This window comes from Ambystoma mexicanum, chromosome 5p, assembly GCF_040938575.1.
Source record: "Ambystoma mexicanum isolate Mex_15411 chromosome 5p, UKY_AmexF1_1, whole genome shotgun sequence".
NCBI lineage: Eukaryota > Metazoa > Chordata > Amphibia > Caudata > Ambystomatidae > Ambystoma > Ambystoma mexicanum.
In genome coordinates, this window is record NC_090930.1 from 287,708,079 (window position 1) to 287,780,167 (window position 72,089).

Genomic DNA, 72,089 nt, shown 5'->3' on the forward strand with positions numbered 1-72,089 from the left:
AACGAAGGCGGAAATGAAATACCGCCATCGAATACCGCTCGTTGCGATCATGACCCGTCACCGTAAAGTACGATGCCATTAGCGACAATGTAGTGAACGCCAACGCTAACTGCACCAAGCACGCGCACGCGCGCCTTGCAAAACCGTAATTTCCGCCATGGCGCAACGGTACGCGAATTCTGACCCTAGCGGACATGTACTCAACGCCACCAAGCATGGCGGAAAGTACCTTTCCGCCATGGTGAGAATTACGGCATCGCGAACCAACCGTACATGGCCCTACTGAGTGTCTGTACTCCACTCCCTGCCCACATTGCACAACTCCTCGTAGGCAAACGTGGCCAGTACAGTACCACACAACTCCACTCAGAAGCCGGAACCCAATGCAGATCATCTCACAATACATCGCGCCACAAATCGGAATATGCAACATCACTAGTAAAGAATAAGGCCACACGGTCAATATCTGAACATAATTTTAATGCACATCCAAATCACCAAGCCCATACAGCTATTCGCAAACTAACTCCCAAATGATTTCCATCACTGTGGGCTGCATCCGCAATGAATGACCAGCTTCTACTTGTGTGACGCCCTGTTCCTTCATGGTACACAGGGCCTACATTTACGACCAAAAAGGCAACACGGAAGTGCCTAGAACCGCAGGGCAGTCCCATGAAGTAGGCACTAGTCCAGCTGAAAGGTACAGATGTTGCTCCTAGCCACTAGTACTGCGTAAGGGCATGTGGCCCATTGGCGATCGTCCCATAAGATCGTAATGGTGCTCCACTGATTAACTCGAAGCTGCAGGTGTCGAGTGAAAAAGCCATCTGCAGGAGTGGCGTACAGATGGCAGCGGCAAAAGGGGAGGAGATACCTGTCACCCAAAAGAAAAAAATAATAGCATGGGCATCCGAACTTCATATGAATTACTCAGTTCATTCAACACACTAAATATACAACCATATGCATGCTAGCACACTCAAAAGGATTAATGTCACCAAAAAATCACTTGCGAATCATAACGACATGAATCGAGCTCAATACACTATTACTAACGAGTGTATGTGTGCATGCGTCTGTCAAAACAGAATCCATTAGATGTGATTAGTAACGTGCACAGACACAAGTGTTTGAAGGCGCGTCGAGACAGGGAGGGTTCAACAAGGGCAGACAGATGATGGACCCACTATGGCAGCTTTGCATCACATAGCGCAGTGGAAGGGGATAGACATCAAAAAGCCATGCACATGACAAACTCTCAATTAAATCATCTGTCCATGCATCCATTCATCATTCCCTCATCCCGGAATAGAAACGCCTGAATATTTACTCACATTACATTTGAAATTTCCATTGAGTCTGTGCGTAATGCAGTCTGCAAAATCCACTGTGCTCCTGCCCGGTTCACTAGTGTAGTGAAGTAACATGTATTTGGGGACGTCCTGCCTCATCGTCCACTACGCTATTGCGCATCCCATTCAATTCACATCAATCATTGCATTCTCGTCATGGGCCCTGTCCCAAGGACATTCAACAATAGAACGTTACATTTCCAGTCAGACCTGTGGGCGTCTCCTCGCCGCTAGTTGAAAAGCAAAAGCGCTGTCCTTCGAATTCCTCATTTGCAACATCACATCGAAAAGGCATCTGTGAACGCTTGGATTCACAAATACATCTATGTAGTGCGGCTGTGTGTGAAAATGGCAACTGGCTTCAATCACTAATGGGACTCCCCGCCCGTCGGTGAACGTCGGTACAGTGCTGCATGAGGGTCCACCGTTGATCGAGTACTACATTCCACTGACCCTTCACAAGTTTGTCCGCGACTGCAAAAATAGTATGTGAAACAATGGGACCATAGCAGAATCAACATATTAACCAATATTTCACTGCCATCAGGATCACATACATGATTGTAATTGCAAGATGCCATGCGTCAAATAGCAGCGTTGTGTGCGGGACGTGCTCGCCCAAAAGTAATTGCAGCTGGCACAGGTGAAATGAATCACCACAGGTGGAGGCTATACAGCCTGAAAACACATAAATTGCATACCCAAAACCCCTCCCACAACCACACCCACTCCCAAATGCTACCGACAGGACTAGCGATGTTGGGCCTGGGGGACCTGATAGCACTGCAAGTACTCCAACTTCAAGAAGAAGACGAACACCAACGACTGCAACAACCGGCCGCACAGAGGAGACGCAGGAGGAGGAGGAGGGCAAGGCAGGGGCAGCAAGGCCCACCAGCACAGCCACTACCACCACGCAGGCAGCCCGCAATCCCACGCCTCCGTGCCAATCCGTTCAACCTCACTGCTGAGCAGATCCACACCCTCTACCGTTTGGACCGGGACACCATAACCGCCATTGTCGACATGACACACGCTGACCTTGTCAGCATGATAGATAGCCCAACCGCCATCCCACCCCTACTGAAGGTGGTGTCTGTACTCCACTTCCTGGCCACAGGCACCTACCAGCACACAGTCGGACAGTTGCATGGCATTTCACAGCCACTATTGTCACGGACACTATTCCAAGTGCTTGATGCCCTCCTGAAGCACGCAGACGACTACATCTGTTTACCACGCTCGGAGCAGGAGCTCACAAACGCAAAAGTGGGATTCCATGCACTTGGCGGCATACCGGGTTGCATTGGTGCCATCGACTGCACCCATGTGGAATTGGTTGTCCCACATGCCATGGAGGTCCAGTACCGCAACCGGAAACAATATCATTCTATCAATGTACAAATGGTGTGTGACTCCAACAGGATCTTTACACATTGTTGTGCCCGATTTCCAGGATCAACCCATGACTCTATGGTCTTGAGGAACTCTACAGTACCACGCTACATGGAGCGACACGCAGGGCACCGATCCTGGCTACTCGGTGAGTCTCATTTAATGCATGTGAATGTGGGGTAGGTGATGCGTCAATGACGTGGCAGGAAGGGGGGGATGCGTACGTAGCAATGTTATTCCACAAACATCCTTCTTTGTCCACATACAGGTGATGCCGGGTATCCACTGAAGAGATGGCTCCTTACACCAATCCGGAACCCACAGAACCAGCATGAGGAGGACTACAACCATGCCCACTCACGTACCCGTGTAGTCATAGAACAGGCATTCGGCCTACTGAAGGCTCGTTTCCGCTGCCTCAGCAGGTCTGGCGGGGCACTCCTGTACCGCCATGAGAAGGTTGCAAAGATGTTCATGGCATGTGTAATGCTACACAACATGTGCGTACGTATAAATGTGGCCATGCCCCCTGACGCAGAACTGCAAGCACCGGAAGATGGTCATGATGAGGGTGGGGATGTGGCAGCACCTCAAGGAGTCCGCGAGGCACAGGAGGCCCGTGAGATTCGTCAGAATATCATAGATGCATGCTTCTAGTACTCACGCCTGGTGGCTGTTACATGGACACGGGACTTGTGGCACTGTGTGTGTCGGGAACATGCACAATGTGGCCTGTACGCCAAGAAAGGCCTCGTACACAAAGATCAATGTCCACACATCTCATTGGATTAATGTGTATATATGTATTGCAAATGTGAAATGGTATTACACACCCAATCGACCCGCCACCCGGAAGAACCTTACACACCCCCTCCACCCTCCTACCTCCCCCAGAACACCAGTGTCCAGAGATGCTCATTGTCATTGGTCAGACGCTATTGCAAGCCCCCTCTCTGGGTATCAGGGGCACCCCTGCCTGTGGAGCGCAGGTTCCTCCCAGATCTGCGTTGGGGGCTGCCCTGGACGGAACTTGCAACGGATGATGTCTCTGCCTGCTCACGTCCATGCATGTCCCTAAGGGTTTGTGAGAGCTCAGTGAGCACACGGCGCACAGCGGCAAGTTCACCACATACATCTTTGGACGTCGCATGCAGTTCCCCCCTCAGGCTCTCGGTGCTTCTCTCCATTTGTCCCCTCAGGCTCTCGGTGCTTCCCTCAATTTGTGCCCTTAGTGTCTCTGTACTTCGCTCCATTTCTGCCCTAAGTGTCTCAGTAGATGTTTCAATGGCTGCCTTAGAACCCCCACATTCATCAGCATGCTCCTTGAGGAGCGTGGCCAGTTGCTGCTGTTGCACTGTCATCTGCTCGAGGGACTGTTGCCTCTGCTGGGCCATGCCCATTTGCGGTGGTGTCACAGAGGGGCTGATCACCTCATGTTGCCTTGCTACAGGCCTTGTGGGGGTTGGCCAGTCGTCGTCTTGTGGGTGCCCCTGCGTGGTGTCCTCATGGTGTACGGGATGAAACATACAGGGGGATTGGGACAGGTCATGGATGGATCCTACATCTACAGCACCGTTTTCTGTGTCGGAGCATGCTGGCATGAAAGCAGTGTCACCTATGGTGCTGCTGCCACCAGAAGCAGTGCCTTCTGTGGCATCCATTGGGGGGACCTGTGGTGCTGCTGTTGTGGACATGCTGGCTGCTGGGGTGCCTGTTGATGTCCCCTCCAGTGTGCTGCCACTCGATTCGTGCTGCTGACGTGTCTTGATCCGTGCAGCTGAGGTGGAGGGTCTTTGGCCGTTGGTCTTGGCCCTCTTTGCAGGTGTGCTGGTAGGGGTGTCCTGAAGCTCGTCGTTTGATTCGGACCCTGTGGTGGAGTAAAGGAGGGCAAGCGTTATTTATGGGTCTGTTGTAATTGGGATGGCAATGTATCACATGCATTGGGGTGGTACCTGAGGGTGATTTGGGTCAGGGCCTTGGGGGAGGTCTCATTTTCGTGTGGATTGAGGGTGTAGTTATTTTGCAGCCTGCAGTTAGGGTGTGCATGCTGCACATGCAGAGGGCGTTTTTAGGATTTTTACTTATTTATGTATTTAATCTGACTTTTACAGGGCGCTATCATGGCAATGTATGTGGACGTTCTCCTGGACATGTGTTTCTATTGCACTATGGGGACACATGGTGCTTCACATGATTGGACTTTGTGGATTTAGCGTTGTTTAATTTGGCCCAGCTACCTGATTCTTCGGATGTCTGCACTCCTTTCTCCATCCCTCCGACTCCCTCTATGCTCTCCATTTCAATGGTGGAGGCACAGATTTCTTCCCAGGGGGTCAACTTGATGGGTGAATCAGATCCTCCCCCGGTAGCTGTGGCAATGTTGCGGTTGGCTGAAAGTATGCTCCGGACGCGTATCCGCAAGTCGTCCCATCGCTTCCTGCATTGCTGTGGGTTGCGGGGTGCGGTCCCCACCGCACTTACCCGCTGTGCCACCAGGGCCCATATGTCCCTCTTGTTCGCAAGTGCCGTCCTGGTCATTTGCGTCGAGAAGAAGACGGCAGCGTTCTCCTGGAGGGCCTCTGTGAGCACGGTGAGTTCCTCATGGGAGAAGTGGACCTGCCGCTTGCGATCGCACGCTTTTTTAGCAACTTTTCCCATTTTTCTTTTTTATTATGGGGTGGCTAACGGGTTGGGATTTGTCTCAGGGTCGGTTTTTTATGGTTGTGTTGGGATTCTGATTTTATAGGTGTACGACGTCCTGTTTCCCGTTCCGGCCCCATGTTTTTACTTCCGTTTCCGTATATTTACGGTGACCGTAATTAGCGCTGACCGCTCATTACGGTGACCGCTAAGATGGGTGGCGGAATTGCACCTAGGGCGCCGTACGACGGCGGAATGGGCCGTTTTGGGGTCATTTCCGCCATCGCGGACTTTGCACTTCCGCCATGGCGTGGTGCTCATGCCCGATGGGTCGGAATTGGCCGCACTTTGCTCCATCGTGCAATGGCGGAAACGCTATTTACGCTATGGCGGTCATGTCAGTTACTTTCCGCCAGGGTCGTAATGAGGGCCTATGTCAATCCATTCTTTATGAAGTCTTAACTTATAATTAGTTGGCACCTGGCATTCAAAGACTGGTTGCTCTCTGATTAATCTTATAGAAAAATGCCTTGCCCTTGGGAATTATTATCTCATGTTCCTTGCTGAAATGTTGTGTACTCCTTAATGTCTCCATATCCGTGGCGAGGTTCAGGCAGCTATCGTCTGTGCTCTGCGCAGAACTGTATGTCAGTGAATTCAGTAGTTGACTTTTCATGAAATCTCAAGGCCTTTATTCATTCTACTGCGTGCAACTTGCATTTTAGTAAAGATGGCTACCTTTTACCATTGCATTTCTATGTTAGCAAGCTATATATGTATATCGTTCATTTTGCCTTTCAGCTTATACATTGCTTAAGTTATGCTCTTCATGTCTTTATGGTTGCAGGCAATATTCTTCATGTACAAATGCCTGTTTTTAGTGTCTGCATTTCTTCATGGTGAGTGCATATTTGATTTGTGTCTATTGCAATCACATGTGTCAGTTAACAGTACATTTGCTTACTCCCGCCATCTTCAGTTACATCAAATCCATTTCTTTCTGTATCTGTCTGGGATAAGGTCGGTATGGTCACCTTAGTGCATAGTGTTTCTCACCTACATGATATTGGGGTGGAAGAGGAGCCATAGCTATGAATGACACCTTCATCTGACTGACAACGCTGTCCTGCCCCAGACCTATGGCATCGCCTCCTCCACAGGCAAAGCGATTTGGAGACCCACACACCTGCGTGCTGCTGGTGACTCTACACGGCACTCCTCCTGTGTGGGAGAGATGTGTTCCCACAATCCTCCTCCTGGGCCTAATCGGCGGTTACGCTCCAGACAGCCAGGTGTTGTCCTCGCTCCTCACTGCTGTCAGAGTGTCCTGCAGGGGCCCCTTCGTCCATTGTCATGGCTGCGAAGTGGAGGGAAAGGGAGACATGTCAGACTGTGGCTCAGATATGATGTGTGCTGATAGGTGGCACTACTGATGCAACATGTGTCTGTGGTTTGTCATGCAGGTAGCCCTCACACATCGTTCCATTGCAAGATCGACACACTGTTCTAGTCCATGTCTGAATGACCCCTGTAAATGAATTCCTGTGGTCATTGGCGATGAGTGGTGCATGTATGTGCATGGCGGCGATGTGTGAGGTATACATTTTTGTTGATATAGTGGGAGCACCATAGAACCCCATGATCCATTGCATGTCTATGCATGCAGAAGATGGAACATTGCATGTGGTTGCATGTGGTAGTTGTGCCCCCTGTGTGCATGTGGCTTTGCGTCTAACAGTTGTTGGAGGTGTTGGAATATGTCGCTTGGTGCCAGTAGAGCATTACACCATACCACAGTGCACAGCTGGCACATGTGGCATGGTGGAATGCTCCATTTGGTTTTGGTTTGGTTATAGTGTTGTGTACCATATGGTATGCCGACTTGTGTGTTTCATGTGTATGTGTATCCTGTGGGTTTGTGCACCCAGGTCCATTTGTGTCATTTGCACTATGGCATCTCTTTTGTGCCGTAGAACAATGTGGTTTACTGACAATGGTCATGACCTGTGTGCATACATGTTGTGTTGCCTTGGAGCCGGTTATATAGATTGTTTAAGTGCTGCGTAGGTGTCTGAGCCACGGATGTGGATGCACAACTCAGATGTGATTACCATGGACGTCTGTGCCTGTCACTGTGCCTTGTAGGCCAGTGCACATCTCCTTTGGGATTAGGCTCATGGTGTTTTCCTCCTTGGGCATCAGTCACAACCTGCAGCCTGGAGGTCCCCCTGCAGACGTGTGGCCCACATGGAACGGAGTGTACTTCAGTTTGACCCTCTGCCTCATGAACTATGCAGCGATTGGGGTCACGTGTGTGGTATTTATTGTTTGTCAAGAGGAAAGATATAGGTGTTTGACTCTGATTGAGATATGTATGTGGTTTTGAACATGTGTACTGCATCGCTTGGGTGTGTGCTGTGAAAAGCCAGTAATGACACGCAGACACAGATGACTCAAGGTTTTTACCATAAACTTTTATTAAATAATAAAGGGGTTGGAAAATACCTACCCTCTGATGTATTTCCCTACCCCAGCCCAAACAAAGGGCCTCTAATGTGTCAAGATGTCCAAAGGAAAAATGTCCTGTGCCCGAAACCCTATCCTAGCCCTCACACTCCAAAGTAACTCTGAGGTGCCACAGGGAATGTCTCTGACTTGCAAAAATTCACAAATGTTCAAATTCAACAAAAAAGGCGCAAATGGAACAAAAGTTCCAAATGAATAATGTTCACAATTCCAGGGAATGACTCCCTTGCACAGGTTTCTCTCCTCCAAAACAAAGGTTCAAAAGAATCACTAAGTTCAAGAGGATATTCAATGTAATCCAAACATCCTAAGGTTATGAATCTTCCTTGGGATTCTCGGACTCACACAACAGCAACACCTGGTATACTCACCTGCCCGATTATTTCATATAGTCCATTTATATAATGTGGGTGGAGGTCGCAGACTCGCAGAATACCTTGTATACTCTCCTGCCAGGCTCCTTTTCACATTCACTGTAATTCACTTCACCCACTTGGCTTTTCCTTAAACACTCGCCTGTCAGGACTTTCTTTATGCAGTTTACTTTACACACTTGGCTTCGTCTGGTACACTCTCCTACCAGGTCTTTCACCATTCATTTAATTTCAGTCCTTTGTGCCGTACTGTTTCCCCCACGTGAATTTTTTAATGTGCTATGGGTCCCAGACTCTTTTTCATAGACTTCTTATCTTGTAATAAAATGTCCCAGGGGCTGTACTATCCTGTGCAGGCTTCCCCCAACTTTCACACTGTGTTTCCTTCGCTACACGGTGCACCTTCCAAAGTGCTCCAGCATCTGCAACCCTCTGCATGGGCTCACCATTTCTCAGTAGCGGCTTCGGTGTCCCTCATGTCTCCTGTGTCAGTCTGTGGCTTGTTGTCAGGAATGCAGAGCACTTCGTTCACTCATCAGCTTCTACCACGTGGCTGGCTCCCCTTGGTAGCTTCCTCTCTTCTCTGCATCTCAGTGGCAGGGCTTCAACCCATGAGCTTCTCTGCATAAGGTTACGAGGCTTCCCACGACTTGGCTAGACTGTCTGCTTCTTCTGGCTGTTCCGACCTGCTTCGGAAGCAGAGAATCTCCTGCGCCTCCAGCCACCGTTCTCCCGGTCTCTCTCCTCGGCTGTTCTAACCACAGCTGAGTAAGAAAACAAACTCCATGCTTCTTTTCGTGATATGGTTTTAAACCGTGTCGGGCCAAACAAATTCATCCAGCTACTATGCTGCTTGCATTGGTTTGCATTAGGAGTAATCATCATAGCTCATTACCTCTTCCTCATCTCAGTTTTTGTTCTCTGATATTGAGAGATACTGTCAGGAACGTCAATTTGTTGAAGGGGATGATGGCAGTATGCCATTAGGGTATGAGGAATGGAGGGAATATCCCTACATAGAAAAGGGGGATACCATGTCTCACCTGATACATGATGATGTCATGTCATCCCCCTGAGGTTCACCTCCCCCATGTGGTCCTCCTTCAAATAGCAGCCCCCATGGTCAGGATCAGGTAGCAGCTGCTGTCCCCTGGCCAGGAGCGGCTACCTCAGGGAGAGGTATAATGACATCATCAGATTCATCACAGTTTGCAGGTGTTGTGACTTTCACGTGATCAGAGGTATGATATGATAGTTTATTTATATAGCGCCTATACACAATGTGTTTCAAAGCGTTTCAAAGCAAGGGAGGGAACAAGGGAAAATACAATGACATTCTTATAGGCCATGAACAAAAGAATGTGAAATTAACTATCATTCTCGGCCTGGTGACATTTCAGATAGGTTGCCATATTTGAAAGTCTTCCGGGGAGGAGAACAGGCTAGAGGTACACCATGTGGAAGTGGTATCGGAGCCCTAGAATGGGCAGAGGTGATGGCAGGTGGGGGCAAGGTAGCCATAGAGGAGGAGGATGGAAGAGATGGTAGAGGTGCCAGAGAGGTGCTAGTAGGAGTAGCGGGAGAAGTTGATAAGACGTGGGAGACGCCTATAAAAAAGGAGGAGATTGGGCTGATATGATATGGCATTTATAGCGTGCCTATACACACATTTTTCAAGGCGCAACGAGGCAAGGGAAGGGGAACAGAGGGAAAACAGAGACAATGATCCTACTAGGCGAGGTGACATTGAGATGGCGCAAGTGCAGGGGAAGAGTGAAGGGGTAAAGTGCGGGGGAAGGGTAAAGGGCAGTGCAGTACATGGGATAGACAGTAAAAAATATAAATAGAATAAATAAAAGCAATAAGTAAAATGTGCGGCCAGCTGGTGGCAAGTGCAAGGGTAAGTGCAGACATCAGGTGTCAAGTGCTGGTAGTGAACTGAAGGGATACAGAAACAGTTCCCACGTGTGGGTGTTGGCAGGGAGAAGTGTGCAACTGGTGAGGGAGAGGACCTGGGCCCGAGATCAGAGGGTGACTAGGTGACCAGTGCAGATTCGGATTCAGCCAGGAGATCAGCAGGGGAGAGAAGGAGAGAAAGCAGAAGCAAAGAGGAATGTTTTGAGGTGCTTCCGGTACCTGAGATGGTTCTCCTCAAGTTTGAAGGAGGCAGGGAGGCTGTTCCAGAGGGAGGTCCCAGCCAAAGACAAAGATCTACCACCAAGCAGGGGAGAGAAGGAGGGCCCTGGACCAAGACAGTTTCATTCAGGTAGACATTAATGATGGTCTTGGAGGAGTGGAAGAAGGCCAAGAGGACCTCCCACCGAGTGCCACCGTTAATGGGGGAGGAGAAAATAGGAGAGAGAACCGAGACCTTATGAGGGGTCCATAGGTCCAATACGGGAATGACAAAGGGGATGTTGTTGAGAGCCTGCTTGGAGGGAGAACTGATATAGGTATCAGTGATAGGGAGGCCAGGGTTGGCAACCAGGATATCCCTTGTTCCTTTCAGATTTAGTGAGAGGGCTAGGGTAGGAGATAGAGTAGCAGTTAGAGAAGATGAAGAAAACTGGAGCACTGTAGAGGGTGTGAGGTGGAAAGCGGGAGAAAGGGAGGAAAGAGAAGGGGAGCATATCCCCAAAGCTGTACAGTGCAGGAATCACAGAAAGAGGGGGGAGCACACAGAAGGGGAAACCACAAGATGCAGGCAATTGACACACCACAGGGATACAATGACAAAGCGGCGACAACACAGATCAGGCTAGAGGGGGGAACCCGGTGATCACAACAGTGACCACCAAAGCAACAGTGGAGTGGGAACCTAGAGCATGGGAGAGGGCCTAGTGAACAACAGCAGACAGAGTAACCAGGTACAGCACAAAATGGAGATGCACAGATGTTAAAACACACCTATATTCGATGTTATACCGGAGAGCACAATACAGCGCAAAATATCGATCACAGTGTATTTGTTGTGCTTCTGTTAGCTGCTTCGCAGCCTGTTTCCTTCTTCCCCTTCCCCTCCCAATGTCCCTCCTCCTCCTCCCTCCCCCGGTGTGATTCGGCACCTGTGCCTTTTTGTGTCTTTTGGCCATATGGCAGCCCACTCCTCATTGCAGCCCTTCGGCGAAGGACCACTAGGCTAAGGACTGCTCCAGAGGGTGTCTGCCGGTGTCTGCCATGGTAGCAAATAGCTTGCAGCCGTCAACCTGGTGTGCCTTATAAGGTAAGTTGAATCTGGGTGTGTAATATTGTGCTGTGCTAAAAAAAAACATAGCCTTTTCCCCCTTAAGGTGTTTCGCATTCCGGTAACTGTGGCATTGTTTCTGGGTCTCTCTAGGCCCCCACTTAAATGGCACCCTCTGCATGGCATGCCGTTCATTGTCGTGAGTGTTCTTACTTTGTTGTCACTCGCCCCCATCCTTCTCCCCATGCATATACTGATTTGTGTGGCACAGGGCTGTGCATCTCTCTCTTCTTCTCTCATGCCCTTCTCCTCCACCTACCTCATTAACACCCCCTATGATGCTCTCTGTCTCTCACATCTTCTCTAACTGCTATTCTATCTCCTATCCTATCCCTCTCACTAAGTCTGGTAGGAAGAAGCTCAAAAGGGACATTCTGGTCTCCAACCCAGGCCTCCTTATCAGTGATACCTACACCAGTGCTTCCTCCAGACAGGCCCTCACCGACATCCACTTTGTCGTTCCCTCTCGAGGCCTATCGATCCCATACATGGTTTCTGTTATCTCTCCTGTTTCCTCCTCTCTCATTAATGGTGTCACTCAGTGGGAGGTCCACCTGGCCCCCTTCCACTCTTCCAAGACCATTATAAATGTCTATCTGAAGGCACTGTCATGGTCAAGGTCCCTCAGCCCAATCTCCTCCTTTTCGATAGATACGTCCTGCATCTTATCAACTTCATTCCTTTTCCTGCTACTCCTACCTACACCTCTCCAGCTCCTTCACCACTTTCTTCTTCCATCACCTCTCTGGCACCCTCTTCTTCCTCTCTGACTACTCTGCCATCTCCTTCTTCCTCCTCTTCCCACTCCCTTGCACCACTAACACCTCCGCAGACCATACCTTATGCCTGTGCCCCTCCACGGAAGTCTTTAAAATGTGGCAATCTGCTCCACATCACTACTCTTAACTCTTGCTCTGCTGTCAAATACTCCTCTGACATCTGCCGACTCTTCGAAGAGCATGATCTGGATGTCCTCGGTCTCACTAAAACATGGTTCACGCCAAGCTCTGTCACAAGATTTGACACTCTCCTCCTTGATGGTTACAAGATCCTCTCTGAACCCTGAACCAACTGTCCAGGAGGTGGAGTAGCCATGAACTTCCCAGAGTTGATCACTGCTTCTGTCATTCCTACACAGGCCTACTCTTCCCGAATTCCTGGCTTGCAGGTGCAGGCTATCTATCTCTCCTGGCCTCTCTCTTATTGTGGCCACCATCTACAGGCCACCTGGCCAGGTCGCCCTCTTCCTCTCCAAGTGGGCTGACTTCTCCTCCCTCCTTTCATCTACCTCTCAACTTCACGTCCTCGCAGACCTCAACATCCATTTGGATGCTTCTAGCCCCATCTCTGGGTTCTTTTCGCAATCTCTGCGACTCTCTCTCTCTTTCTATACTTCCCTCTGGCCCGACCCACTCCGCCAGGTACACCCGGGATGTTCTTATCTTGTCAGGCATCCCTATCTCCAACCCTTTCGCCACTCCTCTCTCTTGAACTGACCATTTTCTTCACTCCTCTCGTCAGCCACTTTCTGTCCCCCATGGAGAGCCAACCCCAGCACAGCCACCTATCTACTCAGTAATCTGGCCCATGAAGTGTGTGTCAGTGGAGGCTTTTGTTGCTACTTCTCTCCTCCTCCTACTGCTAATGTTGACTCACACTCTGACGCAGCCCTCTCTAACCTGCATCTCTCAATTTCTAACACTCTTGATCTCACCCTCTCCTTCTCTGCGCACATCTCTGGCGTCTCTAAGAAGTCACACTATAATCTGCACCTCCTCAGAAGTATTCTTCTTTTTCTCACATTCCCTCCAGAAGCTCACTGTCTCCAGAGCCCTGGTCTTCTCTAGGCTGGACTACTGCAACAGCCTCTTTCTAAATCTACCTGCCTCTACTCTTCAGCCTTTACAACTTATCCAGAACAGGGCTGCAAGAGGTGTCCTTGGATTGAAGCCCAGGGACCATATCTCTCCAACCCTGAAATCCCTCCACTGCATCCCTGTGGCTGCAAGGATCAAGTTCAAGACCCTATGCATCATCCACAAGGCTTTCTGGGGCCGGGGACCACACTACATCCAACTTTCTCTTCCTACGCATCTTTCTTCTCGAGCCCTCTGCTTATCTGAGGGTCAGACGCTTCTGCAGGCAGAGTGTGGAGGGTAGATCTCTGTCCTCTGCTGAGGTTTCCCTCTGGAACAACCTCCCCGAATCTCTCAAACTTGAGCAGGATGGCCTAAGGGTCGGGAAGCAACTCAAGGCCTTCCTCTTTGCTTCTGCTTTCTCTTTCTCTCTCTCCCCTGCTGATGCTCCTGTCTGCAGTGTTAACTGGTTACCTGGCCACTCACTGACCCTCATGGGCACCAGGCTCTTGCACGACCAGTAGTCCCTTGCACTGCCCCCGGGCCTCCCAACCACTTATGGTACTGTATCTGCAACCCTACAGTCCCCTGCCTCCCTGCATTTACTTGAGCCACCACCCTGGCAGCACTTACTGTTTTTTGCCACTGCATTCTCACCCCTCCACTCATTGGCACTTCTTCTCTCCCCTCCCCCTCGCATTTGCACGATCTGAATGACACAAGGCTTAGTAAGATCGCTTGTTTGGTCCTCCCTCTGTCTCCCCTTCCTTGTCTTGTCACACCTAGAAACACTTGTGTACAGGTGCGTTATAAATGACTTATCATATATCACAGATGTAAAAACACACCTAAATTCGATTTAATACCTAAGAGCACAATACAGCACAAAATGGAGAAGCACAGATGTAACGCCCCAGAGCAGAGGGCTAAGTCATTACAGGAGGGCAGAGGGGGATGAAGAAAGAGAGAGCTGCACACAAGGAGGTGCTAGTAATTAGGAATAGGCTTAGGAGGTCATGTGGAACAAGAAGGCAGTAACAATGATCAGAGTGGCAGGAGAACGGGACGACAAGAGTAAGCTGCAGTAGGAAGAGAAGGAGAAATGCGCAGACAGTAATGAAGGATGGGAGGCTTACCTGTGATTCGGCAACTGCTGCTGCATGAGTGAGGATGGCTAGGTTGCAGCGGACAAGACCTTGTGATCCTCCAGGTCCGTACAGGGCCAGGCGGGGGAGGAAAATACCCTTTCACGGAGCCCTTTGGAGAGGCCGGCACTCGCCTGCTGGCTCTAATGCAGGCCGGAAAGAACAGCTGGAGGGCAGCCAATCACAGTAAGCCTCCTCCTGCAGCCCGGGAAATCGACAGTTTTCAAATGCTGCTCGTGGCGCCAATCATCAGATAGGTACCTCACCGGTAATTCACTAGGTGGCTGGACTGCGTGTGTCAGATGAGGAAGAAAGGGCAGCCTCTGAAGGTAATGAAAGAGATTAAAGAAATTCCAAAGCAAGTTCCCAAATTGATGTTTGAGCAGTAAGTGTTCAACCATATCACTTCCTACCTGGAGAGGAACAACCTTTTTTCACCTCCCTCAAATCTGTATTCTGCAGAATGTACCCAGCATTTTTACCTTTTTTCCTTCCAACACTTAAAACTCTCCTCGGTTCTCATCCTTCATGATCTCTCTGCTCCTTTTAACACTGCACATCATCTTTCTCGTATCTTCACTCTCTATAACATTGCTATCTGGGATCCTTCCCTAGACTGGATTGTCTCCCATCCACCTGACTGTTCCTTTTCCAGCTCATAGAACACAGCATGCACACTCCCACCACACTGCAAGTAGACCTTCCCACAAGGCCCTTTCTTGCTTTTCTAAGCTTCTAATTTTGGCAAATTAATATTTTCCTTTGGCTTCTACTACCACCTGTTCGCTGGTGACACTCAACAATTGGCCCTCCTTTCCTGTTCACCCACAACCTTTCCTGCCGCATATCAAACTGTCTGCCTTTAGCCACTGGATGAGTATTTGGTGCTTTAGTGTCAACTCTTTCAATACAGAAGTGAGCTCCCCAGGCTTTCCACTCTCCCTGATGTCCTTGCCTCCTGATCTCCCACCCCACCTCCCAAATGTGGGGTCCTAATTGGCAGAAAACAAAAGCTCCAAAGATTGATTATCTCAAGTGGGACAGTTTTCAGGTTACATTCTCTTAATATCCACAAGATATTCTCTCCCCTGATCTATCACTCTACTAAATCCTTGATCTCTACTTTGGTCCTCATACATCTCGAGTATGGTCCTGGCCTCCTCCTGAGCCTTCCTGTGCACTCTTTTCCTCTCACTTAACAAAATCATTACACTCATAACTCACACTCTTCAGCCTGCTCTCCTGCATCAGCAAACTATGTTTACATGAGCTGGTTCTCCATAGAGCACAGGTTCCTCGTTAAATGCATTCCCCTTGTATTCCGGTGCATTCATTCAGTCTTCTATTTTACCTGGCCAACTCTATCTGATGCTACTCCCCATGCCAAACGCTGTGACCAAAGATCACAAACCGATAGTCCCCACCACTGCTCCACTGTCTACTACTTCTGCTACTTACGCCTGTTTGAACCCCACAACAGGGACTTCCTACTCCGGTTATTCAAAAACATAGCCTTAATACTGCCTTTAAAACTGCCCTCAAACATTCCTGCTGCCCCTATAAGGATTATCAGAATCCTAGCTCCCACATTGCTCCCTTATTGCACTCATAGACATTTAATGTACTCAATGCAAATAACACATGTTATCGTGTACAACATCTTCATTACTTTTTGGTGGTGTCCTAATTCCACACCCCCACTGGTTTCTTCCCCATTCACATGTTTCTTGACCTTGTTTGTTTGTTTGTTTGTTTGTTTGTTTATTCATTTGTTAAGCGCACCAGACTCGTGAGTAAAAGGGCGCAACGACAAGGAAATGCAAGGCTTCTTGCACATTTCTCTGAATGTCTGTCACGTTACACATCATGCTGCCCTTTTATTTCTGGAATGCCAGGGCATCCTTACGCCCAACATCAACTGAAGGGGATTAAAATGACTCCTCATGTGAGTTTGCCTCTCATTGACGCTTTTCTGGCTGTTGGTTCCTTGACTTTTTTGTATCATTAGTCATTTGGAAACGTACTTTTCATTAAAAAAACACAATGGCCACTTGGGAGTTAATTATGACAGGACCATCTTAAGGAATTTTGGGGGCCAGGGCGTAGGAGCCCTTTTGGACCTCCCAAAAAAATGAAGTGAATCAGGTTATATGTTCGTGCTACACCCGCTCGCCCCAATGCGATCACCACCCATTGCTTTATATGCTGCCCCACAGCAATCAAAATATGAGTGGGTAGGAGATGGATGCAGGATTTGAGTCAATATACAATGTCTGCACTTGACACATTGTTTCCCAATTCTTATCATAGAGCAAGGTATAACTATTTGTGAATGTTTGACTATTTACCTGTTTTGTACAACTGATGTATAGAGTGCTCAAATCACATAAAAACCTGACTTAACTATATTAAAAAACAAAACTTTGTAGACACATGTCATGCAAAAGTTGACTCTAGCTTCCTGTTCAAGTTAAATATACAAGTAACAAATGATCAACTGGTGCACACTTAATGTACTTAATCTGGGGAGTTCTATTGTTTTTCAAAGCTTTAAATACACCCAAAACTCAGACTTGTTGACTGTCATTTATGGTGTGCAGATGTACCTTTGAAACTGTATAAGAAAGCAACCCATTTCTTGAGCTAAATACGCATATCTGACAATATTCTCGCCAGAGGCCTGTGATATTTGGTCAGCTCTCTTCAGTATATGACACCTTCACTGAAATGTCATACATAAAAAGAAAGATCAGGTAATGGCGTAAACAATGGTACCAATATGCAGCAGACTACTATGCAGTGACATAAGGTGATTTGTCAAAGATCACTGCAACATCTGCTGGCAAATCCAGGATATGAACCTCAACACTTTGGTTCCACACCCTGGAATTTGACTACCTAATATCCTCTCCAAAAACGTTATGCTCTTTATTGGGGTGGCTGCTAGCTTTTGCCACCCTCGTTTGATGGAATCAAGCTTTCAACCTGCATCAAACTGATGCTATGTTCCTTCCTAGTGCTTTCCAATGAGGTACATTGTACGCAGCAGCATGTATTATTATCTCAAAAGGATGTGGATATGCGCGTTTATCAACCTTAGACATTGGAAAGGCTGAGTTTACCTTAATGAAATCTGGTACTGTGGTGCCTGGCATATGAATGCACATCTCTGTAATGAGTGTTATTTGCATGTGATCAATATATTCCCCACAAAAGTGTGAGAATGCTATTGTGAACGGACAAACTGGGGTAGATTCCCAAAATTGAGCACAATTGATAAAAGTGCAGAGGAGGCACTTTTTTCATGTACGCTCATTTTAGAAATGTGCAGGTCACCTTATTCTCAAAGTTGACTTTCAAGGATGACTGAACAGTAGCACAAAGAGGCACTGCGCAACCCCTTTAAATACATTAGTGTTGGGAGCATGCTCACAACATTAATGTATTATAGTCTGCCAGCACCAGCGTGAGTGATTGGAACGTATTTCATAATGACAGGCCCTCCTGTCAATGTGACAGGAGGTCAAAAATAAAATCACATTGTCTACTTGTTTTAAGGATAGTAATGATGGAAGTGGGAGAGGAGCTGCTAACTCCACTGCTCTCCCAATTCAAAGAAAATGCATGAAAGTTTCAGAAATGAACCTATCATGCATTGGGGCTTCTCCAGCAGACACTTCAAACAGGCGCAACTGAAGAACTTCCAATTTTGCGCATTTGAAAGAGCATCCTATTTGTGAATTCGGGATGCGCATTTCAATGCACAAAAATGCCCCCTTATTTACGCAAATCAGCAGCGGGAATAAAAAATGCCATCTGAATGTGAGCATCTGAGATGCAAACATTCAACGTCCCTTTGTGGATTTGGGTGCTCTTTTTTGTGGTGCAAGTGATGGGATGCATTTAAGCATTTTATCACTTGCACCCGATAAAAGTTCAGGAATCTGGCCCACAGTGTTTTCTACAGTGAATGCAGAACGCCATACAGGGTTAATTGATAAGAATGGAATGTACTTGTGAACACCATTCAGGCAGCAGGTTTATAGCAGAGCACCATAAAGCATCCTGGCATGCAGGGGAGTTGCTAGGTCTGGAAAGGACCCGGGGATAAGCTGATAATGGAACTGTTGGGGCTGGGGGCTAGCTAGTCTTTTGGCTGCAGCTCCTGAGATTCTATCAGGGGCTACAACCAAAGGATCAGGGGCTATAGCCCCCTTACCCTCCCCCTAGCAACGCCCCTGCTGGCATGTTTTGTAAATAATGGACACTGACTTGTTTGAATCAGGTGCTCATGTAGTGGCCCCCCACAAGGTTGGGGCCCGGGGCAAGTGGCGCTTTTGCCCTCCCATGATGACATCTCTGAATTATGATACTATCATTTCTATTCCTTTACTGCTGACACAAAGTAAGTCATATGATAAGAATAGCTCTCTTTCCGCTGCTTTGTTAAATTTTAGGTTTGCCTTTGCTAATTCTAATGAAATTTGAATATTTGATTTCCCAACATTAGTTTGATTTATTATTGTTGACAGAAATATGGTTTCATGGTGCCTCATCCCCTTGCTTCTATGAGATTTTTTCCAAATAATGACTCCATTTTGCATATTGGGAGAATTGGTAAGAGAAGGTACACCTGCTATTTTTAAGACATTTCTGAATTGTAAATACATTCATGCTTCAAATCCAACCTCATTTGTCTATCCCTCAGTGTCATGTTCCTAGATAAACAAAATATCTTATGTTTTTATTAGGTTATCATAACTGAGCATTGTAACTTCATCAAAGTGAAGCGCACACGTAGATGCAACTGAACAAAACAAATAGGCTCAAGAAGAAGATATTTCAGATGAGAAGTCAAGATATTATTGCTAATCTTTGAGAGATTTGATTTTGAAAAATGAATCAATTGACATCCATAATTTATGTGATAAATATTGTCCATCATTGTATGGGCCTCATCACGAGTTGGGCGGTAGCGCTTAAATCCGACGGTAACGGTATTAGCGCCACCAATACCACTCTGCCGGATCCCGACTGTAATCAAGTCAGTGCTATTACAGCCGGCTGCTATTAGAGCTGGCTGTAATATCGCCAACAACACACCGCGCTAACACAAACCTGTCATAAGTAAAGTACCACCGCTAATAGCACCAGAAAACTGGTGCAAATAACGCTGGAAATACCCCTTGCTCCCTGCTGGAGGTAAAAGAACACAATGAGAGTTATAAAGCCACAGGTGCACACAAGAGGCTTACAAAAGACCCACCCAGGCCCCAAACACACATCCCAACAGCATGTTGCCATTTGGAGCAGGAAGCTTTGACATGGACTTCTACATGCTGCACCTGGAGCTACAGAGACCTGACAACCAGCCCAGGGCACAGGGAGCAAAGGGGGAGAGCGGGGGATGAGGAGGAGGAGGAGGAGACCAGTCCCAGCAAGGAGGGCGGCCACCCCAGAGTCAGGCCATCACCCTGGGCCCTGACTGACGGCCTGTTGGTAGCAGAATACAGGTTGGACAGGGCTACCATCACACAGTTGCTGGGCACAATTCAAGGGGACATTGCGAGCAGGATTGCCATCAGCACTGCTGTGCCCCCACTCGTGAAGCTGGTGTCAGTCCTGCAATACCTTGGGATGGGCAGCGGTCAGCACACAATTGCTATGATGTATGGCATGGCCCAGTCCACATTTAGTGCAGTCCTGGGTCAGGTGCTGGATGCACTGCTGTGCCACGTGAACCAACATATGGCATTTCCCAAAACCCAGGCACAGGTGAAAGAACTGAAGGCACAGTTCTATGCGATTGCACAAGTGCCCAACGTGATCCCAGCCCTAGACTGCACACGTTGCCCTGGTTGCACCCCGGGACCATGAGGGTGCGGACCGGAATAGGAAACATTTCCATTCATTGAACGTCCAGATGACCTGAAGCCCAGACCTCACCATCTGCCACTGCTGTGCTTGCTACCCTGGATCCACCCACGACTGCATGGTGCTGCGCAACAGCACACTGCCGGCCTACATGGAAATGCACAGAAGACAACATACATGGATAGTGGGTGAGTACAAACCCTGTCAGAAATGCATTCCAAAGCACACGAAATTAAGAGGGGACAGAGCCACAGGAAGAATTCCATGCCACCAGTAGCCACAGCCAACACCATCACAGCACCAGAACCATGTACGTGGGGTGCACAATGTCACCTGCACATGACCACCACACCTGGACCCACACAAGGTGATGGCCACACACTACTCAAAACACTATGGGACCACAATGCACTATGTCTGTGCTGCAGTGCTGCTTTACACCCTGACACCCAAGAGCAACCCCACCCAGGGCACCAAACAGGAATGCAAAGGGAGAGGAACCCACTACACATCTCCTAAACCACTGTAGATGATCGGGAGCAAACCCGGACATGAACATCCCTGAGAGAGTGACCCATGAATGCACATTTACATGCAAGATAACCGAAACGGAAACTGCTGCCATGTAGCTAAATCTTCACCATCCACTGAGACAGCCACATCAAAACTCCATTGACCACTGGCCCTGAACAGCCAGTTATGACAGGAGTCTCATCCTGAGGGTCTGGATGCACCACTGTGCCAATCAAACCCAGTGAGCGGTGCAGGTAGAAAGTGGGCTACAAGGGTCATGGTCCCATTGCAGAGCAAACCCATGGAACATGACTACACCATATTCCAAGTACAAGTGGTTACTTGATGGTACTTGGTGAGCAGGAGTGTCACACACAAACCCATTCACATAGTGCAGCATCCACCGACACAACTTCAGTCATCCCCGGTGCAGCCAATTATCATCCGCCACAGGACAGCCCACTCCATCACACAGGGTGCATGTATGGACAGATGATGCATGCCATGAAAGATGATGTTAATGTTAATATTAAAGGACATTTGTACCGCGCACTATCACCACCAGAGTGATCCCCTGGTGCTCTGGTGACTCTGAAAGAGGACGGGAGGGGGGTTAGTGGGAGGAAGCTGGAAAAGTGCAAGAGAGCAGTGATGTGCTGTTGGCGTCCTCAGCCCGGTGGGTCCGTTGGCTGGGCCTGGGGTGTTTGCGGCCAGTAGTCATTGTGTACTGTTGTGCAAGTCTATCTGTGTTTTTGTTTTGATATTGCAATGTAGGGAAGTTTGTACGCTTTGTTGTGCTGTAGGTGTGTAGTTGTGTTTGGTTTGGAGTTTGAGAGGTGTTTGCAGAGGGCGGAAATTGTTAGTGCAATTGGTTAGCAATTGGCATATCTATCCTGAATTGAGGCGCTGAGCTTCTGTAATCTCCCCAGATGGGGTTCGGGAGCATCCCTGCGCCTCTGTCTTGATCTGGGTCTGTCCGGCCTTCAAGGTCCCCTTCACATCTGGTCCCCTCCTCTCCCAGCCTCCCTCACAGCCCTACCTGTCTTCCCTTTCCACTCATACGGCCAGTGCCCCTCAGCTAATGTGGTGATTGCCAATATCCCGACAATTCTACAACACTGTGGTAACTGGTGGCAACTAAGGGGCGTGTGCGGGATTAGGGTGGGGTTGTTGAGTCCGACTCCATGGGTGTCACCGGTGTTCCACTCTACCCGGCGTCACTCGTCCAGGTGGCGTGGGTGCTTCCTAGTCGGTTCTGGGAGTTGTCAGTGTCCAATCTAGTTTAGTCATCCATTTTCCTTTCTGTTTCAGTTTTCAGTTTCAGTCTGTGGTGTTGAAGAGCAAGGCTTTTAGTAATTTCCTAAATTTTAGGTGATCTTTGGTGTTTCTTATTTCTTTTGGGATGTTGTTCCAGGTTTTTGCAGCTAAGTGGTAGAAGGAGGTGCCTCCAAGTTTTTTCTTGAGGTATGGTTTTGGTTCCAGGCGGATTTCGTTGCTGGACCTGAGGAGTCTTGTTGGCTTGTAGATTGTTATTTTCTTTTGTAGGAATTCTGCTCCTTGTCCACTGATTGCCCTGTGTGTTATGCACATTGTTTTGAAGGTGATGCAATGTTTTACTGGGAGTCAGTGTAGTGTCTTTAGGACAGGAGTGATGTGTTCTCTTCTTGATAGTTTGAGGAGTAGTCTGGCTGCTGTATTTTGGATCTGTTGTAGTTTCTTCAGGAGGTATTCTGGTATTCCAAGCTGTTTGCATAGTCAATTCTTGACATGATGAGGGCGACGATAGTGAATGTTTTGTGCGTGAAGGAGAGGAAAGGAAGGATTCTTCTTGCCGTGTGGAGGAGGAAAAAGCATTTCTTGACTGTTTTATTTATTTGTGGTTCCAAGGTTAGGGTGTTGTCCATCAGGACTCCCAGGTTTTTTACTACCTTGGATGTGATGGTGCGGTTCCCATTTCCGTTGGCCACGGGATGGCAGTTTCGTTTTCTTGGTCTTTGGATATGATCATGATTTCTGTCTTTTCTGGTTTGCTTTTCAGGTTGTTGGCAGTCATCCAGTTGAAGACTTCTTTTAGACACTCGATTAGGGTTGAATGATCGGCTTGGGTGTCTTTGATTTTGTAGATGATTTGAGTATCATCTGCATAGTTGTAGCATGTAATGTTGAACTTTTTGAAGATTCTGATAACCGGAGTCTGGTAGATGTTGAAATACATTGGTGATGGTGAGGATCCTTGTGGCACTCCACAGTAGTTAACACTTGGAGTGGATTTGAAGGGTTTAATCCATATGGTTTCTGTTCTGTCTGCTAGGAATGATTACTCCAGAGTAGTGTTGTGTCTGTTATGCCTATGTCTTTTGGTTAGGGTGTCATGACTAACTGTGTCGAAAGCTGCAGAGAGGTCGAGTAGAATAATGACTGAGGTTGTGTTGAGTCTGCATTCGTTTTTAGGTCATCCCAGATGGATAGTAGTGCTGTTTCTGTTCCTCTTGTGGGTCTGAAACCGACTTGAGCTTGGGCTAGCAGGTGGTGTTTTTCTGCGTGTTCTTGGGTTAGTTTATATATGTAGGTTTCCAGGAGTTTTGCCGGGTAGGGAATGTTTGAAATCGTACTGTAGTTGGAGAGGTCTTCTACGTCGCCACTTGTGTTTTTCAAAAGTGGTTTGATATATGCTGATTTGAAGGTCCTTGGTACAGTTCCTGTTGCTAGTGATAGGTTCAGAAGGTTTCTGTAGTATTCTGCTGGCTTTCCTTGTACGAGGATCGATTTGTAGATATCCGGGGATATTTCAGGGAAGTTTTTGAGTTTGTGCTGAGGTTCTGTGATAGGTTCGCTTGGTAGTATATTGCGGTTGGTTGGTATGTTTTGTATGGTTTGTCGGATGTCATTGATTTTTTTCTTGAAGTGGTCTGCCAGGTCATTGCATAGTTTCTTTGAGGTGTTTGGGGTGTTGTCACAGCTTGGTGGGTTTCTCAACTCTTTAATGATGTTAAACATTTCTTTTTGGGTGTTGGTGGCATTGGTGATTCTGTCATCGTAATGCCTTCTCTTCGCCTTTTGAATTTCCTTCTTGTATCCGCGGATTTGTCTCTGGAACAGTGTTCTTTTGTCTGGTTTGTATTCTTTCCTCCATTCCAGTTCCATCTTTTTGTTTTCCTTTTTCATGGTGCTTAATAGTGGGGTGAACCATTTTGCCATTTCTCTTTTTTTTGATGGGGTGAATGGTTTTTCTTTAGCGATCTTGTCAATTGTGTATGCAATCCATTTGTGCAGTAGCTCTGCTTTCCCATCTAGGTCAGCTAGCTCTAGTTCTGTAGTTGAGGATTTGGTTGACTCTAGTTGTTCGAATAGGTTGCTTTCTTTGACGTGTTTCCAGTTTCTTTTTGTGGTGGTTGTGAGTTTAGGAGATTGGATGCAGACTTGAGTAGGCAGAGCGATCACAAATGGGATGATGAGATGGTCACTCCACAGTATTTGTATAGGCGGTGCTGTGGTGATGAGTTTTTCCTTGGCGAAAATTGCATCGAGAGTGTGTCCTGCCGAGTGTGTTGCCCCTTTGACTAGTTGTCGTAGTTTCATGGTAGTGAGTTGTTCAGTGAGTTTTGGGAGTTGGTGTGACTGTCTTCAAACCAGATGTTGAAGTCCCCTGGGATGATTAGGTGTTTGTGGTTGATGGCTATGTTGGTGATGGCTTCTATGAAGTTGTCACCGAAAGTTGCATCATATGCCGGTGGTCTGTACACCAGGATGAATGTGACGTTGGTTTTTGGGCTTGCTGTTAGGTGTATTACAATGGTTTTGCAGTTGAGTATGTTGAGCGATCGTCTGTTTTTATTTTCAGGTGTCCTTTGAATGCTATTGCAATGCCTCCTCCTTTTTGTTTTTCCTGTTTATTTGAAGGCATTTGAAGTTGGTTGGAAGGCAGCTTTGGAGTGTGATTTTGTAGTTGGCGTCCAGCAATGTTTCTGTGATGAACAGGATGTCAATGCCGTTGTCATCGAGTAGGTTGAAGATCTCTGTTGAGTGTTCTGACATGGATCTTGCGTTTATAAGACTGCAGTGGAGTTTGGAGGTGTTTGGTTTGGACTTTCTTGTTGAGGTTGTCTTCTGATCGGTGTTGGGTTTCTTTCCTGGTCGATCTCTTGTTGAGGTGTAAGTTTTGGGGTGTCAGCATCTTTGAAGAGTTCTTGTAGGTTCTGTCTTCGGTTGTTGTCTTCATCGGGTTCATCTGACATGAGTTGTGGTTGTCGAATGGAAGTTCTTCTTGCTTTGGTGATGTAAGGTGTTATTGCATCGGTCCTGTGTTTGTTGTTTCTTGTGTTGTTCATCCTTCTTCTGCAAGTTTGTGTTGGGTAGTTTGGTACTGCTGCTTCTAGCGTTGGGTTGGTTTGCTCTGGTGACCAGTTATCAGCGAGGTAAGGAGTTAAGTAGAGGGATTTGTCTCTTTTCTCAGTGTTGGTTCGCTTCTTGTTCCTGACTGCGGGGGTGCATTCTGTAGTTGTGGTTCTTTGTTGTTGTTTCGAGTGTTTATTCTTTCTTCTATTTTTCTTTCCCTCAGAATGGGTTGTTTGTGCAGCATCATAAGATAGAGAGTTTTTTAGTCCTTATTTGTTTGCTGATGTCCAGTTGGTTCTGCTTTGGTCTGGTTGTCTTGTGGTGTTGTAATGGGTGTGGAGGGCTGTCCACTAACAGTTAGGGCTCTGTTTGTAGGTGGTATTTCCAGCTGAAGTTGCCGACTCGTTCAGTCGCTGTCTTGAGAGGGATAGGGGAGGTGGTTGGGGGTTGTATATTTGGGTGCTATCGGTGGCTCTCTTTGGTGTCCGTCTCCCTTTATGCGGTTCACTACAGTGAACAAGCAGTGTGGGTTTAAGAAGGATATCTACTAGTTGATGGGTTATTTAGAGGGGCACAGCTAGGAGGCGTGAGACCCTAATTGGGATGTCACTCCACATTAATTCACTGGTGGGTTCTGTCTCACTTTAGGAGTAAGTTGGTCAACCTGTCTAGAGGTCTATCAATGAGATCTGAATATCGTACTATGCAGCCTGGAAATAGAACCCCTACTAAACTTGAGAGACTTGTCTAGTGGGAGAAAGGCCTATCAATGCAATCTAAATATCACACCATGCAATATGTACCCAGAACCCCTATTACATTTTAGAGAATTGTATAGTGGGAGTGAGGACTATCAATGCAATCTGAATATCACACAATGCAGCCTGGAAATAGAACCCCTATCAAATTTGAGAGACATGTATAGTTGGAGAGAGGCCTATCAATGCAATCTGAATATCACCCAATGCAATATGGACAGAGAGCCCCTATAACATTTGAGAGACCTGTATAGTGGGAGAGAGGACTATCAATGCAATCGGAATATCACACAATGCAATATGGAGCCAGAACCTCTATAACATTTGAGAGACCTGTATAGTGGGACAGAGGCCTATCAATGCAATCTGAATATCACACAATGCAATATGTACCCAGAACCCCTATAAAATTTGAGACACCTGTATAGTGGGAGAGAGGCCTATCGATGCAATCTAAATATCACAAAATGCAGCCTGGAAATAGAACCCCTACCAAATTTGAGAGACCTGTATAGTGGGAGAGAGGCCTATCAATGCAATCTAAATATCACACAATGAGCCAGAAAATAGAACCCCTACCACATTTGAGAGACCTGTATAGTGGGAGAGAGGCCTATCAATGCAATCTGAATATCACACAATGCAGCCTGGAAATTGAACCCCTATTAAATCTGAGAAACCTGTATAGTGGGAGAGAGGCCTAATCACACTGTTTAACGTTGGTTTGCTATGTGGCTAGGATTCTGGGGTAGAGTTGTAGCTCTCCCCTAAACCAGGCCACTCTAACCTTACTGGTGCTTGTAGTTGATGGTTGATGGTTGACGGCTGGTCACTGGCTTTCCTGGTTTACCCTGCGGACACCGGCTGACACTTCATGGAGCCGCCTCTGTTGGAGCTGCCCTTGGCCTTGGGGCCCTTAGCCGCAGGGCTGCACGGGCAGACGGCTACCCTGGGGGGTTTGTTTAAGACAGGGGAGGAGCCAATCACCAGAGGGAGAGGGCTAGGGAGGCGGGTATAAGGAAGTTAGCTGAGGGGAAAGGGAGCAGAGTACATGGGCCAGGGGGGCACACAGGAACCAAATAATATTACAAAAGGCCCGGAGGGCCTTCAAAGGGTCCTCCACACACCTGCCTTGCACGATGGAAAGTGCAGCCAGGAGGAGATACACGGCCGTAGGGTCTATGAGGCTCTGGGAAGCAGAGCCAATCACCAGAGGGGGAGGGCTAGAGAGGCAGAAATAAGGAAGTTAGCTGAGCGGAAGGGAAGCAGAGTACACGGGCCAGGGGGGGATTCGGTGTCACACAGGGACCAGATAATATTACAAAAGACCCAGAGGGTCTTCAAAGGGACCTCCACTCACTTGCCTTGCATGATGGAAAGTGCAGGCAGAGGGAGAGACATGGCCGTAGGGCCTACGAGGCTCTGGGAAGCGGAGCAATCACCGGAGGGGGAGGGATAGGGAGGCGGGAATAAGGAAGTTAGCTGAGGTGAAGGGGAGCAGAGTACACAGGCCGGGGGGAGCACACAGGGACCACACAATATTACAAAAGGCCCGGAGGGTCTTCAAAGGGGCCTCCACACACCTGCCTTGCACGAGGGAAAGTGCAGGCAGGGGTAGAGACACGGCCTTTGGGCCTACGAGGCGCTGGGAAACAGAGCCAATCACCAGAGGGGGAGGGCTAGAGAGGCAGAAATAAGGAAGTTAGCTGAGCGGAAGGGAAGCAGAGTACACGGGCCAGGGGGGGATTCGGTGTCACACAGGGACCAGATAATATTACAAAAGACCCAGAGGGTCTTCAAAGGGACCTCCACTCACTTGCCTTGCATGATGGAAAGTGCAGGCAGAGGGAGAGACATGGCCGTAGGGCCTACGAGGCTCTGGGAAGCGGAGCAATCACCGGAGGGGGAGGGATAGGGAGGCGGGAATAAGGAAGTTAGCTGAGGTGAAGGGGAGCAGAGTACACAGGCCGGGGGGAGCACACAGGGACCAAATAATATTACAAAAGGCCCGGAGGGTCTTCAAAGGGGCCTCCACACACCTGCCTTGCCCGATGGAAAGTGCAGGCAGGGGGAGAGACACAGCCTTTGGGCCTACGAGGCTCTGGGAAGCGGAGCAAATCACCAGGGGGGGAGGGTGTACGGCTGGAAATGCATTGGAGGGACAGCGCCTCCCTGTCCTTGTCCAGTAGTCCTTTTTCATTGTTTTCTGCCCAGGAGTCCATGTGGGACTCCTGGCAGTGCAGCTCTTCCTGTTTTTGGTTTAGTGTACAGACCCATGGAATACCCTTATGGCACACATGGGTGGGGGTACAGCCCTGTGCCCCTAGTGTATGTTTTTGGGCACCTGTGGGTGGCCCACAGAGCAGGGTATGGGCTGGTGGCTGCTCCATGCTGAATTTGACAGGTGCTCTGAGTATCCTCCATTTTGGGATACCCAGGCCCTGCCATTGGAATCAGTTGATTCCTGATGGATAACAAGATGGCCCCTGTGGCTTCTTGCTTTCTATTGGATGTTACCTTGTTTTCCCAAAGTCCTGACTGGCTGTTGGGTGGAAGTTCCATATATGGTGTTGTTGTGAAGTCCAGTCCAGACTGGCTGGAGCCTTCCCAGTGACTGTATGTTGTGGGTACACCCTGTGGGTGGGACCTGTGTGGAGTGTGTGACCAATATGCACTTCTTGTTGTGGCTGTCTGGTTTCTGGAAGTGTTTAATGGCTGGGTACTTGTCCCAATCCACATTCCTTGTTGTGAGTGTCTGAGAGGGAGGAGGATGGCCTGAATGCACTGTGAGCCTGATTGGCTGACTAACTGCATGAATGACCTTCTGTATGAATGGCTGCTGAGTGTGAGCCAGCAGTGTGGATAAGAGACAGGATAGTATATCTGGGGACCTCTCACTACAGGAAATTGTTCAGAAGCTGTGTCTACACTTGAAGAGTAACTGGAACTGCTGATCCTCGACGCCCAGCTGGAAGAAAAAGAATTGATGTTGCATTTGCTTCGACCTGATCTGAAAGCTGCCGAATTCGTCGAAGACTGATCCGAGAGAGGACCTCGTAAGGCAATCTCTTCCCATGCTCCAAGGGACCATCGAGCATTGCTGACCTTCGTCGAAGCTCCCTGGAAGTCAGACCCTCGAAAGGCTGCCGACCGAAGACGGGACCGCCGAGGAGATCGAAGTGAAGCACCCGGACTTCGCTGCTGTCGAAGACCATTGCTGTCGACCAGGGTTTGCAGGTTTGTGTAACCGCTGGAGGCCCGTGGAAGTTGTGTTGCCCAAGAAGAGGGGACCGATTGACGCTGTGCCGCCGACGACCGCAGCCGCCCTCTCCTTTGCCTATGATCATTTGAATCGGAGGACTCCCTTGTCCGCACCGACGACCGCTTTATCCTGCCGGAGAGAGTCAAGGTCACTGACGCGCTGAGGAGAATCCGCTAGTGGGTTTCCCACCACCTGAAGGCCACAAAGACTTCGACGACTCGACGCCCTTGCTGGGCCACAGTTCTTCTGAAACTCTTTGCGGTCCAGAACTATCAAAGGCCAAGGTGGCCCGCACACCTCATCCTCGCAGGACGTCGCTGACGAGCACCGCCTGGATCGACGCCGTGGTCTCGGCACCCTCGAACTTCTCATCGATGCTATTGACGCCAAGTTCACTTTCTTCGACGCCTCTCGACGATCCGTGACTCCTGCTTGAAAGAGGGTCGCTCAAGAAGGATCCATCGACGCTTCTTCAAAGAACCTCTGCTCCACCAGGTACATGGGGGGGGGGTAAAAACATTATAGGAGGAAATAAGACCATTGAGCAATATATGGACTGGGCTTGTGCTATATCTTTATTTTACAGGTTGCTCAGGTGGGGGGATCTCCACACAAAACTGTGTTTAGGTAACTGACTCAGTATTCTGCCTATTGTTTCAACCATCTTGCTTTCCCTCCTCTCTCTATTGCTGGTTTCCTTTTTATTGATCTGTGTGACATTTTAACAGTATAGTTGATGAACTTTAATGAGGTCTGATAATATTGGTGGTATCACTTTAGAACTGTATATATTTGCCATTGTTGATTTCTGAGTACACAGTGAGTTATTGTGATAGTGAACATACCTTTGAATATTAATTATATAAAGACTGTGTTTTCAGTAATACAGTGTGTGGACATTCCTTTGTGGGGGCTTGGGGACTACACTGTACTTAAGAACCAGCCCGCACCACCTCCTGAGAAGCTAGGCCTTGATTGCTCGTCCATTGCTACCTTATAGAGAATCTTGGCTGGGGTCTTCTGTGCCTCTCCTCTACCATATAGAGAGCAGAAGTACAGACCCCCCCTCCAGTCTTTACAGAGGGCTAGGGAGGCAGAAATAAGGAAGTTAGCTGAGGGGAAGAGGAGCAGAGTACACGGGCCGGGGGGGCACACAGGGACCAAATAATATTACAAAAGGCCCAGAGGGTCTTCAAAGGGGCCTCCACTAACCTGCCTTGCACAATGGAAAGTGCAGGAAGGGGGAGAGGCACGGCCGTAGGGTCTATGAAGCTCTGGGAAGAGGAGCCAATCATGGGAGGGGGAGGGCTAGGGAGGCGGGAATAAGGAAGTTAGCTGAGCAGAAGGGGAGCGGAGTACACGGGCCGGGGGAGCACACAGGGACCAAATTATATTCCAGGAGGGGCCTCCACTCACCTGCCTTGCATGATGGAAAGTGCAGGCAGGGGGTGAGACATGGCCGTACGGCCTACGAGGCTCTGGGAAGCGGAACCAATCACCGGAGGGGGAGGGCTAGGGAGGCGGGAATAAGGAGGGGAAGGGGAGTGGAGTACATGGGCCGGGGCGGCACACAGGGACCAAATAATATTATAAAAGGATCGGAGGGTCTTCAAAGGGGCCTCCACTCACCTGCCTTGCACGATGGAAAGGCAGGGGGAGAGACACGGCCATAGGGCCTACAAGGCTCTGGGAAGCAGAACCAATCACCAGAGGGGAAGGGCTAGGGAGTCGGGAATAAGGAAGTTAGCTGAGGGGAAGGGGAGTGAAGTAAACGGCCCGGCGGGAGGGCACACAGGGACCAAATAATATTACAAAGGCACAGATGGTCTTCAAAGGGGCCTCCACTCACCTGCCTTTCACAATGGAAAGTGCAGGCAGGGGGAGAGACACGGGTGTAGGGCCTACGAAGCTCTGGGAAGCGGAGCCAATCACTGGAGGGGGGGCTAGGGAGGTGGGAATAAGGACGTTAGCTTATGGGGAAGAGGAGCGGAGTACACGGGCCGGGGGGGGGACACACAGGGACCAAATAATATTAGAAAAGGCCCAGAGGGACTTCAAAGGGCCTTGCACGATGGAAAGCCATGAGAGAGTGGGGGAAAAAAAAGGCCTCACTCTCTCCAGGTTAAAAATTCAAGTCCTCAAAATCCAGCAAAGTTGATGGGGGTCTCTAAGGTAGAGAGAGATAATTCTCAGAAATATGCTAATTCCTAACACACGGTTTATCTGTAGTCCTTTGTAATCTCGAAAATAGCTGCAAATATCGGCAAAACTGATGAAATAAAATCTTCCCTGCCCCCGCCTCCCCAGGCCATCAACAAGTGCCCCCTCATTTGTGCCAGCTCCCCACACTCTCCAGACAGCCTCCTCATCTCCCCTGCCCTCTCCCTTTCACCCCAGAGCACATGCTGCTTCTGTGCCGCAGTTTGGTTTCAGATGTCGGATATTTGCGGCTATAGCTTAATCTACAGAAACATCAATGGGGCAAAACGGGTATGTTTACTCACCCCCACCCCAGTTATTATTGGGTTCAATGGGTCTAAGGACCTAGCTCTATCTCTCCCTTGTCTAGCCTTGAACAGTGGCTTTCTGGGACTCCCTATGGGTAGTTGGATTGGGAAAAGGTCTGTTGAAGACTTTCCTCTTCATTTCATTAACTTTCGGAACACTTACAACTTGTTAGCTCAAGCCAACACTTGATCCATCTTCCTGAAACGAATCCTAGGCAAACAAAAATACTTTTGTTGGGACCTGTGACTCCAAGGGCACTAGGCTTCTACCCTTCAAGCTATGGGGACATTTTAGGATTAGGACTTTATTTACAAGGTGTTGTATTGAGTTTGCCAACTCCTATATTCACAACCAATGAGTTCTCAAAGCACTGACAACTTAACTAGTTCCATTTCTTTATTCACTTGATTTGCTAAACTTTCAGTATCTTGAAAACCATCTCAAACTGTATTTAAAAGTGAAAAGTGGGGTACATGTGATTATGTGGAATCACAAAACAACGAATCCAACCATAACCAATAACAAAACAACTCATTCCAAAATAATTCCGTTTCTGTTGTTTTTGGGGGGTGTCCCCTTTTTTCCCCCAATACTTTTCCCCCACCCAAAACCACTATTCCCACTCCCAGCCCCATTTAGTTTTTTCTCAAATTCGTTATTTTGGAATTCATTATCTTGAATTTGTTGTAATTGGACTAGTCACTCTGTGACTCCACACAATCACTGCATACCGAAGAGTGAACAGGGAGACACTAGCCAAAACCAATCAAGGTAAGGTAGAGTGGCAAGACTTCGTTTCAGGACTACTGTGACTGTGACAATTGTTTCAGGGCTAAAGGGCTACAATGAGTCCACAGAGACCACCACCAATAATTCAAGTTAGACAGGTTAGTACATAAATATACAAGTGCTACAAGTGCCTCTTGGCATGCATTAGATTCGATCTGTCGAATCCTGTGCCATGCAATCCAACAACTCTCCTAGATCAACTACCAAGCAGTGCCAGCAAATACACCAAGAGGGCTAATGAATGACTTGCTAGGTAACTCTCCATTAACGCAGCACACTAGCAACAGGGTTCACAACTGCTGAGAGCTATTTAGCTCGCGCTTCTACCCTAGGAGAGATTGGCTATCTTAAAACCAACAGTTAACAGAAGCTACTTTTTGCTCCTCAGGCAAACTGGTGCTTTACAAACATGCATATGTGAAATTAAGTTTGAGTGTTTGGGAATATAAAGAAGAATCAAGAAATGTATAGGACACATTCAAACATAATGGAGCATACAAAATGGTCTAAAAAGTTAAAGTGTGCATCTCATGTGGATTTTACATTTACAGTGCACTGTGTACTCGCTCCTGGTTCTCCAGTGGTAGCTCCTGCTGACTGGGTGATGCCTGAAACCCAGTAGCTTGTTTTACCTCCTGCTTCTTGAATCTGAATTAGGAACCCTGTAACACTGCAGCTCAAATTACCGAGTAAATAAACACACAAACTAAACTTGAACTTTACATCTACAACCAAATGCAACCCGGAGGATGTATTAACTAGCCTAGATCAAGAACAAAACTCGCTAGACATGTGCACATTGAACTATGCAAATAGATATATACCATATGCTCCAACTTCAACTGAGCCACCCACATATATAGTTGAATTTCCTTGCCTACGTAGACGCAGATTTGATATATTAATAACATTAATTCAATGGATTTCCTTTCTCCCGCAGATTCCCCATCCGACAGACACTCCCTCCAGCTCTGCCGCCCCGGAATTTCCCTCGACAGAGGGCGAAGCGGACCTCGACCGGCCGTCGATCCGTCTCTCTCGGCGACTGGTCGTCGGCTCCGTACGTGACGTCATGTGTCGTATAAATACCAAGTCGCTATGCTCCAACCTTGGTTCCTTTTTTCCACACGCTAACACGCTGCCTGGGAACACAGGCGAGTCTTCGACTCACTTGACATTTTAGTCAGAAAACATTTGTACTTTTTTCAATTCCACAACGCAAGATGTCAGTCGCTTGGGTATCGGGTTTCAAGAAGTGTTCCAATTGTGGCACCAAGATGTCCATCACTGACCCACACAAGTTGTGTCTGTGGTGCCATGGCACGAGTCATGGGCCTGACGGGTGTCTGTTGGGTGCAAAAATGCAACCCAAATCCCTACACGATCGAGCTGCAAAACTTGCTCTGGGTCAACCACCCTCAAAATCACTGGCGCAGTCGACAGTTCGGTATTCGGAGGACAAAACTGAGGGACACACTGTCAAAAAGAACATAGACAGAAGAAGAAACTGACCCACTTGAGGAGCCACTCTTCCTCGTCCCGAAAGAAGAAAAGGCATCACTGCCACTGTCGGGACTCCGATTCATCGACGGATAAAGGTAAACTGTTGGATGGACCTACCACTCGTCAAGAGTGGGAGGATTTCAAATCCTGTATAAACAATTGATCAGGGCGGCCCCGGTTGTACAAGAAGACACACACAATTTGACACTTATTTATAACAGAAAGATATTATTGTGCATTACACATAGTGAGCCCAATACATTCCCACAAGACATCCACTTGTGTATTGTGTACGCCTAAACAAAAGATATTTAGTGTCGGTGTCTGTGGCAGACACGAATATTCATAAACAGTCGACATGTCTGTGTTTCGGCCTATAGCAGTTCATATCCATATTGATACCAACGGACTACATCAGGACTGGGAATTGTTATCTGGCCTCTTCAAAACATTTCCTATGCTGTGACTCTATAACATAAAACAAACAGAAAATATTCAGTGTGCTTGTCCAGGGTAAACGTGTATATCAAGCTTAATAAATAGCTAAGAAAGTGACCCCAGGAGGGGAAACTTACTGTGTTTGTATATTGCCGTAAGGAATATCGTAAAAAAGCAACGCTTCTGGCTGCAGCCACATTGTCTTTTAAATTGGACTGTATATGCAGGTGTCCTCGTTGTGCCTGTGAGAAGAACATAGAGACAGGAAAGACTTCAGAGCTGTGTTCATTCATGATGCATAGGCTGGTCATGTATATCACATAACTATCCCCAAAATGTTGTATTGTCTTTGGCACTGTATATGGAGAACGATCAACACCGACCATACCCCAATTCTGTGATTTGTTAAATCAGGTTGGTATGATGACAGATGGGTCCACTCTGGTCCCTGGAGATGCTTTAGATAGTCCTGTCAGATAGAAATTCAGTATCAGCAAGACGTGTTCTGTATAGCGCAGGATCAATGGAAAGACCGTCCCTGTGTGACCCATCCTGTCATGTAGTCTACTTGTGCGATCGAAACGCTAAAAGCTGGCCGGCTGGCACAATGGTGCCACTGTTCTTATCTGGGTACTTCCAAGTTAGGATACTCCCTTCTCTTGCTCCGTGTCTAGAAAGAGATCGCCGTACAATGGATGTATACCAATCAGCCATTCACACAAGGAGGACCACAATGCATAGTGTATTGATGCTTAGTCCTTGGACACCAATTGAAGGGACCTAGGCCTCATGTACTAATTTCTTCTGATGCCGGTGATTCAGGATACCCGCAGCTCACCTGACTGATGACCCCTGTGCGGAATCCCCACACACCGGCAGAGCAAGCATACAACAATGCCCACAATAGGGCACGCCTATGTATAGGATGGACATTTGGATTGTTGATGGCACAATTCTGGTGCATGGACCGTACTGGAGGGGCACAGATGTATGCACCTGAAAAAGTTGGAAAGATTGTCCTCACTTGTGCTATGCTGCACAACATCTGCTGCCGAAGAAATGTACCACTACCCCCTGATGCAGACGGGCAGCCCCCATGTGCCCGGTGCCGCAGCAATTGCACACAGGGATGGGGTGAGGGAGGGGAGGTGGCCAGACAGGTGTTGATGGACAATTTCTTCTAACATGGTGAATGGGCACATACCACCCACACAGTGCAAATGGGTCCATGTGCCCGGCCCTCAGGACAACAGTGCATTGTTCATCTAACATGGACCTTGTCGCTTCCCACATGCACCGGCTTCAGGTGAGCAGCGTTGTAAATGATGCAGTGACCTATTCCTGGGTGACCCCTGTAGGGACCGCTCTGGGGCGGTTGAGGTGGATGACACCGATGCAGCCAACTGCAGCTGCTGGCAGAGAAGATAGTTCGACTCACATATCTGTTCTGCATGTGCAGATTGCCTCTCGCATGATTCGCATACTTGCTGTCTAAACCCCATGAGGTCTGCAGTGCATGCCTCCATGACCTTACGTGTGCATGCATTGTCATGCGCCATGGACTTGGAGGCCACCCTAATGGAACTGCTGATGGCCTTGATGTGGCAATTGTGTTCACTGGCCATGCCCTTGATCCTCATCTGGCATGCTTTTGATCACATCCAGGCTTGCCATGAAAGTGTTGGCAGGACCTGTTTCTGTGTCCCGTGCAGGGCTGCTGTGCCGGGCAGGGCTGCGTGGTGTTGTTGGGCTGCTTTGCTGGGCAGGGCTGCACAGTGTTCTGGGGCTGCTGTCGCTGGACCTGCTGGAATGTCTGGTGGAGCTGCGGTGGATGGAATGGCTGCCTGCAGATGACCCATTTGAGGGTATCTCCTCATCCACCACTGGTGTGCGTGCGCAGTGGTCACATGCACGGACATGTGGACTGTGGCTGTGTGTCTCCACATGCTCAGGTGTCCCTTTGGGTGTGACCATTTGCTGTACAGGACTGTGTATCAGTGTTAGGACAGAGCTAGCTTGCTGCTCTTCACCGGATGACGCTGCCTCCTCTGGAATGGTGGCACTCGTGGCCACTTCCACATCCTGGGATCCCCCAGTGGCTTGAGGCAGGCTTGGTGAAGCAGACCTGGTGCCTTTGGTGCACCGAGTGGGTGAGGCCCTGGTGGCTTGCGTGCGCAGAGGGGGTGTGGCCCTGGTAGCTTTGGTGCGCCGAGGTTGTGTGACACTGCTGCGGTGGGGTGGGATTGGTCCTCCGTCTTGGCATGTCCTGCCTGTTCCTTCGTGGGGTGGTGGTGCTGGTGGAGGCACGTCTGGGCACACGTTGGGATGGGCCTGCTTCCTCATCATCCACGTTGCCCTCGGATGATGCCTGCATGCCTTTAGGGAACATAGGATATGGCATGAGGACGCAGACCCTCAAATTTTTATCATGCGTTTCAGTACTTACAGGGGAGAGGGGTTGTACAGGACAGTTCACTCATGCTTGGGCCTGACCTGTTTTGTTTTTGTGGTGTTGGTATACTGGGGCATGCTACGTGAGAGGGGGACACAGTTTGGAATTGTTGGCCTAGCCATTTCATATCATGCGCATGCACAGCTGGTATGCCACAGTCAGTGACGTGGGGGCTGGTACTACACACGCCCACCTGACAATGCTGTGCCCCCGATATGGATGTGTGTAGCATGGTGGTTGCATGTGTCCATTGACTGCCCTACCCAAGACTCTGGATCACAGGGGTTGCCTGGGTGCACTGGAACAAGGGGGCTGTAGAGGATGCCTCTGGTCGCTGGGGATGGCGTGGTGGCCTATTCACAATGCAATTTGCATGGGGGGATGACTCGCCTCCAGCCTCCTGTGTGCCGCTGCCTGCCTCTGCTCCTCCCACTCCCTCGATGGATGCCATGTCGATGAGGGTGGTGCACTGCTCCTCCCATTGTGCCAGCTCCCATGGTGGTGGTGGCCCTCCCCCGGTTGTCATGCTCTCACTCCTGTGCTGTGCCAGGAGGCCCCGGACCCACAGGTCATTAAATCGTTTGTGGCAGTCCTCGCCATCCCTGGGGACACGGCCCACCGCAGTGAGCTTCTTGCTGAAGTCTGCCCAGATCCGGTTACACCGCTATGACCCTGTCTTCTTCCGTCGGGACCATAGAGTTCATCCTGGCAGGAAACCCCCTCCTCCACCAGTATTGAAAGTTCAGAGTCCGAGAACCTGGGCTTGCACAGTCAATCCAGGCCGGACTTGCCCCTTACACACTCCTGGGATATTTTCTGCAATTTGTTGGAGTGGATGGCTTCCAGGGGCTCCGATTTTAGGCGGATAGTGATTTCCAAAATGCCCACCGCTTTGTTTCTCGTTCCGGTGGTGCCGCATTTCCCGTGGCACTATTAGCACGCGCTAATAGTGCACGAATAGCACTTGCTGCGGCACTAACGCAATGTTCTCTGTGTTTTTGGATTTCCAGCCACTATTATTGCCAAAAGGTATTTGTCTTAACACCCGGGCTGTGTTCGCGTGCCCACCGACGTGTGATGGGGGCTTGTTTGCGCCACAACTCACGGCTTTCATGCAAATAACGCTCGCCGTTATATGTGCCTGAATACCGCCAAACTTGTGATGAGGCCCACTGCATGGGTGCAATTGAAAAGTTTGTGCTTAAAAGCCCGAAATAGCATTACCACAGTGGCATATATAAAATAAAATAAAATGGACTTTGTAATGAGATTGCTCGGCTCCCTGTTATAGTCCTCATGTACAGGCCTTCTGATCAAAGCACTTTGTCTTTTTCTCAACAACTAAAAATACAAATATATTAATAATGACAGTGGAATATAATGGACTTTCATGGAATGTCCACCTACTCTATCATCAGCCGCCCACTAGCATTATTAATAATGTGATGTTTGGAAGTCAATACTGGAAGCCTGACTTTGAATAGCGTCTTACATTGGCGTAATCCCTTTGAAAATCAGGCTCTAGGTGCTTTACCATCAATCCTGGTAGCAAAAATGTGACTGGCAGTCCAGATCACATAACGTGCAACATTAATGGGCAATCAGCACATGAACAGACAATTTTGCCCAGATGGCGATCAATTTTGTACTAAAAATTGCATCGATTTGGCAATGCAAAAATGGCATGGAACTTAGTAACCAGTGCAAAAACAACATTTGCATTCTGAATGAAGGAGTTGTACTGTACCTGTGCATTTGGGTTTAATAGAGCTAGAAATGATGGCTGGAGGGTCATGTTTCTGGTATTCCTAACTTTGATAGGGTTCAGTGTGGGAGCCTTGATCTTAAGAGATTTAGTTAGGAAAACATTGAAATGGATAAGGGAATGGTGTGGCCAAGGCTGCGTGTGTATGGCGGGTATGTCGATGGTAGTGTTGGCCGTTAGGATCCAGTCTAGTGTGCACCTTTTGGAGTGAGTGGGCACGTCTATACCTTGGATAAAGTTCATATCTTTGAGCGCTAGAGTAAGAGATGCAGCTTTGAGGTCAGGGACATCATTATAACCTAGGTTTAGATCCCCCAGTATGATGCATTTGGTATTGGGTTTCATCATAGGAGTGATTAGGAGAGGAATGTTTATTTGCAGACAGCTAGGGACGTTTGGTTGCCGGTATGTGAGGAGCAGGTTGTATGTAGTTTGGGGGTCAATAGCGAGTTTAAGGATGACCAGTTCATACCCTGGGGTGGGGGGAAGTGGGATGGATCTGATTTGTAGGAAGGATTTAGCTATGAGGACTACCCCACCCCCACCGCATTGAGGCGGTCAGCCCTGAAAATGTGGTAGTTAGGCGTGATGGCAAGGGAGAGTTGTGGACCAGAGGCATCATGGAGCCACGTTTCTGTGGTTACTAGAATGTCCAGGTACGGTTCAATGATGAGGGTGTGGAAATCTGTGGCGTGTGTGCCTAGTGAACAGACATTGATGAGTGCACATTTTAGGGCTTCTGCATGTTTAGATAGTAAGATTGGGCTGGGGAGAGCAGATGTTACTCTGTCAATGGTTTCTGCTGTTTAGCTGGAGAGTTTGGGCAAAGGTCAGGGGTAAATGCCAAGTCAGTGGGCTAAGTGATGGACTAGGATGTACGAGAGCTGAGCCTTTCCCATCTAGATGTCACTGTGGGTGGGAGCGTGGTAATGGTAGATGGCTGGGTTCTAACCCTGAGTCTGCGTCTACGAGATAGTCTCTTGCAGGGTAGAGAAGATCCTGAGTTGCGAGTATGTGGGGTGTGCAGGTGGCTAGTCCAAGTCTTGGTTAGGCGACTGTATCTGTAAGCTACTGCATGGTAGAGTGCTGTGGTGGATGATGTTTGTGATTGGGCTGCGCCAGGTCTTGCCACATTGAGCATACTGCGAAGGCGGCTGATGGTAGTAGTATGGTGATGGTCTAGAGCCAAAGTGGGTTGGAGCAAGAGCTAGGTGGCCATGGTGTGACTGGCTGCACCAGTTATGCCAAGATCCCCGATAGGTCGAGTTCTGGGAGGGTCATACTGTCTTGTTCTGCTGCACCTTTCTGCACTCTCAGAACGTGATACAGGGTGTCTGAAGGGGAGGTCAGGGGCGATGAGTGGCCAAATGAGTACTGCGCAATCTATGAGTGGTTCAGGGGGTGTTCTCCAGTTCTTTGATTGTGCTGTACTGAGACCTGAGAGAAGGGTGTCGGGCTATACATGGAATCGGGAGGCAGTGGGCAAGTCGTATGGACATTGGGACCTAGCTGATCCAGGTACGGGTGTGGAAGTGTGGAGTGGGCAGTAGGTAAGACCTGTGATGGAACGGGTTTAGGGGTCTCGCTATCAATGGAGGGAGGGCCTGGATGCAAAGGCTGATATAGAGGCCGGGTCCATCAGGTTTCTATTGGGCATTTGGCTGGGGTCGCAGCTGAATGAGCATCAGAGTACCAGGTGGCAAAGGGATTGAGGAATAGGGCGGGGGCCACAGAGTGTCAATGAAGAAGTTACACTAGGGGATGTGGGTTGAACAAGCCGATGCAGAAGCCATAGTAGGCACGCTGGGCTTAACTTTTGTGCTGGCAAAGGTGCTACTGCAGGGTACGCTGGTGTCCAGAGCATTGCCGCGGCCGCAGCGGAGACCAACAGAGAGTGCAGCACGAGGGCGACAGGAGCTTGCTGAAGGGCTCCTCTTTGCATTGGCCATAGATGCATGCGTGCCACAGGATAGGTGCACAGTAAGTTCCGTGTGGATGGGCACGAGGAGCACTAAATCAACTTCTAAAGTATTGATTGCTAATAGCATAACCTGCTGCTGATTCGGGTGGTTGCTCTAGTTGAACTGTGGGGGATAAAGGATCTACTGAGAAGTCTAATGATGCCTAGTTCTGTGGGGGATCATGAACCTTCTTTTCAAACCTAAACTGGTCAATTTTTATTACTGCATTTGTTGCCGTTTCTGACTTATAAAGGTTTGGTTAGAGACTTGCAATGTAGAAGGGGAAGTGGTGTAGTGAGGGGCGGTGTATGGGGTGAGGGTTACTGCTTTTGAAAAACATTAAAAAGTGCAGAATTAGATGAAAATCCATAGATCCGTAGGCGTCCATGCTAGCAGGTCGCTCTCAACATTAGTCTGCTGGAAGTAATGGCTCCATCGTGGGCTGATTAGTCACGCTGTTTAGTTATTCACACGCCGGATTCTGAGAAGTATCTACATTGGGAAGAAAAATAAATGCTTTCATTTTACCTGAAACAAAGAACAACGCACCTGCCTCCGATTAGTATGAGAGGTACCCACGTAGGAGAGTGCAGACTGCGGGGCGTTGGTGGAGGCGTGGTAGTGAAAGTGGGCAGAGTGTTGTGTTGGTGGAACACATGTTAAGACTGATTTTATGTAAGAGCAGCATTTTTGTGAAGTATTTACTTTAATTTCCACTGACACTAATTCACAATGATGTTTTGTAGCAATATTTTTAAAGAATATTTTTCAATAGTATCATCCTAGGCAACATGTTCACATTAAGCCAATTATGTTTTCATGTCTGTGGGTTGCTTAAAAGGTGATGATATGGACAGTGATGCTTTGATCAGCTGGAATTTTTGGGAACTTTTTTACTTTCACCTCCATTGACACTAATTCACAATGATGTTTATTAGGGTGTCCGGAAATTTCGTCGAAAGACATTTCGTCGAAAGACATTTGGTCGACGGAATTTGGTCGAAAACCAAATGGTCGAATTTTTTTTTATTTATATATATATTTTTTTAGGTTTTAGTTTAGGGAAAGAAAGGGTTTTTTAGAAAAAAAGGGGGTTGGGGAGACACCCCCCCAAAAAAAAAAAGTGAAAAAAAAATCAAAAAAATCGACCATTTGTCTTTCGACCAAATGGTTTCGTCTAAATGTCCTGTCGACCATTTTTTTCCACGAAATGTCTGGTAACCGTTTATTAGGAGTATGTTTTTAAATATATGTTCCTATAATTTTAGACAGCACTTTATGTAATACTATCTGTGGGGTCCTGCTAAGTGATAACATTGACAGTGGTGCTTTCATTAGCTGGGAGGTTTTATGGATGAGAACATCTTAGAAGGACTATCGCCACATGTTAAGATGTTATTGAAAGATTGAAAGGAATGCATTACCACAGTCATAAAACGGCATGACATTTTAATGTTTTGTTAGACCCTAACATGGTCATTCAGCCATACTTAAATGTTGTAAATGTCCAACAGAATTGTCTTCATCTCCCGGAGCTACATCTGGACCAGATGATTACTTTGAGAGCTATGATGTATATAATACACAGTTGAGGCTGTATTGCAGTGCCTCTGTGCTTTGAGGGTTGAGGACCATGATGCCAGCTCCTGGTTTAGTGTCCACCTTTCGTACATGAACAAATGGGTCAGGGCTTTTAGTGAGCCTTGACCATCGGGGGCCGGCACCGGCAGGGTTTCATATTTGTCCTTGAGACAGGGCCCTCCCGGCACAAGTGTCTACGGGAAGATTGCCCACTCATCTCTCAACCAGGTCAGATACCTCTTATCTCTTGGCATGCTGCTGCTTGTGTGGCAGAAGGCCTACCCTTTAGGGCTGTGAAGCTTTGAAACACAAAAGGAGCATAAGCTCCACATTACAACTTACTGTCACTAATCACTGCACACAGCTTCAAGAAGGAAGCCATTTGTTTTATTGAAATATACCTTGCACCTCTCTAAGAAATTACTTAGGCCTTCTTTTTTCTTTAATGAGCAGAACATTGGAGCTTCTTTATTTCAGCTTTTTGCGGGGTGGCCAGAAATAGTGAGAGTGAGACTGCATCACTTCTGTTTTTGGTAGATACGAATCGCCAAATACTTTCTGATGCAGTTCGGAATCCGAATGTTTGCTAGTAGTATTTTTTTGAGTTCTCGCTAACCATATCATCTATTAATAGATTTTCCTCCCTTTCATGAGACATATATTTCGTAATGCTTGAATACTTGACTGTGTCTGGTAGGCCACTTCTTCAGTTACATAGGCCCCACAATGCACAGTAAATGTTCTAGGCAGTTGTAATGTTGACCATTGCATACTTTCTTTATTTGTTCCTGTTTCCAATATGCTGTCATTGCAGCTCTCCACTTTCTCCATGGTGTGTTGCCAGGTGGGGCTAGTGCTGCCTGTGTGTAAGATGTTTCCCGGGCCAAGTGCTTGGTGATGTGTGGGGATTGGTTAAAGTTCATCTGCGCTTCTGCGGGCTTCACTCACACGGCATTGGGTTGCTAAGTAAATGTGACACGGCCCTCTGAATGAGCGGTAGTCATGAACTATGAGTTTCAATATAACCTTTGCCAACACTTTTTGTGTATTTATTTTAATGTATTTATTACAGATGTACAGAATTAATATATGCAGAGTGGTGTTACAGACAATGCAGTATGCATCTAATCTCGTGGCTTTGGTGGCTGAGGCTAAAAGTCGAGCAAGGGCTAACAATTCTGGGGTCCAATTACCTTGTTTATTGTCATTTATTATTTTATGAATTTTATATGTTGCTTTTGTAAAGTCAAAGCTCAAATTGCTGAACTTCTTACGTGCTCAAGCCCCACTCTCTTTACTCACCTCCCCGCCAGCAGTCATTCTCACCTGACAGCACCTGGATTCCATCTTAAAATATCTGACGTATGAACAGAGACAGTATTTATTCATGTATTTACATGTGTTCATATACAGAGAGGAACAATGCTCTTTTGATGGCAAAAGATCGTAAAATAGAAAAGAAATATGATTTGATGGGAAGCAGTGAGTGTCTTACAATGGTTGAGCTCAAGAGGCATTCTGACCAGGTTGTGGAGGGGAGTAAATGGAACAGCCACCAGGGACATCCCATGGGTGCACTTTCATAGATTAAGGACAATCAACGTTAGACATTTTTAAGACTAGGTAGGCAGTACGGCCAGCTGTGTAAGAGATATGACCATGATGGATGAAGTGATAACAGAGACAGGTCAGAGGTGAAGGAAAAATGTTAGAAGGCAGATGAATGGTAGGTTAAGAGAGTACCTTGGAGGCAAGATGATATTCTTTTAGTTTGGTTTTGAACAAATTGGTGTGGACTGTTTCTCCGATTTCAAGGGTTAAGAGAATTCACTGCAAGTGGAGCAAGAAGAGAGACAGAGCAGAAGCGAGAGGAAGCACAGGGAGGGTGAGGTGACACAAGGGTAGTTGAGGAGGCAGAGCAGAGATTACGAGAAGGCTTCTATAGTTGGATAGCGGAGGATAGATAGTGTGGTGTCTTACCAAGGATACATTTTTTTAAAGGAGCAGAACTTTCAGTCAGGCCCGGTTTTGCATCGGCAGCCATTCAGCCTGTTCACGGTACAAAAGAGTAGGTGTAAAGTGAGGGAGTTAAACAGAGTCTCAGTAGCGAAGTTAATTATCTTGTCGAGAGGACAGAAAGCATTGTTGGGGAGACTAAAGAGGATGCTGGCCCAGTAGTACAGTTTAGAGTGGAAAAAAGTGGGTAAGAGATGCTTGGTGGTGTTGAAAGGCAAGAAGTGTCTGATTTTCCTAATATTTAGGAGGTTGAGGTGAGCCGCTGTCTCAATTTTCAATAAGAAAGTAGAGCCAGTGTGGGAAGGGTCATAGATGATGCTCAGATTGCTGGCTGAAGAAAAGCAGGGGAGAGTGGCAGGTGGGAACTGGATAGGCAGGGCTATAGATGAGAGACAGCATTTGGCAGGGAAGAACACCACATCTGTTTTGGTAGAGGTTAACATCAGAGAGTGTAAGACCATACAATATTTAATGGGAGAGAGACATTTTGGAAATTTTGATAGTGAGATCAGAGGAGAGTTCAGGAAAAGAAAATAAGATTTGGTTGTCATCTGCAAAGAGAAGGTGTGATTACCCAAAGGAGGAGATTAGTGCCCCAAAAGCAGAGGTGTAGAGTGTAAAGAGAAGAGGACCCAAGACACAGTCTTGTGAAACACCAACATTTAGAGTGAGTTGAGAGGTCTTGTGCCAGAGACTGAGAATTGGTGAGTTGCCAAGTAGGATTCAATCCAGACAAGGGCTTGATCACAAATCCCAAGATAAGAGAGAGTATTAAGGATATCAGAGTCATCAACAGTATTTAAGGCAGAAGACATGTCAAAGAGAATCAGGATAGAGGATAGGTTGAAGTGATTAGCAAAGACAATGATGTTGGAGATGGTATCCAGTGATAATATTGCTGCACATAATAATGACTGAATTTACAAAGATGAAAAAATATTGCCAGAATAATAGAGTGGGTATAAAATACAGACCAGGAGGAAAAATATCAAAATATTGATAGGGGTGAGTTTTATGTGTAAAAAAACATATTCACATTCAAATTGGGATAAAGGGGAGGGAGACAAGGCGAGTTTAGTAATAGGAGAGGTAAGAAGGGTTAGCCCGAGAGCGCCCCAAAATAGGTATTTTTACAATGGCCAATGTAAAAGGCATGTCAATATTTTTGCTTGCAATATTTATTGCACTTCATAATTTTATGTCACTGTTTTTCAGCAATAAAATCACAGAAAACCGTTGCAGACATTCATGAGATCAGTTTCATTGGAGTGACAGGAGCAAAAACCTCCTTGTAGGGGTTCTCAAAGGTTGTGGATGTCTATGAAATGTGTAAGATGGCTTAACACAACCCTTTTGAGCACTTCAGAGTATGGAGGAAAGAGAGACACATGACAAAAGTTAGACGGTAGGTTCGGCTCAGCCCTTTGCTTTTTTAGGAGCGGGATGACTGTGATTGTTTTGAAAATAGTGAGAAGGCAAGCGGAGTCGAAGGACAGGTTCACAAGTTCAATGAGGTGGAAGGCCACTAATAGAGCAATAGGCTAGACTAGCTAAAGAGCAAGTCAGTCTAATGGGGCACAAGAGGGGTTAGCCTTCATCTGTACAGATAGGACTTCTTCAGTATTAGTGTGACTAAAGTGAAAGATAGAGGCAGAGATTGATGGTAGAGTAGGAAGATTGTGGAATGAAAGAGGAAGGAATATGAGAGAGGTCAGGAGAGATCTTCTATTTTCGAACATTTTTGCAGTGAATTATTCAACTAGGTCATTAGCTGTGAGAGTGGAATTGATGGTCAAGGATTTAGGAGGAGTAGGCTTTTAGGGTGCCCTGTATCCAGTTAGGATGGTTGGTGTGAGAGTCAATTAGGAGGAGGTAGAATTGCATTGTCATTCTATCAAGAGAAGACTTGAGCGAGTTCAGGGCATAGAGGTAGAGTTGCAGGTTCCCAGGTCCTCTAGCAAGTGGGTATGCCTCCATTTGCACAGCAGCCAACACATGTCTCTGAAGAGAGAGAAAGTGAATGGGGTGAGCCCTGGTTGGGGACACTGAGACTTAGGGGTGAACATTAACAGTGGGAAGTGATTGGAGAATGAGTCACACAGTAGGGATTGGACACTGGAGAAGGCAATATTAGTGGAATAGGAAGCACGCTTGAAGGAGGAGAGTGAGAACTGCAGGTCCGAGAAAAAGGGATGAATGGAAGTAGGGTTAAATGTCCTTTTAGTAATAGGTGGGGCAAGTGGTGAGGAGAGTTCAGAAGATGGAAAGAGATGACAGTAGAAGAAATGGAGTGATGTGGTGAGAGTAGTATTAGTGACTGATAGGTTAAGATGAATAAGAGATCCACAGAGTTACCACCCCCATGTGTGGGTAGGTAGGCTATGGATAGAATGAAGAGCATGGCATCTAACAAACGACTGATGTTCAGACTTCTGAGAAGTGGTTGGAGAGTGAGGGTTAAAGTCACCCAAGAGAATGAGGTGATCTTTAGTGAACAGAGAGGTGCACAGGTCTCATAGGCTGACTGCACATGACGTAGCCATCAAGTCGGCTACATCATGTGACTGAGACACAAACGCATGAATATATCTATGCAGATGCGACTATACTGCTGTTAGCTTCCTCGGGAATTGAAAATCGCCTGCCCAAGTAAGTGCATTTGTCCATTTGGGATGCCTAGAGATCACGAGGTCGCTTTATGCCAACTGAGTTTCTAAAATCAGCTCCCCCGTGTGTTTTACTTTCCACGCACAGCATTTGGTATGACGCGGGTGCACAAGCATCAACAACCAACAAATAGACCAGTGCTTTAAAGAAATCAGAACAAAAACGGTTGTGGGACGTACGCCGAATACAGCAAGTAGGCGGTTAAAAATAAAAATAAAAATAGAACACAAAACGGGTTTGTGAATAGATATTCAGTGACCCATTTTTCTGTATGTTCTATCGCTGCAGTTTTGCGACTACTAGATCTCGGCATTGCCTAATCGACGTGACGAGGTCTTGTAACACTGTTTGAAGCCCGTAGGTACTTTCTTGGTTTCTTTTTCGACCTAGATTGGTCAGAGTTACCTATTGGAATGTAGTCATAGACTAAATTGGTAAAGCACATGGGTTTCTCCCCTGCTGTCTTCCCCTTTCTTTCCCCTCCCCGTTCCTCCCCCTACCCCCGATACCTTAGAGCACACAGAAATTAAATGTGTATGTGTATATCGCATGTAAAAATAGAAGAGAATGATGTGCACTGATTCGTTAAAATGTTGATAGAACCACTGAACCTATTGGGCAGATAAGAAAAAGAAACAGGGCGAGTTAGGGGTGGTCAGGTGAAACATGAGTTTGTTGATTGATTTAAGTCTTGTTCTTTCTGGTTTTATTGTAGATACTTGGGTACACCTTGAAAAAAAGACCTTAGACATAACATCTCACCCCCTAATTGTGTGGTTCTTTGTCCTAAAGAAAGCCTTACACATGTGACCAAATTGTTGTTGAAAAAGTGATAAAGGCCAACGTATGTTCAACAATAAGGCTGGAAACAGCCACATCCTGTCGACATAATAAATTGGGCACTTGTTCAAGACACGCAAATAAATTGCTCTGAAATAAGTCACCTATAGCTGGACACATCAATATAGCTTAAGGCTACCACTATTGAATTATCAGATTTGGGGGCTGATTCATGGAATAAATGTGCAACGAAATTTGGGGCACAAGCTGGCACAAGAGTGAAAAACTAGCACACGCGCACAAGTGCAATTCACGGAAGGCCCTGCGTGTGTTTTCCTCCAGATGTGCGCCAAATTCGCACGTGGCGCACACAGACGCACACGTCACTGCAACAATCCGAACGCTGTGCGTGACATGCACAGCAAAAGTGCACAACGTGTAGCACACACACCAAAAAGGGGGGCGGAACACGGGGCGGAACACGCGGAATGGTCAAAAATGTGTGACAATGAGGGCGTAACTGGGGAAGTACTGCTGGGAAATACACGGAACGCCCACACGCTCTCGAACTACACGTATTCATGGAATCAAATAGGGGAAACCTGCACATGCCAAAAGACACACACAGGCGTAAACATGTATGCCACAAAAAGGTATGCGGAAGCGTCCCTGTGCAGTATAAAAGTGCACGCAAACAACAAACACGTATATACAGCTATGATGAATGTCCCATTTCTTGCAGCACTGATCGTGGGAAACCGCAGGAGGAGCAGAATAGCCAGGGCCGCATTTCTTTGCCCAGGACCAGCCTTTTTGGGATGCCTGTTGACCAGGTCTATGGCAGGTATATGTTTTTACCTCATATCATCCTAGACCTGGTCACTGAGTGGGAGGATGACCTCACATCACCCACCTTGTGCTCCCAAGCACTGAGCCCCTTGGAAAAGGTGCTCAATGTCCTTGGCCACTGGGTCATTTACTCTACCTCCAACTCACTCAGGGTCAGTCGTTTTTCTAAGAAACGAGCTGGGGGTAGATCTCTGTCTTCGGCTGGGGCCTCCCTCTGCAACAGCCTCCCTGCCACTCTAAAACCTGAGGAGAATCATCTCCGATTCCGGAAGCACCTCAAGACCTTCCTCTTTTCTTCTGCTGATCTGTTCTCTGTTGGCACCGTGCACCTGGCCACCCTCTGTCTTTTGGGCCCAGGTACCTGCTCATCCTGCCACCCTCCCACACGCCTCCGAAGCAGACACCAAAACATTTGCAATGTACAATTTGCGTGATGTTAGTAATGGTGTATTTTGATCGCATTTTCAATTATACAACAACATGGATACCATGTTGTTGTATAATTGAAAATGCGATCAAAATACATTATATTTTATACCATGTTGTTTTATAATTGAAAATGCGATCAAAATACACCATTACTAACATCACGCAAATTGTACATTGCAAATGTTTTGGTGTCTGCTTCTTCGCCCATTTGTGTTTCTACAAATAACGAACGCTGGAAATAGGTTTTTTATGTTGTTTTACCATGCTGTTTGATATAATAATTAAAATATGCTAAACACATTTCTTTGTCTATGGTGGGAGATATAATCCTATGAAATTCCTACTGTGAGGTGCATTTCTGACAAGTAGCCACCTTTCGGTGTGTTAGAGGTTGTTTGAATTTCCAGCTGAGACCCCTTTAGTATTTGTATAGCAGTCCTGCTTGAAGCCAGCTAGGTGCGTGGGTATTCTATTTGATAGTCAGCTGGTCTTTTCCAGAAAAGTAGATGCAGTAGCCAAAAGTTAACTTTTCCACCTCTACTCCATTGGTAGATGTAGTAGTCTACTAACACAGGAACATCTAAAAGCAATATACAAAAGAGTAGTGTTATCATGAACACTGTATTGCCTATCAGTCTACCCTGGAATACCCAAAATATTACCCTTTAGGCTTGAGGCTGTGCAAAATCATGCAGTTTGGGTGTTTTTTGATAAATACGAGCTATCTCTCTACTGTGGCTCAGCGATATATTCCTATCTGCACCCTTAGGTCCAATAGTGAAGGAACTGCTGTTAGTCGTAGGTATAATTCAGCCTGCTATAGAGGTAGGATGCTGGTCTCTCTTGGATGTGGACTATGGAACAACCTGCCAGCCTATATTAAAAACAGTTTGTCTCTACTGCTTTTAAATACAGAATTAAACAATATTCCCTTGGAACCGATGTTCATTAAATTTGAATTTAACTCATTCCAAGTTGTAGTGTTACAGTCCTGTTTTTTTTTTGACTTCTGTGTGGGGTTTTATTATACTGTTTATATGGCTATATAATTGTCCTGTGTATTGATAAAAAGACATACAAGTGTTTTAGCGCCTTGATACTGGTTCACCGGTGAAAGGTTTATGTATAAGTATTTTAATGACATATTTACTTACTTTGAGGCCTGCTTTTTGAGAAGATGATAGACACTGTGTTTCTCAAAGAAAACATTACAATGTGATTCCTCTTTACATATGCACAGCACCATTACTTTAAGGAAACCCACAAGTTACGGGTCATAAAGGTTTACCACTCAACATGGGGTGCATTTATGGTGGAACAAGGACTGAACCTCGCCCAAACCTCCAGACCTAAACGTCATCAAGATGTTCTGGACCCAACTCAAAGTGTGCCTGAAATGTGTCCCTAAACCCAACAATAAGGACAGATCAGCATATTTTGGTTCAAGGTACTGACACCTGATAACCGTGTAGCATCTATAGACCATGGACCTCATAACAAGGTCGGCGGTATCGGCGGGTTACCATCGACCTCGTAACACCATTCTGCCACCTGCGATCCCGGTGACACTGGGACATTACAACTCCCGGCGGCCCAGAATGTCAGGCAGCAGAAACTGTAAATCCCCATTCCCGGAAGCACCGGCACCATTGTTAACAGAGCTGGTGCTTCCGTGATAACCATGCCTGTAGGGGGCGGTGCTCCTGGCAGGTCGGACCTGCCAGGAGCACTGACCCTGCAGGCCATCTCATAGTCTGGCGGTATGGAAAGGGTGCTGGTACGTTGCTAACGGTACCATTATTTCCGGACCTCCATACTTTGAAGGAGGCCCCATGTCATGAAGGTCCTCCCCATTACACTAGAGCAGAATGGTGGATCAACAACCATGTAAAAGCGGAAGTATGTTTGGTTTTATGGAAAGTGTGATATGAATCTAGACTTCTGTACATGCACCTGTACTGTGTCTAATTTGATATTCTGCTCTGCTACACCAAATACCATTGTGCATGTAATGAAAAAATAGATATGAATCCTTTATTTTTTAAATTGTATTGCTTCAATGAATGTGCAGCACTGAAGATACTGTAAATCAGTGCTACTCATTGTATGCAGTGATTTCAGTTGGATCAGACATTGAAAGGAGGCCCTAACAAGTATCAAACAATGGTTTATTTGGGGGAGCAATCTAAGCAATATCAGGCATGGGCTAAGAACTGTTATTTCACCGTTTACCAGGTAGAGGGCCATTGCGCAGGAGAGGTGCTGCCAATTTGGTCAGTGGGATGGGTGGGACTGGGGTTCAGATGTGCGACGTGTGGGAGGTGCAAGACTGATACTGTGGGTGAGGAAGCTAATGATGGAGGGACAGGTGTGGTTGTGGTAGTGGAAGTGGACTGGCATGATGTTAAATAATGTAGTGTCTGGGTCAATGGGGACAGCGCATGGTGCTGTGGAGGTGGGGATCTGCCAGGTGTCAAGGGAGAGGGCTGGAACAGGGGGTTTAGGGCTGAATGGGAGCCATGGATTTTACCTTCCCATATGTAAATGTTCATCTTTTAATCTTGTGTGTATGAAGGTGAGTGTACTCAGTCATCCTCACAAGAAGAGACAGTCCAACGTTGTTATGAGTGCCAGAAAAGTTGGCACGCGTTTGCTACAGTTGATGCTGCTCAAAGGTCAGAAAATGTTTAAACTGAATCGTCACCAAATATTGGTTGAGCAGGGATTGCACTTATCAATAACTGCTTCAACTTCTTCATCTGAAATGGTTTTCAGTGGGAAGTTTGGCAATGTAAGATCAACACTCTTCTTCTATTGAGTCATACATTGGGCCAGTGGTGATGTGCTGATTTCGGGACGAACTTGACTTTGGGGTTGAAGAAAAGGGGATATCAAGGTGGCCGACCTTGATGTGTAGATCGATATGGTACAAGGGTGGCATATGTGGTGAGCGAGGGTGTGCTGTCGACAATCGAGAAGGGGGTTAAGAAGAGGAACTAATCGTGGTGTCAGTGCTACAGTAAACATCACCACTCATGCTTTTTAACTACATGCAGCTGTATGGTGGTTGCAGGCCCAATGCACTATCCGCCATCATATCTAGATGGTCCTATATTGTGCACACTTGACGTTTCAGAATTCTGAACAACCTCCTGAACTCTGAAAACTGTGAATCTATTGCCAACATGTGCCAGGGCCAGGAACATAGGTGGCTGAGGCAGTGAATACAGGGATTGGTTCCTTTGTGTTGCTCTCAGAGAACCCAACGATATGGAGAATACAAACCAATTGTACCATGCAAACAGACATTACAGAGAACAGTAGCCATACTGTAAATTGTATGTTCAGCCCAGCGTTAACATTCATCTAGTAACAACTAAATTCCCTATTCACAATATCCCTAATCCATAGACCATTATCATTTGTGTTAATGTCATTACCCTCTACAGATACAGTATGGCTTCCTCTGGTGTTTGTCACTCTTGATTGGAGCACACTATTTCTAGACCTTCCTTTCTCTCAGGATACTTTGATACTCACCATACAGTAATTCAAATTGAGATTTTCCTCATCACTTTGCATAACTCCATGTACATCACCATACTTTCTCAAAATGCTCCCTTTAATATAGCTTTTACCAACCTCCAACATCACATACTATATCTGTTATCCTGTTTTACCACTCATGTTGAACTCAGATGAACTGGTCTCAAGTACACAACAGCACTGTACTGCGCCTTCTGCGGTGGTCATCTGACACACCAAGCTCCAGAGATTGTCCTCATTCAGCATCTGGGCACTCCCAAATTACATTCTGCTGTCCGATTTTTGGGTTTCTAGAAGAAAGATAAGATACAATGAGACACATTTCATAGCCAGAAATAGTGCCTTGTGTGACCATAGGTACCAGAGACGTCTTTACGGGAGGACAACGGAGCACTTGTCCCTGTCCACCACCTTCAGTGGGGAGAGAAACATAGATGCCTGGTGCAAACAAGTCAGTGCCCATTATTTAGTAAACATAACACATGTAATGATATTCTATTATGTGCACCTGAGGTTCCGAGCTCTGAGACTTCTGCTTGGCTGTTGTGGGCAGGTGCATTCCATTCTGATGAATTAATCAAGTAATCATTCTGTGTTTACTGTTGTGCCGGAATGTTTCATAATATAGCTCAGTTCCAACACCTGCCTTTTCAGCACCACCTACAACATCCATCATGGGAAGGCTTCAAATTGCCTCTGGACCAGAACCTAAATGCCACGAGGCCCTTAAAAGTCCCACTTAAGTGTATTTGCCAAGACTTTTTTCTGTGACTCTGCCACTCACTAGTCCAGCAAATTAGCAGATGTTTATGCAAAAAGAATGAAAAGTATGTTAGATTTCAAATGGTAGAGCAGGAAACATAGAGAGATAAGAGAGAGGGAGGGAGAGGTAAAGAGAAAGAGAGAGGGAGAGAGAGAAAGAAGGAGAGAGAGGATTCTACTGTATAACCCCATACAGTTAACTTTAAACATATCAGGTTCTTTGATGAGAACCTTGTTCTTGTGGTTGGTGTTGGGTGGTGGCGTGGGCCCTCATTCCTGTCGCTTCAGGGCTGTGGCCCAGGTCTCTATCAGGGGGATGGAGCAACTGAGTTGTGAGTTATCAAACCTCAATTCCCTTTGCGCGTTACCAGTGCACCTTCTGCAGAAACTTCCAGTGTTCTCATCTTGAGTGAGTCTTTGGAGTCAAAACCGAAGAAGGAGGGAAGTTCAAGCAACGGTGAGTGAGCCAATGCAACTTGACATTTTAAGGTTAAGACAGGCCCTCCCAGGCCGTTTGCATTCTTATTATGAAACACAGATGGGCATAGACAAACCAAAGTATTTAGAAAAATAACAAAACTTTGTCCTGGATTCTCCTGAAGTCATCATTTGGAGCAAAGGTATAAACCAATGTACTAAATACAGTGTGACATTTTGCAAAGCATCATGTTGCAATGGGTGAGTCCAGTAGTGCCAGCATTTTCATTCAGCATGTATCAATGGGTGGGCTGAAAGGATTGCAGTGCAGTATGCACATGTCATCTTTGGCAAACAGTATTCATTCTGAGCTCTTGTGTTCTGAAAGAATACTTCTCTTGCCATATTATTGATATTGTTTATTCTTTTCTAGACTATAGACTATAGCAATCTGCCTTGTCTTTTCTTAAAAGTGATTACATTACAATCAACTGACTTTCCTCTCCTCTTCAGGCATCTATTTTAGCATTATTTGTAAACTTATATCTTTGATTTGGACCCTGCCAATAAAAATCTGGGCCTGAATGATGACCTTTCATGTCAGGAGGTGGATCTTCCATGAAACCTTAGAAAGCAAAGCACTTCAGTGTCACCAACAGTTATTTACTATAATCAGTAGCAAGGAGGGGTGCGCCTGTTCTGTTAGCATCAAGCAATGTTATCTCCCTCTGTCCCGAGTATGGCACATAGTTTGCACCTGGGGTACTCCACCCTGTGACCAAAAGTGCTTCTATTGTTCAAATCCCACATGTCACTTATTGCACAAAGGTTGGACATTGATGGGTTTTGTCCAATGTGCTATATGTAACGCTTTGCAGTACCTTATTTAGTGGCAACAATTAACTGTATATTCTGCACTACCATAGAGCTTGGGCACTAAAATGGATAAGCCACACTCAGCACAATGTTTGGACGAAGTTTTTAGCATGATGTATATGTATATGCAAAATTCACTGCGATGTGACTTGCACGGAATTGACTGGGTTACATTCTGTAATATGCCTATAATATAAAGCATTATGAAATCCCTGATCTTGCATTCGATTTCTGTCCTATATATGTTTTATTAGTATTCTGCCCGTTTTGATGTACTTACATTTGGAGTGATACTCCTAATTTGAACATTTGATAATGGGCCTGTCTCATGCTTTAAAAACCACACAAGTAAATAAATAAATCACGATCATGATGGATGAGGCTTCTCTCCTTCAGTTTTTGCTTGGGACACCTTGCCAGTGGCACAGTGTTCAGGGAGGTAAGGTGAATACGAAGGAGAAATAAGAACAGTGGTACAAAGCGTTAAAAAAAATTAGTACCCGGCACGCGCGGCTAAACAGAAATACTGTGTGGTGATTGGCTCATTGTGCGAGCCATACCACACGGTATTCCCCTCCACGCCGTGCGTGCCGGCTACTCTGTTCCCGGCGAGGGGCGTGGCCGCCCCTCAGCCAATGAGGAGGCTCGAAACGGGGCAATCCCCGCTCCGAGCCTCCCCATGGCTGGAGGCTTTCTTCGTCCCCCGCCGGGGACTCAGGTAAGATTTTTTTTTTCCCAGGCCTTTCCTCCCTCCTCCCTCCTCCCTCCCCACCCACCTTCTATCCCGCGGTCTCCGGCGGGGGAGGATGGAAACCTCCAGCCATCCCCGCTGCAAGCCTCCACATGGCTGGAGGCTTCCATCGTCCCCCGCCCGAGACCTCGGTACATTTTTCTTCCTCCCCATTCCCTCCCTTGCGCCCTCCCGACCCCACTTACCTTCTTTTTTCTTCTGGTCTTGGATGAGAACGCGCTGGGAACACTTCTGTTTCCAGCGCGTCCGCTCCCGATGGCCACCATGGAAAGGGAAAACGGACTATGTTTTCCCTTTCCATGGTGGCGGCCATTTTTTTCTGTTTTTTTTTTTTTCTGTTCCGAAACATGTTTCGGAACAGAAACAAATGTCATTAGCGCCCCGATCCAACTGGCCGGGGTACTAATGGCAATAAGACCCCCGGCGGCGGGCCAATACCGCCGCAGGTAATGCCCGGGTGCTTCGTTAACTACTGACCCGGGCATTACCTTGGGCGGTATTGGCCACCTCGGGTCTTATTGTCACAATAAGCAAATATTTTTATTCAAAGATTACGAGCGGCGATTGATGGTGCTTGTTCAAAATGATTAATATGGCACATTTAATAAATCTAGAAAGAAGATTTCAAGATCAGGTAAGTATTGCCCTTCTAAACTGGCTTGTCATTATGCAAGACACATCTCTTCTGCACCTATGTGGAACATTGCTAAGATATATGGCCAAAATAAGAAAGTATCATTCTGAGTGGGTGAAGGGCATGACTAATAAAATGCTGATGTGATGGTCTCAAGGGGGTTAGTTGAAAAAAAAAATATTGCGTTACATGACAACATATTTACATGCCACTTATAAAGGAAAGAAGTTAGAGAAAAGGTTAGCAATTTTAGAACTCTGGAAAATGTACCAGAGTGAGAAAGAAGATCCAGCTGAGAGGGAGTGGATGCTTAATCAACATAAAGGAGAAGACATAATGCCTTCAGCTCCTCTTTCCTCTGCTGAAAATCAAGATGTAAAGATCGAAGAAAAGAGATTTTACCATTGAAAGGAGTTAAAGATGGGAATGGGGTATGTTAATCCAACGTAAGAGCGGGTTTCTGCCACAAAAACCGAGTTGAAAAGACCTACCCAACCAAAAGCATAGTTCCCAAAGAAGCACAAGACAAGCTGAAGACGAGACAGGGTCGCGACCGTCACACGGGGGATTGCAAGGAATATCAGGGATACCAACATGGAGAGAAGAGGACACAGAGACTATAGGGATAGGGATTGGAAACTGATATAGTAAAATAAGGGCTAAGGGAGGATGTAAAACTCAAGAGGGTGAACAAGAAGCTTCCTTTAAGTAAACAGGATCAAGAGTGAATGATGTCCTAACAGACGATCATAGAACGATGTCCTTAAGCAGGTAAAATCTTGAAGATGTAGAAGAAAATAACAGCCATATGAGTTGGGGCATAATAATTCCAGACGAAGAAAGGAGGGAAAATGAGAAAGCGCAAAAAGAGGGTGCATGTGGATTTTCAAAGAATCAAGCATATATAAAGGGGTAAAATGGTCAGATTTAGAGGGCCCCATAGAAAAAACACCAGAACCGACACCATATATTACTCAAAGACTGATATGTGTGTGGAATGTCTCCTACGTGAAAAACATAGTGAGTTAAAGCAAGGCTGAGACTCTCCCAGGGGCCATCCACCCAAGAACAGGTCAATGGGCCATGTTCGTACTAGTAGAGGGTTTCCCAGACCTCTTTCTGCAAATTGTCCTCACCCTAAGTTACATGGGGAATCCAGACATGGACCCCTTGCTCACTGTGCTCAGAGACGCACAGCTCCACCTCACTGATGAGGCCCGACTAGGCTGAAATACGTGTCTGTGGTTGCTGTTGATATTCTTGTTCAGAGGAGAATTGCCTACCATTTTGGTGCTGGACTACCTACGGGTGGGACAAAGACTGATATGTGTATCAAAATGTCTTCTCTGTGAAAAACATAGTGAGCTAACACGTGGTTGAGACCCTGCCAGGTGCCATCCACCCAAGAACAGGTCAATGGGCCATCTTCGTACTAGCAGAGGGTTTCTGAGACCTCTTTAGGCAAACCATATATTGAACGACTTCTGGCACGATCGAGCAGTAGAGGGGATACATCACTGCCTTATATAACCAGATTAAAAATTAAGAGCATTGCCAGGACGGAGACAAATGGGAGAGAACAATCCTGCTTAGAAGACCAGGAGTGTAGACAGGTATGATTATGGACCAGGATTTTCACAATTCCCACTATTGAAGAAGGGGGGCCGACCACAATATATGCCAAGCCCCCAGATGGATAAAAAGTGCACACTACCAAGTTTAACTTCCGGTGGGGGTAAATTGACTTCTGAATTAGAGAAAATAGCATCAGGAAAGAAGCCAGTGATAGGCAATATTAAAGGCCTATTATCAGCTATTCCAGGGGAGAGAGCTGACGACATTTGAAAAAGAGCAGGGTACACAAAAGAAGCTTCACAAAACACAGTGTATGCTGGAGTGCCATTTAATAATTGTAGAGCAGATGTATGGCGAGCACTTAGAGTACAATATCAGGATACCTCGAATATTGGGGCAATAATGACTAGGAAAATGAGACAGGATGAAGACCCCAATGCTTTTATTCAGGATATTCAGAACAGATGGAGTTTGGAGATGCATGAAGCATGTGATTAGACAGTAGCATTATTTTACCACATTTTATGGTAAGGGCTAGCAGAGCCATTTCAACATTAGTTAAATAAACAGGTGGGAATGGAAGCAAAGCCTTGGCCAGAGATACAATTGGCAATTGTGCATTGTTATAGAATATTAAAGGAGAAAGATAAAACGAAAGCTGAGGGTAGGAAACAGGAAGTGGTGAAGTTGGTGCTGACATAATTATCAAAAATAGCCATGGAGGGAGCCGTGTTGACAAGTAATGAGGTGGCAACAGCACAAATAGTGCAACTACCGCAGCAGAATAACGGTATACTTTTATGCCGAGAGGCAGAGGGAATGGGCCTCAAGGAAGAGGACAAGGGGATTTCAAAACCCTGAAGTGGAGGATTGAATGGTGGACAGCCACTGCAGTGTTGGAATTGCGGAAAAACAGAACACTTGGCCAGAGCGTGCAGAACCAGGGATGGCATGCAGCAGCAGAATTGGCAATCTCCAAGAAGGGGGATGGGATATGCTCGACAGTATAATATAGATGCACACGGATATTATGCCGAAGATCACACGCAACCTCAGAAGTATGCACCACAATCACAGCAAATACAGCAAGTACCAATACAGATGCATTCTTCACAGGGGCAACAACAGCAAGCACCTATGCAAATGCAACAGGCACCGACACAACAAGTACAATATATTTGAATGCAACAGGCAGGTGCATCACAATGCATCATAATGACACATGGATACGGGAGCCATGCAAGTAGCCACACCCAAATTAGGGAGTGTGACTATTCTAGGAGGAAATGCTTTCACAGTTACAGGCAAGCAAGCCTTACGAGGCTCTAGATGAGGAAGTGTTTTTATATGTAGTGACTATTTTATTATCATGGTTGCCTAAATTTGTAGGAATGCTATTGCAAATACCTGCTAAATTTTGTTCAGACCAGGAATCCCCTTGCATGATGAGGAAGGGCAAGTTATCCCTTTGGAGTTAGATCAGCAGTGGTCAGAGGCGACATGGTGATGCTTCATGGGTCAGACAATGAGGGAAGGGGATGGAGAATGGTGAAAACCCTGAACGAAGGATATAAGTTGACAGATGTGACATACGAGGAGCTATTTAGGGATGACTAGTAAGATGAGGCGTTAGTATTTTTTAATAAGTGTTATTTAATGAATTAAAGTAGAGAGTATAGAAGTACCAGAGAGGATGGCATTAGTAAAAAGAAACATCCATTCTTTCCGGAAGACTTGAAAAAAGTACCAAGTATTCTAAGAACCACAAGTCCACATGGCATCTATTAAAATGGGTTGGAGCAGTGAAGATTAAGCTCAAACTAAGAGCCATTTTGCCACGTGCAAAACAGTATCCAATGTCTAGAGATGCGGATGAAGGAATATTAGAAACTATATCCGCTTTATTGAAGCAAGGCAACTTGGTACCATCTGATTCCCCGGGCTACACGGCTGTGTCCCTGTCAAAAAATCAACATGGGAGATGTGGAGATTTGTCACTGACTTTAGGCCCCTAAAGAATATAGTCCTAGCTGAGTTAGCTTTATTTCCAAATTCAGTGACAATATTGTGTAATATTCAATTGAAGGCCAAGTATTTTACTGTTTTAGATTTGAAAAATGTGTTTTTCTCAATTCCCCTTCATGACTTAATTTTCATATAGAACAATTTGCCTGAAACATATTTGTTTGCCCCAGGGGTATTGTGAGTCCCCATTAATCGTTAATAGAGTCCTTCAGATTGACATGGGTAATGCTCAACTTGAAAGTGTCATAATTCAACATGTTGATAACATTTTGGTGTGCTGTGAGACAGAAGAAAGATGTAGAGAAGACTATGTCAAACTTATGACTATACCGGCAGAAAAAGGGTACAAAGAACATGTGAAATTATAATATTGTTAAGAAGAAGTACTGTATATAGGATAATTGATCTCACACGACAGGAGAAAAGTGACACCTAAAAGAGCAGAGGCCATAATGGGGACTGAGCAACCAAAAACAGTACGTCAAATGCAACAATTTGTATGTCTCTGTAATTATTGCAGGGCATGGGTCTTTGATTACAGTACGTATTCGACCACTTATAAAAGGACTCAAAGAGGCACAGATGTCTAAAATTAAATTCATGTTGACAGGGGAGTTGACTGAAGGATTTCATGAATTAAAAAATGGTGATTAGTACAGCTCCTGTATTAGGAATTCCAAATGATAGTGAAGAGTTTGACTTATTTTCTCTTTCAAATGGAGAAGTCATGACAGCAGTACGTACACAGAAAACATCATTAGGACATGGTCATAAACCATTGGCTTATTAAAGTGGAATTTTAGATACAGTTATGAAAGGGCACTATCCGTGAGAGTAATCTTCAGCAGCTGCTGCATTTGCAATTGAAAAAACCTCAAGTATAACCATGGGGTGTTCATTAACATTGTTTGTATAACAGACATTATGTACAATTTTGGAGAAACCTAAAATTACATTGACCACACAAAGAGGGTCAGGGCATGAGGTAATTATCTCAAACCCTGCAGTCAGGATTGATAGGTGTAGCACAGTGAATACAGCGATGTTTATAGTGGGTGAAGATGATGGTGTGCATTACTGCATCACTGTATAACGTATACTGAATGCTAGGACAATAATCCCCAAGTTAGAGAAACTGGAAGGGGGTAGTGGTCTTTATTGAGGAGTCATCAAGAATTGATCAAGAGATGTGTGGGAGGCATACATAATCAGCAGTGGTGAAGCTGAACGCAGAGGGTACATTTGAGGTAATGATTAGCAGGAGATTGTCCCCAAATTACTCAACACAGACTGCAGAATTAGCAACACTTATTGATGTGCTGCAAAGCTTTAAGGATGAGGAAGTGACCAAGAACTCTAACTCCTCCTATGTGACATCAACTGTACATGCAAGCTTATCACGTTGGAAAATGAGGGGTTTCCTCAGTGCTGAATGCACTGCAGTGCAACATGCAGGGCTATTAGAAAAACACATTGAAGCATTACGTGACCCAGAGACCATAGCAGTTGTAAAATGTGCTGCCCATTCAAAGAGAACAGATTTAGTTTCTTGTGGAAATGAAATTGCACACTTAGAGGCAATAAAGAGCCTACTCTCCAACCACATTTGAGGGTGAAGGCAACAATATAAGGCAGGCAAGAGGGTGATGCTTGCTGCTTGTTAAGGAAATGTTTAATATGATTTCCATTGTGCAGATAATTGAAATACAAGGACCAGCATGGCAGGAAGAAAAAGAGTTACGGAAAAAGTGTGGGTGTTTTCTATCCCCACTGAGGCAATTTGGAGACAGGATAGGACTGGAAAGCCAGTTATGCCTCTAGCTTTATTGAGGGTAGTGTTGGAGCAGCTTTACTACCCTGCGCATGTGACTCAAGAGAGTCTAGCTGCTACAATTGCAGGGGAATGGTTCATACCGGACCTAAGTGAACATGTGACACAGTATATTAGAAATTGTATTGTGTGCCAGAAATGTACTACAGGGTACACTTTGCCAATAGTGAGAGGAGTAATCCCCAGACCCAATGGACCATTTCAGCATATACATATAGATGATGTGGATATGCTGCAGAATGCAACGGCTATAGATACATGTTGGTTGTAATATGTCCTGTTTCAAGATGGATCGAGGGCGGTCCATGCAGACACTCTGATGCTGCGTGCAGCACTATGTACCTTGGGCACAACGTATTTCCAAGATGGGGTGTATGCAAGGTTTTGCAATCTGATAATGGACTGCACTTTATAAATGAGCTATTTGAAGATATAGTTTTGTTACTAGATATAAGACATACATATGTGTCAGTTTATCACCCACAAGCACATGGGAATTGTGAAAAATTAAATGGTATTTTGAAGGAAAGGATAGCAAAGTTAAAAGTCACTTTAAAGAAGGGATGGCTACATTGCCTACCCCAGGCTCTATATTTGTTGCAGAATCAGCCTGGCTCAGATCACCATCTAAATCCTCATGAGTTGGTGACTGTATGCAGTAAGAGAACTCCTCTCACTATGCCAACAAGGGAAAATACAGACGCTCATAGTTTAGCAGGGGCATTAGCTGATGAAATGCATAATTATTTGAAAGCAATGACTGCAAGTGTTTCTTTCATGTCTCAACAGCTCGAGAACCTACAGGAGGGGTCAAACGGAAGCAACAAAGACAATCAGCCAATTGATTTGGACGATACACTGAAGCCACCAAGCCTATACCCAGGGGACCAGGAACTGGTATGCAAATTCATACGCACCTGGAGTACCCCCCCTTTCAAGGGCCCACACGAAGTGGAGGAAGTGAGACCTACTGCTGTCAAACTGAGCGGCAGGTGAGCGTGGATCCACCTACACAACGTCAAACCTTACAAAGGAGCACCGTTAACTCCTCCTGAAGGTAGCCTTTGTGAAGCAAGTGAAGAATTTCAGTGTGTGCATACACAATCTATGACAAAAAGCCAGGACAAGGAAAGTGAATAAGATGCAAAATGTTTAGAATGTGGTTTCCTAAGGACTGATGGACGTGCAATGATCGTGGAACACCTTCTTTAGAATAAGTCAAAAGGGACAATGAGGCAGAAGTAGTAAAAGAAAAGAAAAATACCTTGTTTTCTATGTTACCTATTGTACACACATTCTTACTTGCTGTTTTCTCCTACATACTGCAGCCCTACCCAGTACACCTCAAAACAGAAGACAAATGGGCATTGTGACATTTCTTGGAAACCCAAAAAATAACACTATTGTTTTAAGAATTATCTTGCCGATAATTTTACAGTTCGTGTTATAACATGTATGAGTCACCAATCTTTATATATAAATCTGAATGTATGTAAGTGTTTATGTTTGTCCAGCTATACAAATCCACACTGTTGAAGCCACGTCTACCAAATTTTACATGGATTCCTCTTTTGTCTGGGGCAATATCATAGTCTATGTTTGGATGCAAAAATCTTATATGCAAAACAAATTTGGATGTGTGTGTATGTTTGTCTGGCTATACAAATCCACACCGTTGAACCCACTGTTACCAAATTTTGCATGGAGTACTCATTTGTCTGGGGCAAGATTGTAGTCTACGTTTGGATGCCACTCCAAATATGGGAATTGGCAACGTTACAGTTTACTTAAGTTCATTCACAAGATGAGAGCGCAATCAGTCAATCATTCTCCGACATTTTCTCAAATGTGCTGAAGCCACTGAGTGCCTGAAACTTGCATCACAAAAAACAAACATCACTTGGAAAGGCTCCATCTGATGCAAAGCGAAAATCAATATTAAGAGCTTCTGAAACACAACAACAAACAGCAGCACAACTTGCCCACCAGAAGACAAGAGCAACATCCTCCAGGGCACATGAGACACCACTCGATCAGGACACTGGCAATGCCGGGTACCCCAGCTAGTAACAAATAAAATTGATATATTAAAAATAATTGGAGAAATGGAAATGTTTCAAGAGGTAAGAAATGGAGCTCCTCGAAAGAAATGTACTAGGCATAAGATAACTATTGGAATGTTTTGTGGTATTTGGATTTTAGCTGCTTTCCTTATTACACTGGCATTTACACATATTATAAGTAGCAATGAACAAGAAGATGAGACATCTACTATTACCCCATTAAGAGTATGGAAATTCTACTGATCCGTGATATTAAAAGAAATGTTTATGATATAGGAGACATGCTGAATGATAATGAAACATACATCAGCTTATTTAGCTAACAACCTTTGGTACAGCACTTTTAAGAGGTGGGAGAGAGAATATCAGAAAATGTAGCTATTTCTGGTCACTAATACCCAATGCCATGAATGCAGCAAGAACATTTATCAAAAGAGAAATGTCAACACAAGATGGAAAATGTCTCAGTCATATGACAGCATGCACAACCAGAGGTCAATTCAAAAGAAAATGGGCAACTTTAAGGTGGTGATCAATAAAGACTTTCCTCTACGAAGATGCATATGTGTAAACAAAGAGAATGGAGACTGGAATGGGGTGGACAAATACAGAACATATGTATCCGTCCGAGTATGGAGAAATTAATACAAATTGTCAAAATGAAAAGAATGAATTGCTTGGACATAACTGAGAAACTGGAAGAGCCAGGATGCTGGGAAAGGGCACAACTGCTGCTATATGGGCATGTAGACACCAGTACTAGATGTGAAGATGGACTATTATCATGCCTTACACCTTTTTTGAACAATATATCAATTTACAAGGTGCAAAAGGTAATTGATGAATGCCTGCAAGTGCAACAGATAGCAGATGATGGATGAGAAAGTCCATTATTGCGAGAAGATGGCACAGGTAGACCACGGGAGAAAGTTATCGGCAGCCAGATCTTGACACGGGGGGTACAGAAATTGGGAACTCCCAGTCCGAAAAACAATACTCAACAAAAAGATTTTGCTCAAGAAAAACCAAGAATGGTCAAGAAGCATGCTGGGAGCTTTGATACACTTAGCAGCAAAGTCGTTTAAGCCTGTGAAGAAGCATCCAAGGATACTACAAATCAAGGGCTCCACAGAAAAAGCAAAAAAAATATAAGTCACCGCCCAAGCCGAGATTCAATGGCAGCCTTCCTTTTTTAGAAACTTGACCCATCCAAAAAACGATGACTGCCCCGGAAATCAAATAATTCGACCTGTAGCACGTGAGTCCAAGGAGCCTAGTGGCCACCGTATTCTGCTAACAACAATTGACGCAGGAACAAGGTCAGAGGAAGCCAGTGACAAGGATTTGCTGGAGCTCTCCACGTACAAAGTGACTGAAGCAGAACTGATTGATGGCTCACTCAATCCAGAAGATGATCTAACTAAATTTGACTTGGACTCTCTGGGGAATGAGGAGGAAGTGGCAAAGGAAGGGTGATTCGGCTGTGCGGGAAATCTGGAAGCCACCACTCATGTCTCATTTGGATCTCGAGACCAGAGTGGAGAAATCCTGACATTGGAGATGAGAACTGAGAATCCCTGCCCATCTTCCGTTTCAGAGGGAACAAGTAAAGCAGGGCCACAGGTGAACTGGAGAGACACACACAAAGATGCCCCTCTCAACCTGCACTCTGGTCGGAGCAACATCAGGCCAACCAGGACTAACACTATAGAGATTAAGAGAACGTGGTTCACAGATGAAAGAACTATAGATGTTTATGAGCCTGCCAATAAAGACAAGCTAATGGGTTATGAAGGACGTGATTTGGAGGATCGGGAGGCATTTACCTCCTTGAGAGTTGGAGGGAAAGCATTGGTGAATTTGGGGAACGCCACTGAAAATCACAATCTACTCCTTTTAAAACTATGGAACAAAGAAGGAAGGAAAGGTACCAGACAGGTAAAACTGTGATACCTGACGATAAACATGAGACAAACAACCAGCACTTGACCAAAGATCCAAGATGGGCCACCCTCACACTTGCAACATCCTGCTACTGGAGAGAATTTTACACCTGAACGATGGCTTAATTCTGAATGGAGCAAACGTGCTAACCCTGATTCACCATGTTCCAAGTCTAAGGCTGCTAACAACGAAATCCCTGTACATCATTGAATTTCCAGAGGAAGAGAGTTTAGACAAGGCGATAGTCTACCTTGCCTCATCAATAGTGAAACAACTCTTGCTGGCAGAGGCTCCCTGCCTGCTACCAATGAGAGTTGACCTGACAAAACTTGATATTTCACCAGTACTGATCCAGGAAGCCCCAAGCCAAAGTCATGTAGTATTGGGGACTAGAGATAGAATCGGGAACGGTAGCGATCGACGACAGGTCCTTAATAGTGTCAACCATCCAACTATGACAATCACGGTGGGGGACCATAGGATGGAGATGGAACACAACGTCGGCACTACAACAAAGATCCAGAAGGTTGATGAAGAAAATTGGAAATGGCTGGCGGGGATTCTGGTGGAGAAAAATCAAAAAGTCATAATGCCAAGAACCCATCACTCCTAACAAATTTATATTTGGCAGCTGGAATACCAGAGGCTTTGCCCATCTGTTTAGGCAGGGTGAACTACATTTTGAAACCTTTAATGTGATCTGTCTTTAGGAAATGTGGCTGTAGCACACCCCCATGCCCCCATACCATCTAAATCCAGCAGTAAAAGGTCTGAAAAGAATGCCCATATCAGGTCTGCTAATTACCCTAAAGAACAGGGTTAATCTTACACCTCTGCTGATAGAGAACCCCAAACCCTACATTCAGGTGATAACACTGGAGGTGAGACAAGGTGATTCATCATGCCAAAGAGTTATAATTGTATTCAATTTATTTTGGAACCCCCAAAGTAATTGAAACACGTGACCTACTGGAAACAATAACAGATTTACTGGACCAGCAGATAGAGCAGTGGCAAGACCCCTGGATCATTATCAGTGGAGACTTGAACTTCTACTGCTTTGACAAAAACTGACTTCTGATCCAGGGTGTAGTCTTATCCGCATGTCCAGCAGAAAAAAGAGGTCTTGACTGGTGACTTAATCTTGCCCTAAGAAACATCAACATCATGAACGGGGGCCTGGAGAGCGCTATTTTTCAAAATTATGGCCAGAATGGAGGAGGTTAAGGGCACAAACCCACCTGCCTCTGGGGTTTCTAATAGCTAATGGGCAACAGGGACACGGTTTCAAGACCAGGAACTGGGAACACGATTAGCCAATCACGGGCCGAGGGAGTAAAGGAATACACCAAAATTACTAAAGGATCCATATTTGTTGTATTCCTGGATTTAACAAAAGACTTTGACTCCTTAGACAGAGCAATTTTGTGGAAAAAACTGAATACATTGAGAGTACCAGTGGGATTACTTCAGTTAATCCAATTGATATATGCAGAAACCTCAGCTGTTGTAAGATGTCCTGGTGCAGCATGTTATTCAAGGGAGTTTACCACCAATAAAGGGGTTAGACAAGGCTGTCCCCTTGCCCCATTATTATTAATTCTTTTTTTATCAGACAAATCCTCCTGTTATTAACGGGGCAAAAAATGCCACATTAATATATGCTGATGATACAGCTCTCATTTATATAACACACAGGAGCCTTCAAGAATCATTAAATTGTGTGCCTACATTTTTTTAACGAGCACAACCTGGAATAAAACCAGGAAAAAACAAAAATAGAGCAATTTGGAAATTCAAAAAAGAAGTTTGTATGGGCAATACATAATGTCAATATCTCACCAAGGAATTTTGTTTCACCGAAGGGGAACTTGATTTCACCTTATTAACAGGACACTAATACAAATTGGATCAGGTTTTAGAAGTCTGAATCGTTTTTATTATAAGTATGGTGGTAAGAGAATGGACAAATGTCCAAGGGTTATGGAAATTAAAATGCACGCTTCTGTACTGTATGGCTGTGAAACATGGGGCTGTTCCAACTGTAGTAGATCGGATGTGGTGCAGTACAAATTCCTGAGAAATATAGCAGGGATTGGCGCCAGTGCACCAGGAAATGCCTTACAAGCAGAACTTGGCGTAAAAAGTATTGCAGTCCTTGCTGAGTCCAAGTTTCTGGGTTTTATCTCAAAGCGAAGAAATTTGATATCCCTAGCCCAATTGGACTAAATGCAGCAGTGGATGTGATATTCTCTCCTGTAAAAGAGAAATCTTCATGGTATAACTATGGGAATAATTTGATAAATAAGTGTGGCATCGAACTTGGTCAAATAAATGGTTGAGCTGATCTGAAGACTATCCTTAGGGATAAGGCAATGAAACTTGAACCTGCTTGTACGATTAATCGCATATTTTCTTTACCATAAATGGCATTTAATTTGTCCTTATCCCAAAATGACACTGAGACAGGTGCAGTAAGTTCCTTGAGATCCCCAGAGCACAGAAAAAAATGATATCAATGGTCCGCTTAAATATTTACAGTTGTTAATGAGAATGTCTTGTGTGGCGGGTCACAAAAATGCTCTTGTGGACTAGGATACGATGAGAACATTTTTTTGCTTGGCTTGAGAAGAACGTGTATTTAAAAAAACATTGTTAAGCTGGGAATTAAGGATACCAGTAGTGCTCTGCATGTATTTATTTAATTATGAATTTTAATGATTCAAATTGTATATCTTATGTTTAAGGATTTTATGATTTTTAATCAATGTTACCTGTTATGTATTGATCTTTAAAGAATGTTAATGGCTAACACTGAAATACATTAATTATCTCTCTTTTTGAAATCCAGATAGACATATATTGAAAAACGTTTTGCTCACGGCTATGGCCCAAACCACTGGACGGATTTGCATCAAACCTGCTTGAGGAGCGGTGGCCTGGTCTCGAAAGCATGCTTTTGCAGATTTGGTGTAAATCCGTTCAGTAGATCTTTTAAAATGGGCAAAAAGTAGGTCCAAAACGATTTGTGGTATCTGCGTCTGGTCTGAGTGCTCACTTCCTGGTTTGGTGTCCGCAGACGCCTCTGGGCCAGTCGGAGTGGCGCAACCTTCATGGATATGGTACGCACACACTGATTGGTCAATTAAAGTCATGAGGTGTGTAAAAACATTTGAAATGGATGTCATGTGAGATTACTCGGTTGTCATTGTGGTAAAAACATTAACAAATACAACATTACACTTGTCAAACTAATGAAACAATCGCTGAGGAGGTGAGGGGTGATGAGGACAGGATGGGATATGTCCGGAAAAAGCTACACATTGATTGTTTTTTCTTCTCCGAAGTCCACGAACATCTCATATGTTTTTGCTTTTTTGCTGTGATGTTCGCAAACTTGACAAAAGTACAATGTCAAACATGCATATTTCTGCATTGTAGCGCCGGTGAAGAGAAGGTTTTGGATAGTGTATAACTTCGGCACTACTCATTTGTAATGAAAAAAAAAAACATAGGCTAGACATTTCAGTGAACAAAAACAAGTGGCCCAGATATGTGATGTTATCAGTGATGGCATCAATGACATTTGTGATGGCATCTTTCATGTACTTTGTGTCTGTTTTAGCAGTGCATGGTGGTGGTGCGAGTTATGGTTGCTTAGTTTACCATAACTGGTGAATTTCTGTTTTTTTTTTTCAATTTTACTTGTAACGCTAACGTCCCTTTAACAACGTTTTTTCATTGAATTTCATAGGTTTTTATGAGTGCAACTTAACTATAACATCCCTTTAACAAAGTGTTTTCACTGAATATCATGGGTTTTTACCAGTGCATCCTAATTTGCTCCAACTTTCTAATATCACATTTACCACAATACAGCAACATTTTTGTCGAATTTAGAACGTTTCACATTAAAACTGTGCCATTCCCCACCATTTTCTAACACGTCCATACAATTTTTGTAACTTTGTCCACGTTTTTGTGTTTGTTGACATCCGCGAACATCTGATGTCATCGCAAACTTTCCCAACAGTATCATGTGATAACGTATCTGTGGCATGATGATGTGTTCGCGAACGTATCTGCACTTTGTGAACGGGTTTGTGCTATGCAAACATCTCTACACTGCATTTCCATCTGATCTAGGAAGGTTTAAACTGAAAATGTACCCTTGCACAGCACCTACACATATTCTTACTCATTATCCATTAACAATCTAGCACACAGCACATACTTACACGAATTTTACAAAAACGTATTTATCTTAAAAATGGCATCAGCTATTGCCATCCATCTTCCCCAAGAGCCACTACCACTACCAGCTGGAGGATCTACACAACGAAAGAAGCACAAAACCTCAAAAGATAATGAAGAGGACCAATAAGATGAGGTAGAGGAAGTGCCTACCTCTAGAACCCAGAGAGAATCATGGTTGTGGCAGTTATTTCCTCTGTTGGAAATGTATCAAAGGTTAAACCTACCAAAGTGAAATGCACTGAGTGCAACATTGTACTCAGTCACGGACAACCTGGGCAACAGTACTCTGTATATACTGCAACCAACCACTCTACTAAAGACACTTGCCTGTCTGTGCCTGTCCTGGCTGACCCACGGCCGCAGGACGTCAACCTCTGTCCCTCTCACGCCTACCCTGGAGCCTGAGGGCATCGCCGTATCTACAGTCCCTCAGGGTAAGCCCAACCGGAATACCTGTACTTTTACCCATTATCACTAAATTCCCCATGCCGAAGCATCGCGCCTGGTACACTGAGCACACCGTGATTGACTTGGCTTGACCCTCCAGTCCTTCTCTTCATTGGCTATAACATTCATTGCCCTCAAATATCGCGTTGACACACAAACTGAGACATTGAATATACAATGTAGCTGTACATGCTATAATTTCCATTCACTACGAACCACCTGTCCAACCTTGCTTCATTAGCCTTTGCGCCTCCCTTATCGTTCTACATGTAAAATTTGCCTGCCTACTTTGCAATGTATGCCTTTACGACATGATCTGTGCTGTTAACCATAAAACTGCCTGGCTTGCTGCGTATGCTTGTATGACATAATAGGTATATTCAGCCTACAAAACGGCCGCCGCTCCACTAGCAAATAGGCATGTGTTCCTACACACTGAACAGATATGTCACCTTTATCCCACTGCATGTCCCTAGGCCTACTTAGTTTCACACTATAAGTCGGCCTCTTCTATAATGCAGAGACTCGCATTATGTTCATCATGTGCCTAAACAAGCGTAACTAGCTTGCCCCACCTGCGTACATAGACAGCCAATTTGCCTCACTGTGCCCACCCATGCGCAGTCAGTCCTTCAATTGGCAACTGCGCAATTTGGAACATCATGTTGCTCGCATCCTTAGATTAACAGACTGCCGCTTGTGTTATCTAACATTGCCATATTCTGGTGTTTATTTTAGCAGTGTTACTAGACTGACAACTGTGATTTTTAGATACGATTTACAGCTGTGCTTTTAGCAGTGTTACTCAACTGTGTCACTCATTTGCATTACTTTAGCAGTGCCATTTAACTGTGTAATCTAGTAGTGTTACTAGACTGACAACTGTGATATTTAGCTGTGATCTTTAGCTATACTAATTAGCAGTGTTACTCAACTGTGACTTTCACTTGTGATACTTTAGCAGTATCATTTAACTGTTACATTTAGCTGTGTCGTTTAGCAGTACTACCCAACTGTGACAGTCAGCTGTGATAGCCAACCCCTGAAATAACTAGTTGCGATATCTAGCTGTGTTTCCAGGGTGACACCTCATACGCCATAATGACCTCCGTACGTAGAGTCACGTTCACCATGGCCTCTATTCTCCCTCTGTTCCATTCCATCACCCCCACAAACTTTCTACCTCCCACTTACATCGCACAAAGCCACCATAACTGCCTATCACTCTAATAACACTGGCAGCCCCCTCAGCCCAGCAGAATGGATCCAACATTTCACCTCTCCACCCATCCCACTGATGCCATGCCCACTGGGCTCCAGGAACGAGATATTAGGATCTCGCTTCCTAAAGCACCCCCTCTCCACCTGCCACCATGATGGCAAAAACAAGGAAACCTAATGATAACCCCACCACATCACCACCTACATCCTGAAACTCTGCAGCCTCTCACCAAGCCTTTTCTACCATCAAATGAGCCCTTATCAATGCACGGTCGATTGTTGCACATGCAGTCGATATTGCTGATCTAATCTCCACTAACAGCCTCGACTTCCTTGCCATTACCGAAACCTGGCTGCACCAGGCCGCAGGCCCTGCTATACCTGTAGCTCTCCCTGAGAGTTCACTATCATTAGGTCAGACAGAGACACAGTTAAAGGAGGGGGAGTTGCCTTCATAGCCGAAACCCACCTTTGTCTCAGAGCAGCTCTCCATGTTTTCTTCCCCTCAGCAGAACTCCTGACAGCTAAACTCCCTATATCAGCAACTCAAATGATTCTATTGCATCTGTAACGACACCAATGCCACTGTGCTGGAAAACTCCATTTCCCAGTAGGGCTTCAAACACCGTATTCTGGAGCCAATGCACAACAAGGGAAGAACACTGGACCGGCTGGCAGATCTCAATTGCTCTACCACAATCCTCCAGAACAAACCTACCGCATGG